Below are 72,089 nucleotides of genomic sequence, written 5' to 3'. Positions count from 1 at the left end.
AGTTCACTATTAACATCTCCATTTAAATTCGCTTTTCTCTCAATTTGGAGCTCCGATCAAAGATCTATTTATGGCCACGCGATCGCCTCATCATCCTCTTCAATTTTATCTAACTTTTGTAGTGGCAACCTCAAGAACTTTAGCCCATTTTTCCATTCCATGTTATTTTTGAGTTTGGGGATTGAAGTGTTGAAAATTTGTGATTTTGATACTTTAGGAGAAGCTCAAATACAATTTCTAGTTAAATTTTGACCATGATTATGTGGAGCAAGGTAAGAAAACTAAATCACTCCATTATCCCTGATTTTGAGTGAAAGTCCTAATGTAAATACTTGATAATTGAAGTAATTAGATTGAAATAGAGTAGCTTGGATGCTTGGTGTGAATCTGGGGTAATTAATAAATACTTAACCCATAAACTAATTATTATTTAAAGAAATTAAAAAATTAAATTTCATAATTTAAAAAGGTAAAAATAATTAAAATACGAATTTTGACACTAATTTTAAAGATTTTGACCCAAAGTTGAGCCAACGAACTAGATCAGGTGAACCAGGCCTAAGTGGGCTCAAGCCCACACACTCAACCCATGTATGTAAGCTCCAAATCAAACATTCCCCCTTTAATTCATGTGAATCATGCTACAAGGGAGAAGAGGATATGAAGAACCCTAACCCACTTTTCATTCCAATCTTCCATCTCCCATAACTTTCAATCCGAAGCTCTGATTGACGATCCATTTATTGTCACGTATTTATTTTGTTGATCTCTTTGATTCTAGCCCAACAAAGTGGTAAGAAATTCTAAATTTTGTGCCCAGTTTTCACCCCTTCAATTTTTGCAATTTTGGTTTTTAATATTGAGAGATTTTATAATTTTAATGATTTAGGGGTGCTCTAGTGCGAGAGATAGCCGGGTATTATTTAAATACTCAGTGGATAATGGTAAGGAAATCCTAACCTTTGTGAATTGGTGAAGTAGGAAACCTTGTATTGATTATTGTGAAATTGTGTGAAATTAGATTATATGCATGTGAAATTGGAGTCAAATGGAAGGTCTTGAATTCTTGATTTGGAGTAATTGTGGTTGGGCTAACTGAATTGGAGCTTGGAACCTTTGGAGGCTTATGTGGAGAAGGAGATTTTGAGGTATTGTGGCTTGGGGAGGAATCGGCCAAGGTATAGTTTTGGTTTCTAGTAGATAATATGTAGTGTTGTGTGAAAACTTAGGCTAGATGATCGTAGGATAAGTTCAATTGTATGAATTGATTATTTGAGTCAAGACTTGATTTAGTATATGGATAATAGTTGAATTTGGTGGATTGATGAATGTATTGAAATGATTGTGAGTTGATTAAGAAAGTGAGAATGTATGTTGATATTTAATGTTGATATTAGTGGTAATTATGAGTAGAAATTATTGATTTGATTAATGAATTAGGTGCTATTGTGTTTGTGAAGTGATTGATAAGCTTGTGATAAAGGTTAAGAGTAATTGGTATGGTTGTGGTTGGGATTTGATTGATTTTAAGTTGAGCATTTTAGGAAAAACTAGAGGATTTGATGAATTCAATGAAAAAGTTGAGTTTAATGAGAATTGTTGAATGGAATCGATGAATTTATATGTTGGAAGGTTGTGGAATAGTTGAAAAGTATGTGAACATGATTTAAGAATATTGAGACTAATTTGGTTGTACAACAATTGGTTTTGAATTGAGAGTTTTGGCAAATTTGAGGTTTTAAACTTTTTGGTAAAAACAAAATTTTGACCAACTTTGGTGGGCTATAACTTAGCTTCTGAACTCCAAAATTTTGTGAAACTTATTTTGAATAAAAATTAGATTTGTGAAGTTTATAACGTTCGAAAAATGGGTTAAAAATAATTTTTTCAAAAAAGTTATGCACGTTCGAAGTTGGGTGTGTAAAACTGGTTTTCTGTAACTTAACGGCTTTTTGAAGGATTTTCTACTCATGCGTACGTGACATGCCACCCGACATGAGCATTGGGCTCTGCTCATGAGTCTCGCTTTTACGGACATGTTATGTGTACGTAATTTTGGCAATTTTCACACTCATGCGTATGCATGAGGCATGCGTACGCATGATCAGCCAGCTTTGCACAAGTTGCGATTTTGAGTTTTAAACCTTTTTTCTAACTTTCCAAACCTCTTTAACACTTGTTTAACATCCGTTAGCGAGTTTTTAAGCCTTAGAACAAGAGCGAATAGATTAAATAAGTCGAGGAGATATTGGGAAAGATTTGTAGAGCGATGACTAAATATTGAGATGTTAGTAATGTTGAGTGTCGATTTTATTAATCTTTCCTTCACGGGATCCTAATTATAATATCATCCTTCTATAATTATGTATGTGTCATTCTTTTAGGTTTTGTGATACCTCACCATCTTTGATTTACGACTTGCGTAAAGCTCTGTATAGTGAGATGTTACAAATATCGCATCACAATCCAACGATTTCGACTACACATGTTGCATTGAAACAATATGTTAGGATGCCTACTAATGATATGTCAAACAATATAACTAAGTTAATAAGAAAATTAGAGAAACTACATACTAGCCTGCCTTAATCTTCATGAAGGTCGCTGAGCTGCTGGTATACTTGGAAAACCTAGCTGATGTCCTGTTAGCTCTGTTTGTGAGACGCCGATGCCTGAACCCCTCATCGATCTCCCAATGAACATACAAAGCCTTCTTGATTTTCAGGCGAAGCTAGGAAGTGAGGTGGTCGTGGGCTAATTAAGGATGTAAATTATCAAGAATTGATAATTCAATATATATACTCGGGCTAATTAATCACAATTTAATCACAACTTAGTGAAAAAATTTATTTAATTTGCATAAGTATCAATTGTAAAACAATGACTACAAAACACAAACATTACACTAAAATCCTCATAACAAATATACTTGAATTTTTTATGATTTTACACTCAAAGTTCTATAGTGAGATTCATGTCAAAACACAAGATGAGAATATTATAATAGTAGATAGTGAAGATAAAGCTGCAATGAGATTGTTTTATCAAGCTATTTATAAGGTTAGAGATGAGATGGTGAAGAAGTTTTAAAGGAGAAAGAATATTATATAACCTCACTTACAAATTTTAAATACTCGCTGGAATTCACAACTTTGCAAAAATCTTCACACTATTTGGATATTGGTTAAATCCAACTTTTTGATTCAATGTTGATGAGTATGAAAAACATAAGCTCACAATATCTCCATATTTGCAATCTAAGTTGACTATGAGATGAGATATTTAAAAATGTTGAAAAATATTTTGAAAGACAATCTGCAATACGTGAATAAAATAAAGTGATGCAACGTAAATTTTTTATTAAGTTTTGCCTTTCATCATTGTAAATTATGATTGTAAATATATTGTCTCACCTTATGTTAAGATCAATGGTGAAAATCTCATAAAGTGGAGTATTAAGTCTGTAAGAGTTGGTCATTCATGTTTTAAGAAAAAAACTTGCAGTTCTTCAAGTTATGAGTGAAATTAAAGTATTTTTTAATATATTCACATAAAGAAAAGGAATCAATTAGAGCAACAAAAGCTTAATGAGCTTGCTTTTATTTATTATAACTTGAGGCTAAAACTATAACACCCTCACTATCAAAATATCACGCTTTTAGTTGCGTCACTCTGATAGCAAGAAGTCGACGATTTTGTATACTTAATAATAATGTAGGAGCCTTTGACTCGAAACCGTATTGCTGTTTTCTTTGAAAAACCGAAAAAATACTTTATCTTGAAAACAAACAAGCATATTTTATATACAAAACTTATTACATAAGTAGCTTATAAATATAATGCACGTACAAAACATACAACTCCTATCCCTCTTACAATATTATAATAACAAAGGCAAGGGAAGAAAAATTATTTAACTAAAACAACAACATCGTATAAACAAAATGCAATAAAACACTTCATAAGCTCCTTCATCCGATTCCTGAAAAGGTAAAGCTGTAGGAGGATGAGAACCTAACCACATGATCTCACAATGGATTTCCAGAATTGTCATAAGATGATACGTGTAAAGAAAAGAATATAGTTCAAAAACAGTGATTTTCATTTGTCTTATAAATATTTTAAAATATCACAGTATTTATTTATCCAAACTTAACATTTACACCATACTTATAAGAATTCCAAATAAGTTACTTTACCATATCATTTCAAAGCATATCCCGGGATAACCTAATCAAACTTACCAATTGTAACACCCTCACTACCAGAATGTCACGCTTCCGGCTGTGCCACTCTAATAGCAAGAAGTATTACGACTACTTTATATACTAAATATTAAAATAGGAGCCTGTGACTCGACACCGTATCGCTGATTTCTTTGAAAACTGGAAATAAATACTTTATCTAAAAAAAAACACATAGATTCATATACAAAATTTCTTACCTAATAGCTTATAAAATAATATACATATAAAACACAAAACTCCTATCCCTCTTACAGAATTGTAATAACAAAGACGAGGGAAGAAAAATAATCTAATTAATACAACATCATATAACCCAAAACACAGTATAACTATTCATAATAGTTCTTCATCCGATTCCTAAAAAGGTAAAGCTGTAGGCGGTGAGAACCTAACCACACGGTCTCACCACGGAGTTTTAGAATTGTCATAAGAAGATATTTAATAAGAAAACTGTTTTCAAGCTCAGTGATTATCTTTGCCTTATGAATCCTTTTAAAAACCAATAGCTAATCGTTCAAAATCTTTTCCAAGAAACAATGTTTAATCTTTCAGAAATCCAAAACCTTTCTTTTCTTATAAGAAAATCTCAATCAGAAACCAACCACGCAATCAAACAACACAATCATCAATTCAGCACCAAAGTTCATTCTCAAATGTAGCACACTAGGACAAACACAAGCAAGACAGATAAGAAAAGCACATGTTTAGGTAGCAGTTATAGCAAATAATTCAGGTAGCAGTTAAGAACAGTTTAACAATTAGGCAAACCAAAACAAGTTCAAACCCCAGCAAAACATACAAATGCATATGATGCATGCCTGTCCTATGGCTAATGAACTCATCTGTTGGTTATCCAGCCAACCCAATAAGTCCAAAAACCTTAGACTATCCCCCGACGTGCATCCCCAAGAGTCTATGCATAGATTTTTATCAAATAATCAATATTGCTCAATGGGGGTTAACATTCCCGGGAATTTATAGTGCCCAGTCACCCTTACGTCGTAGGGTCAATAGAGTATCGAGTTTTCAACCTGGTACACATGGTGGCAAGCCACAGTACTTTACCCAGGGAACTCATGTCTCAGATAATTCAAATTTATAAGCCATATGGATAATTCATTCAACATTCATCGACATCTAAGTCATTCTCAATATCATTATCATTCGTCAATCCATATCTTATTTCCAAATTCATTCAAAAGTCATATTTCAAAGTCAATCCTCATCATCCTTCTTCCTATTCTGTTCATCAATAATCCCAATTCAAAACACAATTCTTTCTTTGATAAATAAATCAATCTTAAAACATATAAAGTTTAAAACCAAATCTTTTCAGATAATACTTTAAAGAAACTTCCGATTTCTTAAAATTTTGGCAGCATCTCCTCTAAAACTCGGACACTGCCACCCTCTTCGGGTCCCATCCAAACATTTCTCAAACCTTTCCTCAACCATTTCCAAATCTCAATCATTTTCTGAAATTCAACTAGTTCCAATATCAAATTATTTTCAAATCGAATCAATTTCAATAATAAAACTCTTTTTAAAATCAAATCAGTTCAAATATTAAATCATTTATAAATTCAGACTAACTCAAAATCAAACCGCTTCCAGCATCAATTTAATTTCATATCTCAAATTATTTCCAAAATCAATTTATTTATATTACCAAGTAAACTCCAAAACCAAGAAAAAATCCACTTTTCATAATAATCAAGTAAATAACATTTCAAACCGGTCTTTTATCAACCACCATACACCACTCACGCAATCAAGCACCCAATAATCCAGTCTAACAAACCATCACATCCACAAGACAAATATAATCACAGAAGTATATATTTTTTCATCAATATCTACTTATAACAACTATGTAATATAAAATAGATTTTAAAAAAACCCCTATCTCGACTCGTCGAAACCATAACCCAAACGCATCACAGAGAATCTTTTCCCTCAGCCCGCAACAACATAGCCTCAATCATAGTTCCTTACTGCTTCTGCAACATCACCCGCAACTTTAATCATGATATAAAATAACCAAAATTCACCCCTAAAGCACAAGCGTCACAAATTCTTTAATAACGTATAGCAGAAAAACAACTAAACTAGTTTCTTTTGAAGAGTAAAACAGCTTACTGAGATTGAGGATAAGTGGGGGAACGAAGTCGCAGGGCTTCGACGAGGTCCAACAGCGATTAGAACTCCGGTGACGGCGGCTGTGACAACATGCAATAACGACAACATTACAGAAATTCAAAACGGAAACTAGAACCAAAAACACCCTTACCGACAACGGACCTCGATGACAAAAGCTTCATCCACCGGCCACAGAGGCATACCCGGCAGCCAGAGGCTCCAGCAATGGTGGATATGGCGGCGACGGGTCCTCCAACAGCGGCAGAACGTGATAGCTTCTCTTCTCTCTCTCCTTTGCTCCCGAGCTCGCTCTCTCTCTCTCTGGCTCCGCTATAAGTGGCGGTAACCGACCCCATGACGAGGACGGCGACGGCACGAGTACAACAGCGGTGGCGACGGGCTTCACCGTGAGGGCAATGCTGGCGACGCAAAAAGCAACTGGACGCGGTGGTTGAATTTCAGCTCGACCTCAGATCCCGCTCTCTCTCCTTCGTGCGTCTCTCCTCCCCGCGCGGTCTCCTTGGCGCTGGCGCAATCGGCGTCGCAACGCGACGGCAATCCTGAGCGGCGCGGCGGCTCCCTCGCGGCACTCTCCTTCTCTCTCAGACCTCCTATTTCCTCTGTCAGCAGCGGCGGCGACGGTGGCAGTGGCACCCACCGCGCCGCCTTCCCTCGTCCCTCTTCCTTCGAACTACCCCCTTTATTTTTTCTTTCTTTCTTCCATGTTTCCATGTCTCCCTCTCTGTTCTTTCCTTTCTTTCATTTCTTTCTCTCTTCCTTTTTTTTTTGGTTTTTGTTGAAGCAATTAGGTATTAGGTTAAGGGATTGACGGTGGGGTGGTAAAAGGTTAGGATTAGGGTGGTTTAGGTAATTTTAATAAAATTAGGGATATAGAGTATTAATTAAAAACCTAATTTAATCTATTAAAATTATTTTGAAAATATTATTTGATTATTAATTTACTAATTATCTTTTAATCAAATACTTTAATTTAAAATTAAAGATAATATAATTAATTTTCTTTGTTTATAAAATTAAAGTATTAATTTCTAGAATCTCAATTATTTAACTAAATTGTATAAAATTCTTATTCTTTTACAACTGTTAAGCTGTATAATTTAAATATAAAAAATTATTCAATAATTATAAAATTAAGAAAAATTTCTAATTTAATTGTCAAAACTTGATTTAATTACTTTTAATACAATAATTTCTAAAAATAAAGTCTTTACTGAATTAATAAATTGAAATTAACTCATAATAATATTTTTCAAAAATTCTGGTTCTTACATCCTACCCACTTTATAAAAATTTTCGTCCTCGAAAATTAAAATAATACATAAGATATTGCTTACTTTTAATACTTTACTTTTGAATACTTTATAAAAGCAAGAAGTCTTGGTATATATATAAATTTTCAAATACCGAATAAGCCATAAGACTTAGATATAAAAGAAGAAGGTGGCGTAAAGCATAAACTACAAGATAGGCTGATAATAAAGAGGTTATATGGTGTCAATACTTTACCAAAACTTGAAGAAATAGAATAAAGTACAAATTTTTCAAAATAGGCGTTTGCAAAGACAATGTGGTCGACAGGCTAACGCTTTTGTTCCCTTAATTAATCAATCACTAGCTACTTTCCAAGTCGCTTATCACTCCGTTTCAAGTTCACTCGAATATCCAACGTCATTTTCAACACTTTATCTTATATGAAAAAGCTACTCAACTTCCATTCCTTTTGAATTCTCATCTTTATCCACGCTCAACCATTAACTTTGGCTTCCAGCTAACTCACTCGATGTTTTAAACTCACTTGTCGTCAAGCGGCTTCTAATCAATCGATCTAATTATTTCAAAAACTTTAATAATCTGACACTCACTTAAACACGTCAATGCAATGACACTATCTCATGTTACTCCGATCACTTAGCTAACTTATTACAAGTTATCATGTATGCATCGAGCTACTGTAAATTTAAACCTCCTCTTAACAACATTTTTTTGCCGAATACAAATGTCCTAACTTGCAACGTCTCGGACTTTCAAGATTCACTCCTCATCTATCAGTCGTTCCCTAAAGAGCTAACACATCGGTTTCTACCTCTAAGGACCACGTGTGACATTAAGATAAGCGTGAGTACTATTCGCAGGAAGAGAAGAATAAGTGACAAAGATATGTTTCTCATGAATTTGGAAGGAGGTGTAAGTTTGCAACTAAGCAACGATGTACAGGTACGAAAAAATATTTTCAAAAAATATTATGAAAAACCTAATATCAACAAAACCCCTTTCACGTAAAACAAGACTGCACAACATCATGTGACATCAGGCACTTACAAACTTCACCTTCCGCATCCACTTATCGTGTCCTAAGAACTAACGCATCGCTTGCTATATCTAAAGGTCGTACATGTCACTAAAACAAATCTCGAGTTTACTCAGAAGGGTACAACACCTAGGAAGAACAAATCAAACAACAAGGACAACATTCGCATGAAATCGAAAGAATGAATAGAGTCACAATTTAATAGGGATGCGCAATAATAATGAAATATTCTAGAAGGAGAGTCAATTTACATCCTTGCGAGGAGATCTGAATCAATGAGCTTCAATAAGAATGATGATGAGCGGATAATTTATACGCTTTTTGACATTGTTTTTAGTATGTTTTTAGTAGGATTTAGTTAATTTTAGGGATGTTTTTAATAGATTTTGTGTTAAATTCACATTTCTGGACTTTACTATGAGTTTGTGTGTTTTTCTGTGATTTCAGGTATTTTCTGGCTGAAATTGAGGGACTTGAGCAGAAATCAGATTCAGATGTTGAAAAAGGACTGCTGATGCTGTTGGATTCTGACCTCCCTGCACTCAAAGTGGATTTTCTGGAGCTACAGAACTCGAAATGGCGCGCTTCCAATTGCGTTGGAAAGTAGACATCCAGGGCTTTCCAGCAATATATACTAGTCCATACTTTGGCCAGGAATTGACGACGTAAACTGGCGTTCAATGCCAGCCTTCTGCCCAAATATGGCGTCCAGCGCCAGAAAAGGATCCAAAACCAGAGTTGAACGCCCAAACTGGCACAAAAACTGGCGTTCAACTCCACAAATGGCCTCTGCACGTGCAACACTTAAGCTCAGCCCAAACACACACCAAGTGGGCCCCGGAAGTGGATTTATTCATTAATTACTTACTCATGTAAACCCTAGTGACTAGTTTACTATAAATAGGACCTTTTACTAGTGTATTAGACATCTTGGAACGCATTGTTCTTAGACCAAGGGGGCTGGCCACACGGCCATGCCTAGACCTTTCACTTATGTATTTTTAACGGTAGAGTTTCTACACTCCATAGATTAAGGTGTGGAGCTCTGCTGTTCCTCAAAGATTAATGAAAGTACTACTGTTTTCTATTCAATTCTTCTTATTTCTCTTCTAAGATATCCATTCGCACCCAAGAACGTGATGAAGGTGATGATTATGTGTGACGCTCATCATCCTTCTCCCTTATGAACGCGTGCCTGACAAACACTTCCGTTCTACATGAATTAAGCTAGAATGAGTATCTCTTAGATCTCCTAACCAGAATCTTCGTGGCGTACGCTAGAATGATGGCGGAATTCAAGAGAATCCGGAAGGTCTAAACCTTGTCTGTGGTATTCTGAGTAGGATTCAATGATTGAATGACTGTGACGAGCTTCAAACTCGCGAGTGCTGGGCGTTAGTGACAGACGCAAAAGGAGGGTGAATCCTATTCCAGCATGATCGAGAACCGATAGATGAATAGCCGTGCCGTGACAGGGTGCGTGAGCATATGATTCACTGAGAGGAGGGGATGTAGCCACTGACAACGGTGATGCCCTTGCATACAGCCAGCCATGGAAAGGAGTAAGACTGATTGGATGAAGATAGCAGGAAAGCAGAAGTTCAGAGGAACGAAAAGCATCTCCATTCTCTTATCTGAAATTTCTACCCATGATTTACATAAGTATCTCTATCCCTATTTTATTAATTAATATTCGAAAACCACATAACTGTTTTATATCTGCCTGACTGAGATTTACAAGGTGACCATAGCTTGCTTCATACCAACAATCTCCGTGGGATTCGACCCTTACTCACGTAAGGTATTACTTGGACGACCCAGTGCACTTGCTGGTTAGTTGTACGGAGTTGTGTCCACACATAGTAAAGAGCCATAATAATGATTCCATACAATAACAAAGAGTACTACTTTTACATGGAACACAATTTCGTGCACCAAGTTTTTGGCGCCGTTGCCGGGGATTGTTTGAGTCTTCGGCAAGCTTTTGGTCCGGTAACATCAGTGCCAGATTCCCTTTTGATCCGGCAACAGCACCAAGTTTTTGGCGCCGTTGCCGGGGATTGTTTGTGTATGGACAACTAACGGTTCATCTTGTTGCTCAGATTAGGTAATTTTCTTTTTATTTTATTTTCAAAAATTTTTCAAAAATCTTTCAAAAATTTTCCCAATTGTTTTCGAAAAAAATTAAAAATGTTTTCAAAAAATTTTTATTCAAAATTTTTAAGAATGAATTCTAGTGTTTCATGAAGCATGTTGAAGCCTGGCTGGCTGTAAAGCCATGTCTAAATTTATTTGGACTGAGGCAGCAATTTGTTATCAAGAACAAGCTAGTTATTGCTAATCCACCTGCTACTGTTCCTGATCTACCTGCTGAAGCTTGGCTGGCCATTGGCCATGTCTAGTGTTTTGGACTGGAGCTTTCTTTGAAAGCTTGGCTGGCTAGTGAGCCATGTCTAATTCCTGGACTGAAGCTTTAGACTAACAATGCAAGATTCCTGGAATTCATATTAAAAATTTTGGAATCCTTATTTTTTTCATATAATTTTCGAAAAATATAAAATAAAAATCCAAAAAAATTAGAAAATCATAAAAATAAAAAATATTTTGTGTTTCTTGTGTGAGTCTTGAGTTACATTATAAGTTTGGTGTCACTTGCATATGCATCTAGCATTTTTCGAAAATATCATGCATTCATAGTGTTCTTCATGATCTTCAAGTTGTTCTTGGTAAGTCTTCTTGTTTGATCTTGATGATTTTTTGTTTTGTGTCTTTTCATGTTTATCATATGCATTCTTGAATTCTTAGTGTCTAAGCATTAAAGAATTCTAAGTTTGGTGTCTTGCATGTTTTCTTTGCATTAAAAATTTTTCAAAAATATGTTCTTGATGTTCATCATGATCTTCATAGTGTTCTTGGTGTTCATCTTGACATTCATAGCATTCTTGCATGCATTCATTGTTTTGATCTAAAAATTTCATGCATTGCATAATTTTCATGTTTTTATAAAAAGTCAAAAATCAAAAAAATATCTTTCCCTTTTTCTCTCATCAAATTCGAAAATTGAGTTGACTTTTTCAAAAATTTTTAAAAATCAAATTGTTTCTCATGAGTCAAATCAAATTTTCAATTTGAAAATCTTATCTTTTTCAAAATCTTTTTCAAAAATCAAATCTTTTTCAAAATTCTTAATTATTTTCAAAAATTTTAAAAATATTTTTCAAAAATCTTTTTCTTATTTTTAATCAAATTTTCGAAAATAACATAATCAATTAATGTTTTGATTCAAAAATTTGAAGTTTGTTACTTGCTTGTTAAGAAAGATTCAAACTTTGAGTTCTAGAATCATATCTTGTGATTTCTTATGAATCAAGTCATTAATTGTGATTTTAAAAATCAAATCTTTTTCAAAAACTAATTTCAATCATATCTTTTCAAAAATATCTTCTTATCTTATCTTTTTCAAAAATATCTTTTCAAAATATCTTTTCTAACTTCCTAACTTCTTATCTTTTCAAAATTTGTTTCAACTAACTAACTAACTTTTTGTTTGTTTCTTAACTTTTTCAAAACTACCTAACTAACTCTCTCTCTCTAATTTTCGAAAATATCTTCCCTCTTTTTCAAAAATTTCTTTTTAATTAACTAATTATTTTTATTTTTTATTTTTGATTTCAAAAATTTTCGAAAAATACTAACATTTTTCAAAAACTATTTTCAAAAATCACTAACTCCTTTTCAAAAATAATTTTCGAAAATTCCCTCCTTCTCTCTCAGTCTATTTTATTTATTCATTCATTAACTAACATCTCTTCCTCACATCATCACCAAATTCGAACCCCCTCTTCTATCTGTGTTCGAATTTCTTCCTCTTTTCTTCTACTCACATAAGGGAACCTCTATACTGTGGTAAAGAGAATCTCTATTATTATTATTGTTTTTCTGTGCCCTCTTCTTTGTCATATGAGCAGGAGCAAGGATAAGAACATTCTTGTGGAAGCAGATCTAGAACCTGAAAGGACTCTGAAGAGAAAATTAAGAGAAGCTAAAATACAACAATCCAGAGATAACCTTTCAGAAATTTTCGAACAGAAAAAGGAGATGGCAGCCGAAAATAATAATAATGTAAGGAAGATGCTTGGTGACTTTACTGCACCTAATTCCAATTTACATGGAAGAAGCATCTCCATTCCTGCCATTGGAGCAAACAATTTTGAGCTGAAACCTCAATTAGTTTCTCTGATGCAGCAGAACTGCAAGTTTCATGGACTTCCATCTGAAGATCCTTTTCAGTTCTTAACTGAATTCTTGCAGATATGTGATACTGTTAAGACTAATGGAGTAGATCCTGAAGTCTACAGGCTCATGCTTTTCCCTTTTGCTGTAAGAGACAGAGCTAGATTATGGTTGGATTCTCAACCCAAAGACAGCCTGAACTCTTGGGATAAGCTGGTCACGGCTTTCTTAGCCAAGTACTTTCCTCCTCAAAAGCTGAGCAAGCTTAGAGCTGATGTTCAAACCTTCAGACAGAAAGAAGGTGAATCCCTCTATGAAGCTTGGGAAAGATACAAACAGTTGACCAAAAAGTGTCCTTTTGACATGCTTTCAGAATGGACCATCCTGGATATATTCTATGATGGTCTGTCTGAGTTATCTAAAATGTCATTGGATACCTCTGCAGGTGGATCCATTCACCTAAAGAAAACGCCTACAGAAGCTCAAGAACTCATTGACATGGTTGCTAATAACCAGTTCATGTACACTTCTGAAAGGAACCCTGTAAGTAATGAGACGCCTATGAATAAGGGAGTTCTTGAGGTTGATACTCTGAATGCCATATTGGCTCAGAATAAAATATTGACTCAGCAAGTCAATATGATCTCTCAGAGTCTGCATGGAATGCAAGCTGCATCCAACAGTACTTAAGAGGCATCTTCTGAAGAAGAAGCCTATGATCCTGAGAACCCTGCAATAGCAGAGGTAAATTACTTAGGTGAACCTTATGGAAACACCTATAACTCAACATGGAGAAATCATCCAAATTTCTCATGGAAGGATCAAAAGCCCCAACAAGGCTTTAATAATGGTGGAAGAAACAGGTTTAGCAATAGCAAGCCTTTTCCATCATCAACTCAGCAACAGACAGAGAACTCTGAACAAAATGCTTCTAATTTAGCAAATCTAGTCTCTGATCTATCTAAGGCCACTGTAAGTTTCATGAATGAAACAAGGTCTTCCATTAGAAATCTGGAAGCACAAGTGGGCCAGCTGAGTAAAAGGATCACTGAAATCCCTCCTAGTACTCTCCCAAGCAATACAGAAGAGAACCCAAAAGGAGAGTGCAAGGCCATTGACATAAGCGCCATGGCCGAACCTGTGAGGATAGGAGAGGACGTGAATCCCAAGGAGGAAGACCTCCTGGGACGTCCAGTGGTCAATAAGGAGCTTCCCTCTGAGGAACCAAAGGACTCTGGGGTCCATCTAGAGACCATAGAGATCCCATTGAACCTCCTTATGCCCTTCATGAGCTCTGATGAGTATTCCTCTTCTGAAGAGAATGAGGATGTTACTAAAGAGCAAACTGCCAAGTTTCTTGGTGCAATCATGAAGCTGAATGCCAAATTGTTTGGCATTGATGCTTGGGAAGTTGAACCTCCCTTGTTCATCAATGAACTAAGTGATCTGGATCAACTGACATTGCCTCAGAAGAGACAGGATCCTGGAAAGTTCATAATTCCTTGTACCATAGGCACCATGATCTTTAAGGCTCTGTGTGACCTTGGTTCAGGGATAAACCTCATGCCCCTCTCTGTAATAGAGAAACTGGGAATCTATGGGGTGCAAGCTACAAAAATCTCACTGGAGATGGCAGACAGCTCAAGAAAACAGGCTTATGGACAAGTAGAAGATGTATTAGTAAAGGTTGAGGGCCTTTACATACCTGCTGATTTCATAGTCCTGGATACTGGAAAGGAAGAGGATGAATCCATCATCCTAGGAAGACCTTTCCTGGTCACAGCAAGAGCTGTGATTGATGTTGACAGAGGTGAAATAGTCCTTCAATGGAATGAGAACTCCCTTGTATTCAAAACTCAAGGATCTCCCTCTGCAACCATGGAGAGGAAGCAGAAAAAGCTTCTCTCAAAGCAGAGTCAACCAGAGCCCCCACAGTCAAACTCTAAGTTTGGTGTTGGGAGGCCACAACCAAACTCTAAGTTTGGTGTTGAACTCCCATATCCAAATTCTAAGTTTGGTGTTAGAGAGTCTCAACAAAGCTCTGCACATTTGTGAGGCTCCATGAGAGCTCACTGTCAAGCTATTGACATTAAAGAAGCGCTTGTTGGGAGGCAACCCAATGTTTATCTAATTCTTATTTTTATTGTTTTTCATGTTTTCTTAGGTTCATGATCATGTGGAGTCACAAAATAAACAAAAAATTCAAAAACGGAATCAAAAACAGCAGAAGAAAAATCACACCCTGGAGGAGCATCTGTCTGGCGTTCAAACGCCAGAACAGAGCATAGTTCTGGCGCTGAACGCCCAGAATGGGAGCATCCTGGCGTTGAACGCCCAGAACAAGCATGGTTCTGGCGTTCAACGCCAGAAATGGCAGCAAATGGGCGTTGAACGCCCAAAATGGGCACCAACCTGGCGCTGAACGCCCAGAGTTGTGTGCAAAGGCATTTTACATGCCTAATTTGGTGCAGGGATGTAAATGCATTGACACCTCAGGATCTGTGGACCCCACAGGATCATCCCAGGATCTGTGGACCCCACAGGATCCCCACCTACCTCATCATCTCTCTTTCCATTCATGATCATCCCTTCTGTTTTCCATTTACCACTCACATCCATACAACCACTACCTTCAAAATTCAACATCTCTCTCCCACCCAATCCCACCCATATGGCCGAATACACACTCTCATCCATCTCCTCCATATCTTCTTCTTATTCTTCTATTTTTTCTTCTTTTGCTCGAGGGCGAGCAACATTCTAAGTTTGGTGTGGTAAAAGCATAGCTTTTTGTTTTTTCCATAACCATGGATGGCACCTAAGGCCAGAGAAACCTCTAGAAAGAGGAAAGGGAAGACAAAAGCTTCCATCAAGGGTCTATAGCTCAATGGTAGAACATTTGACTGCAAATCAAGAGATCCCTGAGATACCTCAAGGGATACATTTTCTTCCACACAATTATTGGAAGCAACTAAGGGTGGAACATCAAGAGCACTCCATCATCCTTCATGAAATCAGAGAAGATCTAAAAGCAATGAAGGAGGAGCAGCCAAGGCAAGGAAGAGACATAGAAGAGCTCAAGGACATCACTAAGGTGGACTCATTCCTTGTTCTTACTTTCTCTGTTTTTCGTTTTCTATGTTATGTGCTTATCTATGTTTGTGTCTTCATTACATGATCATTAGTAGTTAGTAAACTCTGTCTTAAAGATATGAATGTCCTATGAATCCATCACCTCTCTTAAAAGAAAAATGTTTTAATTCAAAAGAACAAGAAGTACATGAGTTTCGAATTTATCCTTGAACTTAGTTTAATTATATTGATGTGGTGACAATGCTTCTTGTTTTCTGAATGTATGCTTGAACAGTGCATATGTCTTTTGAAGTTGTTGTTTAAGAATGTTAAATATGTTGGCTCTTGAAAGAATGATGACTAGGAAACATGTTATTTGATAATCTGAAAAATCATAAAAATGATTCTTGAAGCAAGAAAAACCAGCAAAGAACAAAGCTTGCAGAGAAAAAAAAAATAGGCGAAAAAAAAAATAATAATAATAGAAAGAAAAAGAAAAAGCAAGCAGAAAAAGCCAATAACCCTTAAAACCAAAAGGCAAGGGCAATTAAAAAGGATCCCAAGGCTTTGAGCATCAGTGGATAGGAGGGCCTAAAGGAATAAAATCCTGGTCTAAGCGGCTAAACCAAGCTGTCCCTAACCATGTGCTTGTGGCGTGTAGGTGTCAAGTGAAAACTTGAGACTGAGCGGTTAAAGTCAAGGTCCAAAGCAAAAAAAGAGTGTGCTTAAGAACCCTGGACACCTCTAATTGGGGACTTTAGCAAAGCTGAGTCACAATCTGAAAAGGTTCACCCAATTATGTGTCTGTGGCATTTATGTATCCGGTGGTAATACTGGAAAACAAAGTGCTTAGGGCCACGGCCAAGACTCATAAAGAAGCTGTGTTCAAGAATCATCATACTAAACTAAGAGAGTCAATAACACTATTCGAAATCTGAAGTTCCTATAGATGCCAATCATTCTGGACCTCAATGGATAAAGTGAGATGCCAAAACTATTCAAGAGGCAAAAAGCTATAAGTCCCGCTCATATAATTGAAGCTATGTTTCATTGATAGTTTGGAATTTATAGTATATTCTATTCTTTTTATCCTATTTTGATTTTCAGTTTCTTGGGGACAAGCAACAATTTAAGTTTGGTGTTGTGATGAGCGGATAATTTATACGCTTTTTGACATTGTTTTTAGTATGTTTTTAGTAGGATTTAGTTACTTTTAGGGATGTTTTTAATAGATTTTGTGTTAAATTCACATTTCTGGACTTTACTATGAGTTTGTGTGTTTTTCTGTGATTTCAGGTATTTTCTGGCTGAAATTGAGGGACTTGAGCAGAAATCAGATTCAGATGTTGAAAAAGGACTGCTGATGCTGTTGGATTCTGACCTCCCTACACTCAAAGTGGATTTTCTGGAGCTACAGAACTCGAAATGGCGCGCTTCCAATTGCGTTGGAAAGTAGACATCCAGAGCTTTCCAGCAATATATAATAGTCCATACTTTGGCCAAGAATTGACGACGTAAACTGGCGTTCAACGCCAGCCTTCTGCCCAAATATGGCGTCCAGCGCCAGAAAAGGATCCAAAACCAGAGTTGAACGCCCAAACTGGCACAAAAACTGGCGTTCAACTCCACAAATGGCCTCTGCACGTGCAACACTTAAGCTCAGCCCAAACACATACCAAGTGGGCCCTGGAAGTGGATTTATTCATTAATTACTTACTCATGTAAACCCTAGTGACTAGTTTACTATAAATAGGACCTTTTACTAGTGTATTAGACATCTTGGAACGCATTGTTCTTAGACCAAGGGGGCTGGCCACACGGCCATGCCTAGACCTTTCACTTATGTATTTTTAACGGTAGAGTTTCTACACTCCATAGATTAAGGTGTGGAGCTCTGCTGTTCCTCAAAGATTAATGAAAGTACTATTGTTTTCTATTCAATTCTTCTTATTTCTCTTCTAAGATATCCATTCGCACCCAAGAACGTGATGAAGGTGATGATTATGTGTGACGCTCATCATCCTTCTCCCTTATGAACGCGTGCCTGACAAACACTTCCGTTCTACATGAATTAAGCTAGAATGAGTATCTCTTAGATCTCCTAACCAGAATCTTCGTGGCGTACGCTAGAATGATGGCGGCATTCAAGAGAATCCGGAAGGTTTAAACCTTGTCTGTGGTATTCTGAGTAGGATTCAATGATTGAATGACTGTGACGAGCTTCAAACTCGCGAGTGCTGGGCGTTAGTGACAGACGCAAAAGGAGGGTGAATCCTATTCCAGCATGATCGAGAACCGATAGATGAATAGCCGTGCCGTGACAGGGTGCGTGAGCATATGATTCACTGAGAGGAGGGGATGTAGCCACTGACAACGGTGATGCCCTTGCATACAGCCAGCCATGGAAAGGAGTAAGACTGATTGGATGAAGATAGCAGGAAAGCAGAAGTTCAGAGGAACGAAAAGCATCTCCATTCTCTTATCTGAAATTTCTACCCATGATTTACATAAGTATCTCTATCCCTATTTTATTAATTAATATTCGAAAACCACATAACTGTTTTATATCTGCCTGACTGAGATTTACAAGGTGACCATAGCTTGCTTCATACCAACAATCTCCGTGGGATTCGACCCTTACTCACGTAAGGTATTACTTGGACGACCCAGTGCACTTGCTGGTTAGTTGTACGGAGTTGTGTCCACACATAGTAAAGAGCCATAATAATGATTCCATACAATAACAAAGAGTACTACTTTTACATGGAACACAATTTCGTGCACCAAATGACAAGGGAAATCAACATATGCAGCCAAAACAAGTTTAGGCCGAATAAAGGACATACAAAGTCTGCAAAGAGAAGATAACTAAATTCAAGACAATGTTTACAAGATTTTAAGAGAATAACGTGGGACACACTTAATTAAGACATCCATTAACAATAGACAAAACTAAGAAAATCATTCCACCTTCTTAAAGAAAGATATGAGATAAACTTTTTCAAAAAAAAAAAGTCTTAGAAGCATAAATGTTGCATTATGCTAAGACAAGTTTAAGTCAAAATAGAATATAAAAAGCTTGTAAAATGAAAATTAACTAGGACAAGTGCAAAATCTTTCTTTGAGAACCTTGGAAGATGTTCAAATACATAATTAAGTAAGGATATGCATAGAAAATTAAAGTATGGTTGGTATAATTTAAGTAATATTCAAATCACATAAAAGTTCGCAAAATCCACATAAACAAAAGTGCATGCAAAAGTAAATGTGATTTTGTCGAAACTTTCGAAGAGTGATTGCAAACACAATTGGGCAGAGAAGAATAAAATGAAACTCTTTTAAAAGATTCTAAGTAAGAATTCAAAGTGAATGCTATAAGACACAAAGTGTCACAACAGAGAAAGATGAAAATAAGATACAGAATACGGAACAGAAGAATCAACTTGCATAATTAGTTCACTACAATAGAAATTTTCAGGGTTCAAAACCATTTAAAGATTAAAGGACTGTGTGCGTGTGTTTCGTAAGAGGGATATTCCGAAAGATTCAAGTAAATTGTAAAGAACACAATCAAGTAGGAAGCAAATCAAATCAAAATCTATTTAGAAAAGTCTAAAACAAAATTTTTGAGAGGATTAAATAAATTATTGTGCATCATTGCGGTACAGATTCAAGTCACTTCAAGGATTTCCTAGCCCATGTAGAAGAATGCGAAATCAACGACCACATTGCAAGAATAAAAAAGGAAAACTAAGAACAAGATCGATTAAGTTATGCATAAGAAAATTCAAATTGCTTTTTAAGTAATAGTGAAGCAAGTGTTTTCAAGATAAATAAAAGAAAACAAATGATACATCAGATAATGTAGCACGATTCATAACGCATCCGTTGACACCATGCAGTTAGGAAGGAATTCGAAGCTCACAAGTGAAAGTAGCTAAAATTAATAGTTTTCCTGAGATTTGTGAATCTTTTGTGACACTAGAAAAATCCAAGATCAAGTTAAGTGATGACATGTCATCATGTCGTGTTTTTCTATGCTTTTTCTTTATTTTTTTAATAGGTTTTATGCACTTTCTTGAACCATAAGTAAGCCATTTGGGTAGAATTTCATGTTTTCCTTAGATTCAATCAACCATGGATAAATTGATGCATTTTCATGAGTTTTTGTACCATAACCACTTGAATTTCAAGAAGAAGAAGAACTCTCATAATTATAGCACAGCTTTGATGCAATTGTTGATTGATGATAGGTGGAAAGAGGTTTGGAAGAAGGTTGAAGAAAAAGGAATGGCAAAAAGCAAAGAAAGGAACTCACGTTTGAGCTCAAGTTTGCCTCAAACTTGGACTCAAACGTGAGGAAGAGCACAATTTCACCCTGGATGCATGCCAAGTTTGCGCCAACATTTGCCTCAAACTCGAGGTCAAACGTTGCTCCTCACAGCCTGAAGGGGTATACTTCCAACAAGAATAACTTGAGCTACAGAGCTCCAAATGAGGTGATTCAAAAAGCAATGAAAAGTAGGAATCGAGAGCTTTCCAAGAATATATGGCACTGCATGTTGGACACTAAAATTGAGGGAGAAAACTGTCCCGAAATATGCATAAATGAACATGGTGTCAACCTGCAGTGAGGCCAACTGACCTCTGCACCTTCGATGGAGTATAACTCGAGCTGTGAAGCTCCAAAATATGCGCTCCCAATGGCATTGGAAAGTAGACATTTAGGGATTTCCAATAATATATAATAGTATGGGGTGGACAATGCGTTTGAGCCTCCAGAATCTGGCGTTTTCGACCACGTTTGAGGCAAACGTCGCCTCAAACGTTGCACACCAAAGCCAGCGACCCTGTCCTCTTCAAAGGAGCATAACTTGAGTTGTAGATGTCCAATTGAGGTGATTCCAATTGGGTTAGAAAGCTGACATTCAGAGATTTCCAACCATATATAATAGTCTATAGTGGGCATGAAATTGGCAATGTTGACAAGCGGACAAAGTAGCATCCCAAGACTTGATGTGCAACAAGTGTCAACGTTTGCGTCCAAGTTAGGCCTCAAACTTGGACTCAAATGCTAATGACAGCAAAATGGCTGTTCTGTATAAATCCTTCACGAAGACGTTTGAGTCAACGTTTGCCTCAAACGTTGACTCAAACGTGAAGCACCAACAGTCCAAATTGCAAACAGATTTCTTCCCAAGTCCAAGAGCAACCATCCGGATCCATCTTCAACCCAATTCCACTCCAAAGCAAACAAAGCCCACATGACTCAAAGGCACACAGAGAAGTTAGATTAGGAATTTCATTTTTGTAAATATTGTTTTATTTTTTATTTTCATTTTGTAAAAGCCTATATAAAGGCATTAGTTTCATTTCACAAAAAAGGCTGGCTCCAATAGGGAGTTTTGCATTCTTTAGTTTTCATTTTGCTCTCTCTTTTAATTTTCATTTCTGTTTTGAATCTTGGGTGAAGAATTGAAGAACTTCTGTTTCAATCTTACCTTGAGATCTTTTGTTTGCTTTCTGCATAATTTTAGAATTTAAATTTCAATTCTGTTTACTACTTCCAACTCTCTTTTCTTCTGCAATTTACTTTTCCATTTTCAATTTGCAATTGTTCTTGTTGGATCAAGGAAGGATTTGAGATCTAGACTTATTTTCTAGTCTCTTCCAACCCCTGAGATCTTCAACCTTTTTTTAAATTGCTGCAAATTAAGCATCAGTCTTTCTGTTTTCATCCTTCAAGCATTTTTACCTTTCTGTTTGAAATCTATTGCCATTTAATTCATCTTTAGTTCATCTGTTTATTGCAATTTAATTCTCCTTATTTAAATTCTGCAATCCCAGCTCCCAATCCCTTTTATAATTCAATCAATTTACATTTTTTGCACTTTAAAATTCAATCATTTACATTTATTGTCATTTAAGCTTCTGTAATTTACTTTTCTTGTTCTTTAAGTTTTTGCACATTTACTTTCTGCAACTTTAAATTTCCTATCATTTAAAATTCTGTTGGTCACTTTACACCTCAAATCATCAATGTTAGCTTGACTAAACTAATCACCCACTAAAGTTTCTTGATCCATCAATCCCTGTGGGATCGACCTCACTCTAAGTGAGTTTTACTACTTGATACGACCCGATACACTTGCCGGTGAGTTTTAGGTGTTTTGGAAATTCGTTTTTCCATAAAAACACCATCAAGTTCTTGGCGCCATTGCCGGGGATTGATTTAGATCAACAATGATTAAGTGGGTGAGAAGTCTAGATCAAGTATTTTCTTTATTTTTGTTCTCTGTTCTAAGTTGAAACCAAGGTGTTTGAGTTATTGCCTCACTAAGAAATTCATCTCTGAGATATGAATTTCAATTTTCCTTGGTGTTGTGTTTTACAAAATTCAAATGGAGTTCAACTCATCTTATGATCAAACAAATTTTATGGGATATTACCCACCATCACCAATCTCTAATGGTGGCTGGGAATATCACCAAGAGAATACACATTCTGAGCACTCCAATTCATGGAGATTTGCTTCAGAGACACAAGATGAGCAAGAAAACCATATGGAATATTTCCTTCCACCACAAAATGATGCAAGTCATGATTCTAATGGTGGCTAGGAAGGGAATTCTAATGCTCCATATGATATTCATCCAAAGATATCATCACTTGACCATGCTTCAATAGAAAGCCCCTTTCAAAACTCACTACCCACACAAACTTCCATGAACCACTCAAGGTTCTCAAAGTTTGAGTCCATGCTCAAAAGATATGAGGAGAAGACAACGAAAGTTTGGAAAGAACAAGAAAACTCCCTCAAAAACATGGAAGTGCAGCTAGCTCAATTGGTGAGTGCAACGAAGAAGGAGGAAAAACAAGAGGAAAAGGCTACTGAGTCAAGTGGATTTTTAGTGAAGAAAAAAGAGGTGGTGGAAACATTTGAACCTGAACTTGCATATTCACAGAAGCCACTTGAGATGACAAGGGAACATGAAAACTCACAACTCTCTCAAACCTCCTTGAAATAAAACGGCTCAACAATTGAATCCATGATTGAAAGATATGAAGAGGAGATGAAGAAATGTTGGGAAGATCAACAAACCTCCTCAATGAAAAAGCTATTAAGTCAAATGTTGAGTGCACGGGAGGATGTGGAAGAGCAAGAAAGTGAGAAAGACAACCAAAGAATTCCAAACTCAAGTGAAGCAGAGAAGTACATAGAGGAAAAGCTCATGGAACCACCAATTCAAAAGGCTCTGGATGAATACAAAACTCCAATAATCACACAGCAACCAAGTTTTGAATTCAAAGGAGTGAAGGCAACTAGCAAGAGCACCAATCCTGTCCCTGATCCAGCAAGCAAGATCAATCAAGTCATTTGCAAAAGGAAGCTTGCTGAGGAAAGGCCAAGACAAGGGACAGTAGCTAAATCTTCTCCCCCCTTAAGGTCATTCCTCTTAACAAACTGGAAGAAGACGAAGAAAGTGAAGAACAACATGTCAAGCTAATGACACTAAAAGAGCACTTGTTGGGAGGTAACCCAACCGTAGGTAACATTTTTTCTCTGCTTTGTTTTCTTCCTTTGTTTAGTTTAAATTTCAATAAATTGACATATGGTTGCATTCTAAGTTTGGTGTTGCTATGCAACAAAATTTGGTTCTAACCCTTACAAGATACTTGCATCAATTCCAAGTGAAAGTGTCACACTAAGTTTGGTGTGCCACTTATTCTTTATGCAAAGTATTATGCTCACCTTCTTAAGTTTACAATCACAATGTCTCTGTCTCTTGTGCCTTGATTATTATCTTTAATTTTGCTTGCTTAGAACACATGTACTACTAATTTTTCATTGTGTAAGACATTCATGATCCATCTTAGCCCCATAGCCATTGTTCTAATTGTTGCTTGAGGATGAGCAAGCATTCTGAGTTTGGCAAGGGAAGGAGGAAGAATAGAGGAAAAAGGACAACAATAATGAAGATGAACTACAAGGTTATAGAGTTCCTTTTCTCCTCATTTGTTTCCAGCACTTAAAATGCATGATTGTCTTCATCTTTTCTGTTTACATGTGTGTATGAATAAAGCATAGCCTGCATCTTGATTTGTAACATGTTGCCATGCCATTATGACTATCAACTTGAGTTTTGTGAATTCAAAAGCAGTAAAGTATCATGATCATAAACAAACAAGGAATTAAAGAAGAATTTAGCATGTGCATACAAGTATTGGAAGGCTAGTATGGTTAATTGTTACTCAATTGCATTGGATTTTATTTAATTGAAGTTTTCATCTAGGACATTTTATGAAATCTTTTGAAAATCATGAAAACCTTGAAGAAGAAAATAAAGCAAGAAAAGAAAAAGGGAAAGAATGAGAAAGCTGAAGGCTCTGAGTACCAATGGCAATTTATTTGCTAAGTACTTGTGGTGTTTATGTATCAAGCCAAATGCTTGAAAACAAAACACTTAGAAGTCAAGGCTAGGCTCAAGTGCAAAAGCACCCCCTCAAGGCTCAAGGTTCTGAGCATCAATGATTAGAGAGTCAAGAAAAGAAAAGAAAATGAGCTTAATGAAGTCCTCTAATTCAAATGCTTGTGGTGCTTATGTATCAAGTGGTAATACTTGAAAACAAAGCATTTAGAATCGTAGCTTTGTTATTAACTCATGGGGCAAAGCACCCAAAAGGAGAAGCTAATAAGAAAATCAAAAGCTTGTTTCAAGGGAAAATTATAAGGAAAAAGATTTCATAATTTGAGCTAGATAGAAGCATCAATCATGTACATTTCTTTTATGATTGTAGCTTACATTGAAAACTAGCTTACCATGAACATTGAGTTGCTATTCTTCTTACCTTGGATTGTCAATTTTTAGTGCATGATTCTTTTCTTGCTTGGGGACAAGCAAGGTTTAAGTTTGGTGTTGTGATGACATGTCACCATGTCATGTTTTTCTATGCTTTTTCATGCAAGAAATTGATAATTAGTGCTTAATTATTGCATTCTTTTGTGCTTAAATGGTATATTTCCTTGATCTTTTGATTTGATAAATTTTGTAGGAAATAAGAAGAAAAAGAAGCAAAAAGGGCATAAAATAAGCTAAAAAGAAGAAAAGAGGAATTTTGGGCACGCTTTGAAGATTGAGCACGCTTTGGAACCTTAGGCCACGCCTTTAAAAGCGTGGCCCATGACCATGAAGCCTTGGCATATGCATCAATGCCATATGCATGCATGCATGAAAATGTTTAATGTAAGTGGCAAATAACGTTTGCGCCAACGTTTGCTGGAAACGTTGCTCCCCACAGCCTGAAGGGGTATACTTCCAACAAGAATAACTTGAGCTACAGAACTCCAAATGAGGTGATTCCAAAACTATTGGAAAGTAGGAATCAAGAGCTTTCTAAGCATATATAGTATTACATGGTGGACATAAAAATTGAAGGAGAAAACTGCCCCGAAAAGTGCATAAACAGATATGACACCAACCTGTAGTAAGGCTAGCTGACCTCTGCACCTTCGATGAAGTATAACTCGAGCTGTGGAGCTCCAAATGATGCGCTTCTAATGGCATTGGAAAGTAGACATTCAGGACTTTCCAATGATATATAATAGTTTGGGGTGGACAGCATGTTCGAGCCTCCAAAACTGGCAATGTTCCCAACATTTGCGCCAACGTTTGCCTCAAACGTGAGGTCAAACGTTGGCCACCTTTGAGCATGGAAGAGCACCCCTGATTGATGATTTAAATGAGCCACGTTTGCACCAACGTTTGCCTCAAACGTTAGGCCAAACGTTGGTTAGAAGAGCTACTTGGGAAAGGCCACGTTTGAGCTCACGTTTGACCTCAAACGTTGGCTCAAACGTGGATGACAGCAAGGTGCCGATCTGCAAAATGGGTTTCACGAAGACGTTTGAGTCAATGTTTGCCTCAAACATTGACTCAAACATGAATTGCTCAACAATCCAATTTGCACGCAGATTTCTCCTCAAGACCAAGGCCATCCGAATCCATCTTCAACCCAATTCCACTCCAGAGCAAGCAAAGCCCAATTGACATCACTTATAGGCACAAAGATCAGTTAGATTAGGATTTTTCATTTTTGAAATTTAATTTATTTTCAATTTCATTTTCATTTTCATTTTGTAAAAAGCCTATATAAAGGCATCAATTCCATCTCATTAAAGGAGCTCCATCAGAGAGCACTAGGGAGCATTAGGATTTGAGAGTTCCCTCTCTTAGTTTTCATTTTTGTTTAGAATCTTGGGTTGAGAATTAAAGAAATTCTGTTTCAATCTCACCTTGAGAATTCTCTCCGTTTACTCGTTTGCATAATTTCAAGGAATTGTGATTTGGATCCAAATTGTCTTTACTGCTTTCCTCTCTATTTTCTTCTGCAATTATTCTCTTGTTGGATCAAGGAAGGATTTGAGATCTAGACTTGGTCTCTAGTCTCATCCAACCCCTGAGATCTTCAACTTTCCTTTAGTTATTGCAATTGATCTGCATTTCACTTTCTGTTTGGTTCCTCAATTCAATTTACATTAAGCTTGCTGCAAATCCCATTTACATTTCCTGCACAATTTTAAATTCCTCTGCAATTGCTCTAAATTATGATTCACTGCAATTTTGCTTCTCTATTTACATTGCTCTCAGTTTACTTTCCAGCAATTTAAGCTTTCTGTAGTTGCTCTAAGCCTTGATCTATTGCTTTATTTAATTTCCAGCACCCACTCCCATTTATATTTCATGCAATTTACATTTCTTGTCATTTAAGATTTTGCCAATTTATATTTCTTGCTCTTTAAGTTTCTGTCCAATTTACTTTCTGCAATTTTAAATTCCTTGTCATTTACATTCTGTTGGCTACAAATTCACACAATTCACTTAATGATAGCTTGACTAAACTAATCACCCACTAAAGTTGCTTGATCCATCAACCCCTGTGGGATCGACCTCACTCTAAGTGAGTTTTACTACTTGATGCGACCCGGTATACTTGCCGGTGAGTTTTGGGTGTTTTGGAATTCGTTCATTTTCCAAATTTTCCCATCATTAAGGAGTATAGAATTTATAAAGATGGCTATTAACAGTGATAAGAGTAAATATTTCAAAAGTTTCAAGTAACAACCGAATACAAAACCAAGCAAAGGCAATGTATGAATGGTAAGATAAGGTTGGCAGTTAAATCAATCACATTTCATGAAGGAAATAAATAAGAAGGAATTCCGGTATAATTGATAGAGAAGGAAATAATGCCAAACATGAATAAGGATCTTGCGCCGAAACGGAAATGACTTCAAAAATTAATTTCTAACACTCCCAAAGACCATCAATCGCATCACTTATCAATCCTACTTTATCTATGATAATCCATTAACTTTTTCGTAGACCTAACCATTAACATTAAGTTGGCCAGACTTAACATCAGCAGTTATGCAACGATAAGCTAACAGCATTAATCAATAGACAGTCATGCTCTTGCCTTATGAATCTTTTTAAAAACCAATAGCTAATCGTTCAAAACCTTTTCCAAGAAATAATGTTTAATCTTTCAGAAATCCAAAACCTTTCTTTTCTTATAAGAAAATCTCAATCAGAAACCAACCACACAATCAAACAACAGAATCATCAATTCAGCACCAAAGTTCATTCTCAAATGTAGCACACCAGGACAAACACAGGCAAGACAAACAAGGAAAACACAGGTTTAGGTAGCAGTTACAGCAAATAATTCAGGTAGCAGTTAAGGACAGTTTAACAATTAGGCAAACCAAAACAAGTTCAAACCCAAGCAAAACATACAAATGCATATGATGCATACTTGTCCTATGGCTAATGAGATCATCTGTCGGTTATCCAGCCAACCCGACAAGTCCGAAAACCTTAGACTGTCTCCCGACGTGCATCTCCAAGAGTCTATGCATAGCTTTTTCTCAAAAAATCAATATTGCTCAATGGGGGTTAACATTCTCGGGAATTTATAGTGCCCGGTCACCCTTACGTCCTAGGTTCAACAGAGTATTGAGTTTTAGAAAAACCCTACCTCGACTCGCCGAAACCATAACCCAAACGCATAACAGAGAATCTTTTCCCTCAGCCCGCAACAACACAGCCTCAACCATAGTTCCCTACTGCTTCTGCAACATCTCCCGCAACTTTAATCACGATATAAAATAACCAAAACTCACCCCTAAAGCACAAGCGTCACAAATTCCTTAATAACGTATAGCAGAAAAACGACTAAACTAGTTTCTTTTGAAGAGTAAAACAACTTACTGAGATTGAGGATAAGTGGGGGAACGAAGCCGCAGGTCTCCGACGAGCTCCAACAACGATTAGAACTCCAGTGACGGCGGCTGTAACAACATGCAATAACGACAATGTTACAGAAATTCAAAATGGAAACTAGAACTAAAAACACCCTTACCGACAACGGACATCGTCGACAAAAGCTTCATCCACCGGCCACAGAGGCATACCCGGCAGCCAGAGGCTCCAGCAACGGTGGATATGGCGGCGACGGGTCCTCCAACAGCGGCAAAACGTGACAGCTTCTCTTCTCTCTCTTCTCTGCTCCCGAGCTTGCTCTCTCTCTCTGGCTTCGCCATAAGTGGCGGCAACCGACCCCATGACGAGGACGGCGACGGCACGAGTACAACAGCGGCGGCGATGGGCTTCACAGTGAGGGTGATGCTGGTGACGCGAAAGCAACTGGACGCGGTGGTTGGACTTTAGCTTGGCCTCAGATCCCGCTCTCTCTCCTTCGTGCGTCTCTCCTCCCCGCGCGGTCTCTTTGGCACTGGCGCAAACGGTGCCGTGACGCGACAGCGGTCCTGAGCAGCGTGGCGGCTCCCTCATGGTACTATCCTTCTCTCTCAGACCTCCTCTCTCCTCTGTCAGCAGTGGCGGCGACGGTGGCAGTGGCACCCACCGCGCCGCCTTCCCTCTTCCCTTCTCCTTCGGACTCCCCCCTTTCTTCTTTCTTTCTTTCTTCCCCGTTTCCATGTCTCCCTCTCCGTTCTTCCCTTTCTTTCATTTCTTTCTCTTTTCCTTTTTTTTTGGTTTTTGTTGAAGCAATCAGGTATTAGGTTAAGGGATTGACGGTGGGGGGGTAAAGGTTAGGATTTGGGTGGTTGAGGTAATTTTAATAAAATTAGGGATATAGAGTATTAATTAAAAACCTAATTTAATCTATTAAAATTATTTTGAAAATGTTATTTGATTATTAATTTACTAATTGGTTTTTAATCAAATATTTTAATTTAAAATTAAAGATAATATAATTAATTTTCTTTGTTTATAAAATTAAAGTATTAAATTCTAGAATCTCAATTATTTAACTAAATTGTATAAAATTCTTATTCTTTTACAACTGTTAATCTGTATAATTTAAATATAGAAAAGTCTTCAATAATTATAAAATTAAGTAAAATTTCTAATTTAATTGTCAAAATTTGATTTAATTACTTTTAATACAATAATTTCTAAAAATAAAGTCTTTAATGAATTAATAAATTGAAATTAACTCATAATAATATTTTCCAAAAATTTTGGGTCTTACACCAATCACATCCCCCGGCCCAAATTAAATCAACTCGGCCTCCGGCCCAATTCAAATCAACTCGGCCTCCAACCCAAATTAAATCAATCATCATCAAAACTCAAAACAGGAATCAATCACAAGCACAAATAGAATACAAGGCAAACATTTAAAGAACAGTTACAGCAAGTATCACAGTTACCAGTTAAATAGAATTCATCAGATAGACAAACCAAAATACTTAAGCACACCCAAACAAAGCAAACAAATGCAACATGATGCATGTCTGTCCTACTAGCCGTGAACTCACGTGTCGGTTAAACTACCAAAACCCGACACATCTGGTAGCTAACCTGGATATTGTCTCTAGGTTGCGTATCCCCAGGAGGAATACAAACAAAGGAGAATGCCTTTTTACATCGAAGGAGTGTGCCTTTCCACCTTACAACTAGAAAAAGATGTAGAGAAAATAATACGAAGGAGAGTGTCTTTCCACCTTTCCCACATTCATACCACAACAAGAGAAGGAATCCCTCACCCTCAACTTGCCAAATCCGTGAGCGGGACAAAACCACCGTCCTCACAACATCAATCATACTCACATATCAATATAAAACACGCAAGCAGGATAAGACCACTGTCCTTGCCAGTCACATTTCAATAATATTCACAACCAATCATGCTTAAAAATCATAATTTTTTTTCTTAAATATACTCAAGACAAACTAAGTTGTTAAATTAGATCAAATTACCTTAAGTCATGATTTATTAAATTAAATTCTACGGCAAAGTCTCTAAACTTTAGGGGAGTGGCAACCGATCTTATTTCAAAACCAAATCATTTAAACTCAAAACATAATTCATTATTTTCTTAAATAAATCAAAATCAAATAAAACAATTCTTCAATCCGAATTAACCAAAATAAAACTTCTGAAAATTCTTCTAAAAATTTCGGCAGCACCTCCCCTAAAACTCAGACTTTGGCACCCTTCTCGGGTCCCATCCAAACCATTACTCTAATTATTTCTAAATCATTTCCAATAAATAAAAACCATTTCTAATATCACAACATCTATAAAATCAAACCAATTAAAAAAAAATCAAATCTTACAAAATCAAACTATTTTCATATCCCAAAGCTTATCCAATTCTCAAAATTATTTCCGATATTCTCAAATCATCCTATCATTATCCAGAAACCAAATTCAAGAAACCAGTCTAACAACGACCAACTCAATAAACTAAAACAACTCAGAATAACCAGCTGCCGCAATAATTTAATAAATCAATAAGATAAATAATCACATCCATCCAAACAATTTAATACAATTCATAAGACTGACGTAATCATAAAAATATGTTTTTCATACTATTATTGACTTATAACAACTCTTGAAAGAAAAATGAATTTAAGAAAAAGCCCCTACCTCGATTGTCAAAACTCGAAAGCTTTGTAGCGTGTCAACACCTCTGCTTCTCGGTCTGTAACCTCGGCAGCCGCAACCTCAACTCCAAACTACTTTCGCAGCAATCACAGCAACTCTAATCGCAACATATAATAACTGAAACTCAATCTTATAGCAATTAACGCTGTAAAACCTCAGCGACATATATCGAAATAGCAATAAAGAGCTTTCAGAGTAAAATAACTCACCGCCCAAAGAAAGAAACTAAGAACAAAACGGCGGCGGCTCCGACAGTGATTCCAGCTACACTCGTGCAATACCAGGTAACTAGACAGCGGACCTGACGGCGGCAGAAGCTCGGCACGGTGGCTGGCCTAAACAGCGGTGGCGACAGCGGCGATCCCATTTCTTTCTATTCGTGTTCTTCTCTTCCTCAAGCTTTCTCTCTCCTCTGATTCACTCTTGCTCTCTTTCTTCTTTGGCTCTCCCTCCCTCCAGCGATGGTGACTGCTCCACTTTCCTCCTCGGTGAATGATGACATGTCATCATGTCATATTTTTCTATGCTTTTTCATACAAGAAATTAATGATTAATGCTTAATTGTTGAGTGTTTTTGTGCTAAAATAGTATATTTCCTTGATCTTTTGATTTTATAAATCTTGTAGGAAATAAGTGGAAAAAGAAGAAAAAAAAAAGCACAAATTAAACTCAGAAAGAGAAAAGAAGAATTTTGGGGACACTTTGAAGTTTGAGCACGCTTTGAAATCTTAGGCCACACTTTTAAAAACGTGGCCCATGACCATGGAGCCTTGGCACTAGTGACATGATACATATGCATTAATGCTTATGCATGCATTATCATGAATTAATAACCAAAGCATGCATGCATTTAATTATTAATGCTTTATGCATGCATTATTATGAATTAATAACTAAAGCATGCATGCATTTAATCATTAATACCAAGTAAGAATGAATGCAATGAATGAAAGCTACGGCCTTACTAATAAAGCCAATGAATGCATTATTAAATCAATGCCAAGGCGTTAATGCATTCATTAATGCCTTATGCATGCATCATGAATTGATAAATGAAAGCATGCATGCATGAAATATTTAATTACTAATGCTAATTGAGAATGAATGAACCAAGGCGTTTAAAAGAATGAACACTAACGTTAGAATTATTAATTAAAGCCATGGTAGCATGTATGTAATATTATTATTGCCAAGGCATTAATAAAAGCATGAATGAACCCTTTATTAGTAATGCCCATCAAGCGTTCATTAAAGGGAACGTTACGTTGAAAGGTGGGAGCGTTCATCAAAGTGAACGCTATGCTCACTAAAGCGAGCATTTTCGGGCTTATTGGGCTTTGGAAGCAAGGCGCAGCAAGGAAACAAAGAAGTAGCGCTCAACAAGGCAACACAGCGCTCAAATTGTGAACGCTCATCACTACAAGAAAAATACCCATTCAGCCACACTTTTTTTAAGCTACATTTGAAAAGCGTAGCCTATTCTATGAATAGACTACGCTTTTCTCCGTGTTGCCTTTTTATAAGAGAAAAAGATACACAATTATGGCATCATTTAAAAAGTGTAGCCATAGGTATTATAGAAATCACTTATAAAGCGTAGCCGTAGGTTGATATCTATGGGTTCACTTTTCGTATCAAAGAGAACGCTTTTAAATAGTAATTTATTTATTATGTTTTGGGTGCGTTTTAAAAGTGATGCCTAATGTATGTAGGGCAAATTCTAACACTTAGCAAATTTTTTATTTCCCTTTCAGTTCCCTCCAGAAGAACACACGCACAGCCCACTTCGCGCACAACAAACCCTATTTCCTCCAGAAGCTCATCCTTTCGCCATTCTCATCACCTTCACGCATAACCTTCACCTTAGCCAACCCTTTCGCGCACAACACACCCAGTCACCCAGTCACCTAGTCACCCCCACTTAGAAAAAATTTAACCTCACCCAGTCACCCTCACTCACGCGACATACACCATCATCCTCACTCCACACACACACAGAAAGAGGGAAGAAATCCGAAAGGGGGAGAACGGGAAGAAGAAGAGAAGAGAGGGAAGGTAGGAAAGGACGACGCCGGCTAGGGCTCCGCCGCCGTCGCTGTCGAGCGCCAGAGAGAGAGAGAGAGCGCTCGAGGAAAAGAGAAAACGCGATGGAGGAGAGAAGAAGGGGGTGCTTCGTCGCCACTGAAGCTCCACCGCCACTGCTAGGGCTTGTTGCCATCGCCGTTCTGCCATCGTCGGGCTGCTGTGCTGCCGCCGAGGAGGTCGAAGGGATGTCTCGCCGCCGTCGTGCTCTGTCGCCAAGTCGTTGTCTTGCCGCTCATCACCATCGTCGTATCCTCTGTCACCAGGTAAACATTCTCTGTTCTGTATCCTCCCTTTCTCGCTCATTCTCTAACTCGCTCTCACTTTTCAGTTCGAAGGTGGGTATGGTTTTGATAGTAATGATGAACTGCAACGTCTAATTAAGATAGAGAAAGTATGTATCAATTTTCAATTGGTTCTGTGAATTTTTGGGGGTTTTAGGTTCGAATTTTAGGTTTTCAATTAGTTTAACATCTTAAGGAAAAATTAGTGAAAAGAACAGGTTTCACACTGAAATATTTTGATTTGCGTCTTGGTTCATACGCATTCCTTGAACATAGTGGTTGCTTTCAATTTCTTGCTTCAAGCTATATTCCTCTCTGATGCTTTTTTTGGTTATGTTTTCTTTGCTTTGGGTGTTTTACATCGAAATTTGATTACCAATTTAAATTCTCCTTAATCATATAAACTAGGAATTCATCTGAAAACTAAAGAAGCCTGGAACTTCTTCCTGTGATATCTTTGTAGCCTTACTAATCAGGTGTGAGTTGCAGAAGGATCTAAATGTGGGTGTAGATGACTATTTTTATTCTTATTGTCATTACTAATTAGGTGATCTTTAGTTATTGTGCAATGTGCATGCATGATCATGAATATTTTTTTATTTTTAAACTGACTCATTTTTCTTTCTGCAGAGGCTCTTTAGGTGTTTGCAGTCACACGATTTTGATGTTATTAGTGTCCTTTCTGCTAACATGATGAATCTCATATAGGTAATTAATATTGCTACAGAAAAAAAGCTTTGAGAATCTTTGTTCCTAGTGAACTGAGTTTTAGAACTTTTAGCAGATTAGTAGAAGTCTAGAAGACTTGATGTAGTTGGAATACTTTTGGTTTAGACTTTTCTCTATGAAATAAGGTGCTGGGTTTGCAGCATTGTGAATGTTATAAAATATAAAACTATCTTTGAGGAGCATTTTCACTACTAAGGTATGACTTGATTACTAGAAGAGTTGATACAGTTCAAATATGTCTAGTTTGATTGGACCAGAATTTTTTTATATGTGTGTTTAGAACAGGGATGATCTTATTGTTGTTGATTCTTTTATTGTTGGTAGTACTGTCTTTTAAGTTGTGGAACAGGAAGAAAATGGTCATTTATTTATGTTTTCCTGGATGGAGAATGGAAGGAGAGGGTTTTTCAAGTATTTGTGGGAGAAGATTTTGTTTGTTTGGGAATGGAAAATTTTGTTCTTCTGAAACTTCTATCTAGTGTCTATGCTTCATTTGTTTTCATATCTCACTGCTAGTTGGTTATGCTGAGCAAAGATGTTACAGGCCTTAGCTTTATGTTATTATCATCTCTAGTTTTCTTTCCTTGCTAATTCTTAAAAAACTGCTCTGCTTCATTAGTGCTTTTGATCACTCTTGCTGGTTTCATTAGTGAATTTAGTTTATTATGCATATTATTTTTTATTATAAGGCATATTATTAGTGCTTCTGATCACTCTTACTTATTTAATTTTTATTAGTGCTTCTGATCACTTTTGATTCCCAATTGATGATTCCATGTTGATTTTATCAGAGGAAATATGAATTCAGAGGAAGCTGCACAAATTCTTAGAAGAACTACAAGGTCTTTAGCTTCATCTTCTGCACAAATGCTTCATCTTTAGTTAAGTTTTGTTTGCTTTCTATTTCTTTTTGGTCTTTAGTTTCATCCTATATTATTATTAGTTAACTGGTTTCAATTTCGTTCCTTGCGTTTGAATTTCTTCTCCAAAATCCCTTGTTGAATCATGGATAAGAGCATGTTAGCTGGTTTGGAATCACTTTTATAATAAATTAGAAATTTGCATTTTATATCCTAGTCAAAATTTTCAATCTCAGCATTTAAATCCAATTGTTATGGTGCTACATACTACATTATCTTGGATCAAAGGGTTTACAACTACTTGTGGTATAGATGAACAACAGTGAAGATGAAGAAACCTGCCATCTGCGTCACAATCAAATAGTTACCATTACATTAGGTGCCAACTAGTCAAAATTGGCAAATTTATAGCAATGTATGAGAATGAGAGGAAGATACTTTCCATTGAAAATGCTGCTCCGTAATAGGGATATGCTGCTGGTATGAATCTCTCATATTCATTGTGTCTGAAGGGACGGACAGGGATCTACGTACAAAGTTCAAAGGCATTCGAGATCTTTGTGGTGAGCTTCATGTTCCTAAAATTCTAAGTTAGGGCAGCATAAATAGTTTCAAATCTTTGTGGTGCTTGTTCTGAAGTCATAGCCAAGTTCTCTGTTAAACCAATGTAACCATTTTGAATGTTGCATCTGGACGTTAAGGGAACAACATTTTTAATTACTTAGAATGGTTAAAATTGAATTTTAATATTTTTTTAGGATCCGGATTTGTTTATCTCAGCTGTACGCCGAAGACATCACTACTCCTGATGATAAACAAGAGCTTGATGAGGCTTTACAGCAGGAGGTAAGTTGGTAATTCAATTTTCGCACCTTTAGATATGAAATTACAATTTTCGCACTTAAAAGTAAATTGGTAATTCATATGCTACCTGATTGACTATTCTTAGATTTTATTTACTATTTCATATGGATATCTCATGTATTGTTTGGATTCCACCTTTGAAATCAGTAGAGAGATGACAGATCACAGGGAACAAAGTCATGTAAAAGTTTAAGAGAATCAGTTTCTATAGTTGAATCACCAATAAATTTTTATTATCGTAATCTTTCTTGCTTTTTCTTTTTAAACAATTTCTGCTTTTAATAGGTGGATGTTCGAAAGGATCTGATAAGAAATTTTGCAAACACGATTGATCTTGATCAGCTAGATATTTGATGGTGCAACTTATTGTGAAGCTGAATGTTTTCCTCAGTAACCATAACACACAGATATTTTCATATATGCGATGGAATGCAGAGAAGCAAGCAAGGCCCCCATTTTTGTTGATGACATTTGGTTATGAAAGAACCACTGTTGTGCACAAGGGAAATGGTCATTTGTAATGGAGGAATTTGATTTATACCAAAATGACTTCTTTTTTTTCATTTTTTTTACATTGGAATGTAAATTTTCTTTTTGTTTAAATGTTTTCAGGTTTTCTATCTTACAACAACCTGTAAACTTTAGAAGCTGTAGGCTAAAGATGGTACATACAGATTGTAGATAACAGTGATGTTGTATACAAGATATGCATTATTTTCTGTGGCAACTATTTCCTGTTTTTCTGATTACTTTATAAAAGTTTTTCAATTATGAAAAAATATTTTTCCCGGTAAAAAAAAAAGTAGGTTTTTTGGATGGAGAAATATTTTTATTTTATAATATTTCACTAATTTAATTAAAAATATAGGATTATATAGTTATATTATTAAATATTAGGTTTTAATATATATATATATATATATATATATACAGAAAATAAAAAAAATAATGAGGGACCTAAGGCTACACTTATATACAGTAGCTATAGTATAACAAAAAAAAAAAGAGGAACCTAAGGCTACGCTTATAAAAAGTAGCTATGGTATACAATGTGGCTATGCTTTACAAGTGATGCAGTAGCGTTGAAAAGCGTAGCCTATTCTGGAAGAATGAAAGCTGAAAAGCGTAGCCTTTGGTCCTGGACAGCATCACTTGAAAAGAGTAGCCTATTCCCAAACGCCAAAAGCGTAGCCCTTGGTGCAGAAAAGCGTAGCCTTTGAGAATAGGCAACGGCCGAATAGGAATCACCCCAAAAAGCGTAGCCGTAGCCCAAAAAGCGTAGCCGTAGCCTAAGGCATCATTTTTTTTCACTTTTGGCTACACTTTTCAAGTGTACCTGAATGGGTGTTTTTCTTATAGTGCATGAAGACCAAAGACGCACCAAAGGCATGCCTTGGAAAAGTGAACGGAACGTTCACTAACCAAACTGAACGCTCCACTGGGAGTGTTACCAAGTGCATCCTGACCCATGCCACTTGAACCAAGCCATCCGGATCCACCCTTTTTCAAATCCAAAGCAAGCAAAGCCCATTATCATCACTCAAAGGCACAAGAAATATTTAGAATAGGAATTTTATTTAAATTGTAATTTCTTTTCAATTTCAATTTCATTTTCATTTTATGAAAAGCTTATGTAAAGGCATCAGTTCCATTTCATTGGGAAGGCTGGCTCTGCAAGAGAGCAATAGGAGTAGGAGTAGGAGTAGATTAGAAAGCTCTCTTTGATACACTTTTATTTTTCTGTACTTTCTACATTTGAGTTACATTGATTTCAGTTTATGCAAATTTCAATTTCTACAATCCTCTACTCCAATTTCCTTCTCTGCAATTTTACTTTTCTGTTGCGCCCAATTTACTTTCCTGCAATTTTGTTCCTCTGCACTTGACAATTGAGCTTGCTGTGATCTGAATTTACTTTTCCTGCACTTTAATTCTTCTGTAATTGTTCTAAGCTTTAATCTATTGCTTCATTTAATTTCCAGCACCCAGCCCCCTTTACATTTGCTGCAATCTACATTTCTTGTCATTTAAGATTCTGTCAATTTACATTCCTTGCTCTTTACGTTTCTGCTCATTTACATTCTGCAACTTTAAATTCACTGTAATTTACATTCTGTTATCAAATTTTCACTCTATTCAATACTGTTAGCTTGACTAGACTAATCACCTCACTAAAGTTGCTTGATCCATCAATCCCTGTGGGATCAACCTCACTTTTATGAGTTATTACTACTTGATGCGATCCAGTACACTTGCCGGTGAGTTTGTGTGAAAATCTAATTTTCACCTCATCAGTGAATCAATGGCGGTAGCAACGAAGCTCTAGCGGCGATAGATGTAAGGCACCGAACTCCACAAGATTGCGATAGGCACGAACGACTTTCTCCCACAATGGCGACAACGCAGAAACGATGGTTGTGGCAAGGCGGGCTAGACGCGGCGTGGCAGTGATGATACACAGTGGCGGTGCGTTGGCGAGCTGGACGTGGTTGGGCGTGGCGTAACTGCAGCGCATCTTCTTCCTTCTCTTCTCGTGGATCTCTCTCTCGATGATGATGATGTATGTGCATTCGGTGAAGAGGGAAAAAAGGGTGGCGACTACTGATGGAAACATAGAATGGTGTGGATGTGTTGTGTTTTGGGTGCTGTGTGTGTGTATATGGGAAGGGGATGGCAGTGGGTGAGTAGCAGTGAGGTGGTGGATAGGTTAGGTTAGAGTTAGTCCAATTTGGCGATTTAGGGTTAAAATTAAGGTTTTGATTTGGGAATTAGGGTTTGGGTAAAGTATTAATTTAAAACAAAATTTAATCCAATAATAATATCTATAAAAATATTATTTAATTATCAACTTAAAATTTATTTTCAAATAAATACTCTAATTCAATAATTCAATAAAAATTAGATAATAAAAATTAATTTCATTTATAATTATAAAATAAAGTTAAAAATCTAATTATTCAACTTAAAGCATATGAAATTCTTATTATTATTTAATTACTAAAGCTTTAGATCAAAAAAAGAAATTACTTAATTTATATATAAAATCTCTTAAAATATAATCTTAATTAAATATAATAAATCATAAATAATTTATTTTATGATTTTTAAAAATCTGGGGTCTTACAAAAATAACATAATTTTTTTAATTATTTACCTATTTTGTTATGGATAATACTTTTTAAAAGTATTGCTTTTAAAATTATGTAGTCATAAGAGTAATAAGATAAATTGCTAACATAGGAACCAAATGTGAAAGCAAAAGTATGATCTAATTTATCTTGATGTATTTGATGATCATTTGGAATGGATATTGAAAGATTCACCACTGTTCTTAATTCTTGAAGAGGTTAATGCTTTATGAAATAATCTAACAAATATATCTGTTCAACTAGCTTTAAATAATTTTGGTATTTTTTTAATCAAATTAAGCATTTTATTTGTTGATTGCTACTATAAATTATGATGAATTATTACATTTTTGTTGATATTGATTTGTCAAAAATTACTCCAATATAGATTAATTAAATTTAAAAAATAATCGAAATGATAATGGATCAGGCAATAATTTCATAGAATATGCAAATCAAAAGGAAGAAAATGTTGTTCAAACTCCACAGCTGTCCCATAAATAAAGAGACACAGACTTTAAGATCACCCCTTGGACATGATTTATGAATGATGCTATCTTTTACTCTCTTCTTCATTTAAGTTGAGGAAGTATTCTGTACAAATGACTATATTATTATTATTATTATTATTATTATTATTATTATTATTATTATTATTATTATTAATATTAATGTATAATAATTGATACTTGATTATTATTAATGTATTTGTGTAAAGACATGTATTTTAATTTTAAATTTTATAGTTTATAATTTTTATTTAATTGTGATCGGGCCAAACAGTTCAGTTGACTAATAATCTAATGACCTAATTGTCTGATCAGTTTAATTATTGGTTTGGTTCTAATAACTATGCTCACACTACCTCACTTCACCACCACACCTCTGCCACCACTCTCTCACAACCACCCCACCCCCACCTTATCCACGATTGCATAATGAACCCATTCTTACACACACTATTACACCCTAAAACTCCCCACTCCATTCTCATCCCAACTTGACACTCTATCCCACATCTATCGCCATCTCTTCACTCACTGTGAGTCCTTTCTGTAACACTCCAACTTTTGACACGTCATAACCAATCCCAAATATTTAGGTGTTACTTATCATAAGGACCTACTTGGATCTAGACTCGGATTTTATAAGCAAATGTTAATACAAGCCTTTATCGATTTAGCGTGATTAACTTACTTATCATGAAAAATCATTTAGTTGCTCGCAAGGTTAATACTTAAAACCATATCATAGATAAATACATGGTAATAGAAAATATCATGAACCTCCTCCTGATAAGCGACACAAGATCCCTCGGGAAGTGGCTCCTCGTCGGACTCTGAGTCCTCCTCCGACTCATCATTCCAGACGAAAAAATCGTCCAAAATGTCGGCCTCCATAACTGCTGCCATGAACTCCAAAAGTTCAACTTGATGCGCTCTGTCGGAGGTGCAGAAATAGGAAGGTGTTGCACCAGATCCAAGTCAGTCTCATATGCGTGCGGAGCATCCAGAAGAAGTAAATCGCGGCGTGGTCTACCAAGAGAAAGGGATGAGAAGAGGGGGACTGATCTCCAACTAGGACTAGGTGTAACTCGGATAACGTGAACGCGCACAGCATGCCAAAGTCAAAGAGAGTGCGTGTTCACACACTGGTCCGAGTTGAAGGGTCGGGACGACTGAAGACAAAAGGGCTGACCTCCTGAAAGGTTGGCCCGCTACCGACTTCTTTGACTAGAGCCCGGAAAATCTCCCCAGAGGCACAAGGAAGCTCAAAGAGAAGACCACCGCCTACTAAAAGGTGGTTGGCCAAAGATACGATCTCACCTTTGGATAAGATAAGATAACAAACTTATCTCAAAGGAAGATCGTCAAACACCACTATAAATACACTGAAGCACCCAGGTATAACTCATACTCCAATTCTACAAAAAACCTGCCTAAAGCCCATACTGACTTAAGCATTGGAGTCTCTTGCAGGTACCACCACCCTCTGGTAAACGAAGATCGGCTGCACCACGCACTCCGGCAAGTCGGGCACGACAAGTTCGATCAAGCCAGAAGATCTTGTCTGAGATTGACCTCAACGTTTCAAGTAACCCTCAGAACATTGGCGCTGTTGCTGGGACCTAGAAGTCATCCCACCATCATGGAAAACGACCCTCCTAACAACGACCACACCTCTGGCTTGGAAGACGGTACACCAACAAAAAATGCGGACGTCACGCCACCATCCCCAAAAGAAGTGAACCACTCTAAAGGGGACAAAAAACCTCAAAACACGAAAATTCTAGATGCCATCCGTGAACAACAGGATCGCCTTAAACAGCTCGAACAAGAGACTGCGAAGAGAAATGAGACGGCGTAGAGAACTGGAAGAGAGACTCCAAAAACTCGAAGCTGACCTCAAGGACAAAACAACTCGATCCAACCATGAAGCTAGCCCACATAGAGAACAAGACCCATTCACCAAAGAAATCATGAAGGCTAAAGTCCCAAAAGACTTCAAAGCCCCTGACATGACCCCATACGATGGAACATCTGATCCAAGCCATCATCTCAGTAACTTTAGGAGTCGGATGTATCTCACGGATGCCTCGGACACAACTCACTGCAAGGCCTTCCCAACTACCCTCACCAAAATAGCCATAAAGTGGTTTGACAACCTGCCCCCAAGGTCAATCATAAGTTTCGATGACCTTGCTAAGAAATTCCTAGCCAGGTTCTCCATTCAAAAAGACAAAGCCAAACACGCTCCAAGTCTGCTAGGGATCAAGCAGGGAGATCGGGAAAGCCTCCGAAACTACATGGAAAGATTCAATAAGACGTGCCTCGACATATAGAATCACCCCACAAAAGTGGCTATCGTGGGACTTGTCAACAGCCTGCGTGGGGGGCCCTTTAGCCACTCTATATCTAAGAAGTACCCCACATCCTTGAAAGAAGTACAAAAACGAGCGGAGAAATACATCAACATGGAGGAAAACTCCCGACTATGGAAAAGCTCCAAAACTGGGTTCTCCTACCCCTCCCGGGACAAAGATAAAGAGGCAAGAAAGAAGGAGGACCAATCTGAAGAGAAGCCCAGGAAATACCATAACTATACCCCTCTACGGGTATCTTTAGTGGATGTCTACAGGAAAATATACTACACGGAAAAGATCCCACCACCCCGTCCAATTAAGCACAAAAAGGGAGGAAGTCGGATCGAGTACTGCGATTACCACAAAATCTATGGGCAACCCACCAACGAATGCTACGACTTAAAGAACATCATAGAAAAATTGACCCGAGAAGGAAGACTTGAAGAGGAAGGAAGAGCTGAACGCCCCCTCACACCCATAAAGGCACATTCATATGATCAACAGAGAATTCGCAGGAGGAGGGATCTCAAAGTCGTCCCGCAAAAGACACCTTAAAGAAATATACCACGTCGGAGAAGGGAGTAGTTCGCCCGACCTCCCCACCATTTCTTTCACTAAGGAAGATGCCGCTGGCATCATCCCTGGGCATGATGATCCTATGGTTATTACCATCATACTAGCCAATGCCAACCTCCACTGAACACTGGTCGACCAGGGAAGCTCGGCAGATATCCTATTCAAATCTGCCTTCGACAAGCTCGGACTACAAGAAAAGGAACTAAGAGCATATCCCAACAGCCTATTCAGACTAGGAGACGTTCCGATCCAACCCCTCGGATACATCCCACTGCACACCACCTTCGGGAAGGGAGCCCGGTCCGGAACGATAAGCATAGACTACATTGTGATCGATGTGAACTCTGCGTACAACGCCCTTATAGGCCGAATGATGAGCGGATAATTTATACGCTTTTTGGCATTGTTTTTAGTATATTTTTAGTAGGATCTAGTTACTTTTAGGGATGTTTTCATAAGTTTTTATGTTAAATTCACATTTCTGGACTTTACTATGAGTTTGTGTGTTTTTCTGTGATTTCAGGTATTTTCTGGCTGAAATTGAGGGACTTGAACAGAAATCAGATTCAGAGGTTGAAAAAGGACTGCTAATGCTGTTAAATTCTGACCTCCCTGCACTCAAAGTGGATTTTCTGGAGCTACAGAACTCGAAATGGCGTGCTTCCAATTGCGTTGGAAAGTAGACATCTAGGGCTTTCCAGCAATATATAATAGTTCATACTTTGGCCAAGAATAGACGACGTAAACTGGCGTTCAACGCCAGACTTCTGCCCAAATCTGGCGTCCAGCGCCAGAAAAGAATCCAAAACCAGAGTTGAACGCCCAAACTGGCACAGAAACTGGCGTTCAACTCCACAAATGGCCTCTGCACGTGCAACACTCAGGCTCAGCCCAAACACACACCAAGTGGGCCCAGGAAGTGGATTTATGCATCAATTACTTACTCATGTAAACCCTAGTAGCTAGTTTATTATAAATAGGACCTCTTACTATTGTATTAGGCATCTTTGGTCTCAGTTTTAATCCATTGTTCATCTTAGGAGACTATTGATCTCGTTTAGGGGGCTGGCCATCTCGGCCATGCCTGGACCTTCACTTATGTATTTTCATACGGTAGAGTTTCTACACTCCATAGATTAAGGTGTGGAGCTCTGCTGTTCCTCAAAGATTAATGCAAAGTACTACTGTTTTCTATTCAATTCTTCTTATTTCGCTTCTAAGATATCCATTCGCACCCAAGAATGTGATGAAGGTGATGATTATGTGTGACGCTCATCATCCTTCTCCCTTATGAACGCGTGCCTGACAAACACTTCTGTTCTACATGAAATAAGCTAGAATGAGTATCTCTTAGATCTCCTAACCGGAATCTTCGTGGCGTAAGCTAGAATGATGGCGGCATTCAAGAGAATCCGGAAAGTCTAAACCTTGTCTGTGGTATTCCGAGTAGGATTCAATGATCGAATGACTGTGACGAGCTTCAAACTCGCGAGTGCTGGGCGTTAGTGACAAACGCAAAAGGAGGGTGAATCCTATTCCAGCATGATCGAGAACCGACAGATGATTAGCCGTGCTGTGACAGAGCATGTGAGCATATTTTTCACTGAGAGGAGGGGATGTAGCCACTGACAACGGTGATGCCCTTGCATACAGCCAGCCATGGAAAGGAGTGAGACTGATTGGATGAAGATAGCAGGAAAGCAGAGGTTCAGAGGAACGAAAAGCATCTCCATTCGCTTATTTGAAATTCCTACCAATGATTGACATAAGTACCTCTATCCCTATTCTATTATTTAGTATTCGAAAACATCATTATCAATTTATATCTGCCTAACTGAGATTTGCAAGGTGACCATAGCTTGCTTCATACCAACAATCTCCGTGGGATTCGACCCTTACTCACGTAAGGTATTACTTGGACGACCCAGTGCACTTGCTGGTTAGTTGTATCGAAGTTGTGACAAATTATGAGTGTGTAATCACGATTACGCGCACCAAGTTGCTCACGTTGCCAGGGATTGTTCGAGCCTGGACATCACAATTTCGTTCACCAAGTTTTTGGCGCCGTTGCCGGGGATTGTTTGAGTTTTCGGCAAGCTTTTGGTCCGGTAACATCAGTGCCAAGTTTGATCCGGCAACAGCACCAAGTTTTTGGCGCCGTTGCCGGGGATTGTTTGAGTTTGGACAACTGACGGTTCATCTTGTTGCTCAGATTAGGTAATTTTTTTTTATTTTATTTTCAAAAATTTTTCAAAAATATTTCTAAAATTTTCTCATCTGTTTTCGAAAAAAAAAAATGTTTTCAAAAATATGTTTTTCTTCAGAATTTTTAAGAATGAATTCTAGTGTTTCATGATGATTTGTTGAAGCCTGGCTGGCTGTAAGCCATGACTAATCTTTTGGACTGGGGTTTCAACTTACCATCCCAAATGAAGAGATTCTCACACACTTAGTTGCTCTATACATGAAAAGCATCCATATCTGCTGAAGCTTGGCTGGCCATTGGCCATGTCTAGTGTTTTGGACCGGAGCTTTCATTGAAAGCTTGGCTGGCTAGTGAGCCATGTCTAATTCCTAGACTGAAGCTTTAGACTAACATGGCAAGATTCCTGGAATTCATGTTAAAAATTTTGGAATCCTTATTTTTTCTTTTTCATATAATTTTCAAAAAAAAAAAAATCCAAAAAAATTAAGAAAATCATAAAAAAATTCAAAAATATTTTTCTGTTTCTTGTTTGAGTCTTGAGTCATGTTATAAGTTCGGTGTCAATTGCATGTGCATCTTGCATTTTTCGAAAATTTTATGCATTCCTAGTGTTCTTCATGATCTTCAAGTTGTTCTTGGTAAGTCTTCTTGTTTGATCTTGATGATTTTTTTTTTGTGTTGTATAGTGTTTTTCATATGCATTCTTGAATTCTTGGTGTCTAGGCATTAAAGAATTCTAAGTTTGGTGTCTTGCATGTTTTCTTTGCATTAAAAATTTTTCAAAAATATGTTCTTGATGTTCATCATGACATTCATAGTGTTCTTGGTGTTCATCTTGACATTCATAGCATTCTTGCATGCATTCATTGTTTTGATCAAAAAAATTTCATGCATTGCATCTTTTTAGTGTTTTTCTCTTGCATCATAAAAATTCAAAAATCAAAAAAATATCTTTCCCTTTTTCTCTCATCAAATTCGAAAATTGAGTTGACTTTTTCAAAAATTTTTAAAAATCAAGTTGTTTCTTATGAGTCAAATCAAATATTCAATTTGAAAATCTTATCTTTTTCAAAATCTTTTTCAAAAATCAAATCTTTTTCAAAATTCTTAGTTATTTTCGAAAATTCCAAAAATATTTTTCAAAAATCTTTTTCTTATTTTTATACCAAATTTTCGAAAATAACATAATCAATTAATGTTTTGATTCAAAATTTCAAGTTTGTTACTTACTTGTTAAGAAAGATTCAAACTTTAAGTTCTAGAATCATATCTTGTGATTTCTTGTGAATCAAGTCATTAATTGAGATTTTAAAAATCAAATCTTTTTCAAAAACTAATTCCTATCATATCTTTTCAAAAATATCTTCTTATCTTATTTTTTTCAAAATATCTTTTCTAACTTCCTAACTTCTTATCTTTTCAAAATTGGTTTTCAAAATTTGTTTCAACTAACTAACTAACTTTTTGTTTGTTTCTTAACTTTTTCAAAACTACCTAACTAACTCTCTCTCTCTCTCTCTCATTTTTCGAAAATATCTTCCCTCTTTTTCAAAAATTTCTTTTTTTTTTAACTAATTATTTTTATTTTTTATTTTTGATTTCAAAAAAAAAAATTTCGAAAATTACTAACATTTTTTCAAAAAACCATTTTTCGAAAATCACTAACTCTTTTTCAAAAATATTTTCGAAAATTCTCCCTCTCCCATCTTATTCTATTTATTCATTCATATCCTAACATCTCATCTCACATCTCTGCCATCCTTACAATTGTGCTTCTTCCATTATATTACATTCTTTGTCTCCCCCTCTTCTTCCACTCACACAGGGATCCCTATACTGTGGTATAGAGGATCTCTATTATTATTATTATTATTTTTCTGTGCCTTCTTCTTTGTCATATGAGCAGGAGCAAGGATAAGAACATTCTTGTGAAAGCAGATCCAGAACCTGAAAGGACTCTGAAGAGAAAATTAAGAGAAGCTAAAATACAACAATCCAGAGATAACCTTTCAGAAATTTTCGAACAGGAAGAGGAGATGGCAGCCGAAAATAATAATAATGTAAGGAAGATGCTTGGTGACTTTACTGCACCTAATTCCAATTTACATGGAAGAAGCATCTCCATTCCTGCCATTGGAGCAAACAACTTTGAGCTGAAACCTCAATTAGTTTCTTTGATGCAGCAGAACTGCAAGTTTTATGGACTTCCATCTGAAGATCCTTTTCAGTTCTTAACTGAATTCTTGCAGATATGTGATACTGTTAAGACTAATGGAGTAGATCCTGAAGTCTATAGGCTCATGCTTTTCCCTTTTGCTGTAAGAGACAGAGCTAGATTATGGTTGGATTCTCAACCCAAAGACAGCCTGAACTCTTGGGATAAGCTGGTCACGGCTTTCTTAGCCAAGTACTTTCCTCCACAAAAGCTGAGCAAGCTTAGAGCTGATGTTCAAACCTTCAGACAGAAAGAAGGTGAATCCCTCTATGAAGCTTGGGAAAGATACAAACAGTTGACCAAAAAGTGTCCTTCTGACATGCTCTCAAAATGGACCATCCTGGATATATTCTATGATGGTCTGTCTGAGTTATCTAAGATGTCATTGGATACCTCTGCAGGTGGATCCATTCACCTAAAGAAAACGCCTGCAGAAGCTCAAGAACTCATTGACATGGTTGCTAATAACCAGTTCATGTACACTTCTGAAAGGAATCCTGTAAGCAATGGGACGCCTATGAAGAAGGGAGTTCTTGAAGTTGATACTCTGAATGCCATATTGGCACAGAACAAAATATTGACTCAGCAAGTCAATATGATTTCTCAGAGTCTGCATGGAATGCAAGCTGCATCCAACAGTACTCAAGAGGCATCTTCTGAAGAAGAAGCCTATGATCCTGAGAACCCTGCAATAGCAGAGGTGAACTACTTAGGTGAACCTTATGGAAACACCTATAACTCAACATGGAGAAATCATCCAAATTTCTCATGGAAGGATCAAAAGCCCCAACAAGGCTTTAATAATGGTGGAAGAAACAGGTTTAGCAATAGCAACCCTTTTCCATCATCAACTCAGCAACAGACAGAGAACTCTGAACAAAATGCTTCTAATTTAGCAAATCTAGTCTCTGATCTATCTAAGGCCACTGTAAGTTTCATGAATGAAACAAGGTCTTCCATTAGAAATCTGGAAGCACAAGTGGGCCAGCTGAGTAAAAGGATCACTGAAATCCCTCCTAGTACTCTCCCAAGCAATACAGAAGAGAACCCAAAAGGAGAGTGCAAGGCCATTGACATAAGCGCCATGGCCGAACCTGTGAGGAGAGGAGAGGACGTGAATCCCAAGGAGGAAGACCCCCTGGGACGTCCAGTGGTCAATAAGGAGCTTCCCTCTGAGAAACCAAAGGACTCTGAGGCTCATCTAGAGACCATAGAGATTCCATTGAACCTCCTTATGCCCTTCATGAGCTCTGATGAGTATTCCTCTTCTGAAGAGAATAAGGATGTTACTGAAGAGCAAACTGCCAAGTTTCTTGGTGCAATCATGAAGCTGAATGCCAAATTATTTGGCATTGATACTTGGGAAGTTGAACCTCCCTTGTTCATCAATGAACTAAGAGATCTGGATCAACTGACATTGCCTCAGAAGAGACAGGATCCTGGAAAGTTCATAATACCCTGTACCATAGGCACTATGATCTTTAAGGCTCTATGTGACCTTGGTTCAGGAATAAACCTCATGCCCCTCTCTGTAATAGAGAAACTGGGAATCTATGGGGTGCAAGCTGCTAAAATCTCATTAGAGATGGTAGACAGTTCAAGAAAACAGGCTTATGGACAAGTAGAGGACGTTTTAGTAAAGGTTGAGGGCCTTTCATCCCTGCTGATTTCATAGTCCTGGATACTGGAAAGGAACAGGATGAATCCATCATCCTAGGAAGACCTTTCCTGGCCACAGCAAGAGCTGTGATTGATGTTGACAGAGGTGAAATAGTCCTTCAATGGAATGAGAACTCCCTTGTATTCAAAACTCAAGGATCTCCCTCTGCAACCATGGAGAGGAAGCTTGAAAAGCTTCTCTCAAAGCAGAGTCAACCAGAGCCCCCACAGTCAAACTCTAAGTTTGGTATTGGGAGGCCACAACCAAACTCTAAGTTTGGTGTTGAACTCTCATATCCAAACTCTAAGTTTGGTGTTGGAGAGTCTCAACAAAGCTCTGCACATCTGTGAGGCTCCATGAGAGCCCACTGTCAAGCTATTGACATTAAAGAAGCGCTTGTTGGGAGGCAACCCAATGTTTATCTAATTCTTATTTTTATTGTTTGTCATGTTTTCTTAGGTTCATGATCATGTGGAGTCACAAAATAAATAGAAAAATTGAAAACGGAATCAAAAACAGCAGAAGAAAAATCACACCCTGGAGGAGCATCTGTCTGGCGTTCAGCGCCAGAACAGAGCATGGTTCTGGCGCTGAACGCCCAAAATGGGCAGCTTCTGGGCGCTGAACGCCAGAACAGGCATGGTTTTGGCGTTCAACGCCAGAAATGGCACACAAATGGGCGTTGAACGCCCAAAATGGCCACCAACCTGGCGCTGAACGCCCAGAGTTGGGTACAAAGGCATTTTTACATGCCTAATGGGTGCAGGGATGTAAATCCTTGAACACCTCAGGATCTGTGGACCCCACAGGATCCACTCAGGATCTGTGGACCCCACAGGATCCCCACCTACCTCCACTCACTTCTTCTCACCCCTCTCTTTCACACAACCCCATAAACACTCTTTCCCAAAAACCCTTCACCAATCACCTCAAACTCTCTTCCCCATCACCTCTTCACCACTCACATCCATCCACTCTTCCCCATAAACCTACCTCATAAACTCCACCTACCTTCAAAATTCAAAACCAATTTCCCACCCAAACCCACCCATATGGCCGAACCTTAACCCCCCCTCCCTTCCCTATACAAAGACCTCCATTCTTCATCAAATTCACACAACACACCCCTCTACACTCCTCTTGGCCAAAACCACATCTCCCTCTCCCTCTCCATATTTCTTCTTCTTCTTCTTCTATTCTTTTGTTTATTGCTCGAGGGCGAGCAATATTCTAAGTTTGGTGTGGTAAAAGCATAAGCTTTTTGTTTTTCCATTACCATTGATGGCATCTAAGACCGGAGAATCCTCTAGAAGAGGGAAAGGGAAGATAAAAGCTTCCACATCCGAGTCATGGGAGATGGAAAGGTTGATCTCCAAAGCCCATCAAGACCACTTCTATGATGTTGTGGCCAAGAAGAAGGTGATCCCTGAGGTCCCTTTTAAACTCAAAAGAAATGAGTATCCGGAGATCCGACATGAAATTCAAAGAAGAGGTTGGGAAGTTCTAACAAATCCCATCCAACAAGTTGGCATCCTAATAGTTCAAGAGTTCTATGCCAATGCATGGATCACCAAGAACCATGATCAAAGTAAGAACCCGGATCCAAAGAACTATGTTACAATGGTTCGGGGGAAATACTTAGATTTTAGTCCGGAGAATGTGAGGTTGGCGTTCAACTTGCCATACATGGAAGAGAACGCACGCCCCTACACAAGGAGAGTCAACTTTGATCAAAGGTTGGACCAAGTCCTTATGGACATATGTGTAGAAGGAGCTCAATGGAAAATTGACTCCAAAGGCAAGCCGGTTCAACTAAGAAGATTGGACCTCAAGCCTATAGCTAGAGGATGGTTGGAGTTTATTCAATGCTCAATCATTCCCACTAGCAACCGGTCTGAAGTTACTATAGACCGGGCCATCATGATCCATAGCATCATGATTGGAGAAGAGGTGGAAGTTCATGAGATTATACCTCAAGAACTCTACAAGGTGGCTGACAAGTCCTCCACTATGGCAAGGTTAGCCTTTCCTCACCTCATTTGCCACCTATGCAATTCAGCTAGGATTGACATAGAGGGAGATATCCTCATCAAAGAGGACAAGCCCATCACTAAGAAAAAAATGGAGCAAGCAAGAGAGCCCAGTCATGGAGGTCAAGAGGCGCAAGAAGCTCATCACCATGAGATTCCGGAAATGCCTCAAATGCACTTTCCTCCACAAAACTATTGGGAGCAAATCAACACCTCCCTAGGAGAATTGAGTTCCAATATGGGACAACTAAGGGTGGAACATCAAGAGCACTCCATCATGCTCCATGAAATAAGAGAAGATCAAAAAGCAATGAGGGAGGAGCAACAAAGACAAGGAAGAGACATAGAAGAGCTTAAGGACATCATTGGTTCCTCAAGAAGGAAACGCCACCACCACTAAGGTGGATTCATTCCTTGTCCTTATTTCTTCTGTTTTCGTTTTCTATGCTATGTGCTTGTCTGTGTTTGTGTCTTCATTACATGATCATTAGTAGTAGTAACTATGTCTTAAAGTTATGAATGTCCTATGAATCCATCACCTCTCTTAAATAAAAAATTGTTTTAATTCAAAAGAACAAGAAGTACATGAGTTTTGAATTTATCCTTGAACTTAGCTTAATTATATTGATGTGGTGACAATGCTTCTTGTTTTCTGAATGTATGCTTGAACAGTGCATATGTCATTTGAAGTTGTTGTTTAAGAATGTTAAATATGTTGGCTCTTGAAAGAATGATGACTAGGAGACATGTTATTTGATAATCTGAAAAATCATAAAAATGATTCTTGAAGCAAGAAAAAGCAGCATAAAACAAAGCTTGCAGAAAAAAAAAGGGGCGAAAAAAAATAGAAAAAAAAAATAATAGAAAGAAAAAGAAAAAGCAAGCAGAAAAAGCCAATAACCCTTAAAACCAAAAGGCAAGGGCAAATAAAAAGGATCCCAAGGCTTTGAGCATCAGTGGATAGGAGGGCCTAAAATCCTGGTCTAAGCGGCTAAACCAAGCTGTCCCTAACCATGTGCTTGTGGCGTGTAGGTGTCAAGTGAAAACTTGAAACTGAGCGGTTAAAGTCAAGGTCCAAAGCAAAAGAAGAGTGTGCTTAAGAACCCTGGACACCTCTAATTGGGGACTTTAGCAAAGCTGAGTCACAATCTGAAAAGGTTCACCCAATTATGTGTCTGTGGCATTTATGTATCCGGTGGTAATACTGGAAAACAAAGTGCTTAGGGCCACGGCCAAGACTCATAAAGAAGCTGTGTTCAAGAATCATCATACTGAACTAGGAGAGTCAATAACACTATTCGAAATCTGAAGTTCCTATAGATGCCAATCATTCTGAACCTCAATGGATAAAGTGAGATGCCAAAACTATTCAAGAGGCAAAAAGCTATAAGTCCCGCTCATATGATTGAAGCTCTGTTTCATTGATAGTTTGGAATTTATAGTATATTCTCTTCTTTTTATCCTATTTGATTTTCAGTTGCTTGGGGACAAGCAACAATTTAAGTTTGGTGTTGTGATGAGCGGATAATTTATACGCTTTTTGGCATTGTTTTTAGTATGTTTTTAGTAGGATCTAGTTACTTTTGGGGATGTTTTCATAAGTTTTTATGTTAAATTCACATTTCTGGACTTTACTATGAGTTTGTGTGTTTTTCTGTGATTTCAGGTATTTTCTGGCTGAAATTGAGGGACTTGAGCAGAAATCAGATTCAAAGGTTGAAAAAGGACTGCTAATGCTGTTAAATTCTGACCTCCCTGCACTCAAAGTGAATTTTCTGGAGCTACAGAACTCGAAATGGCGCGATTCCAATTGCGTTGGAAAGTAGACATCCAGGGCTTTCTAGCAATATATAATAGTCTATACTTTGGCCAAGAATAGATGACGTAAACTGGCGTTCAACGCCAGCCTTCTGCCCAAATCTGGCGTCCAGCGCCAGAAAAGGATCCAAAACCAGAGTTGAACGCCCAAACTGGCACAGAAACTGGCGTTCAACTCCACAAATGGCCTCTGCACGTGCAACACTCAGGCTCAGCCCAAACACACACCAAGTGGGCCCAGGAAGTGGATTTATGCATCAATTACTTACTCATGTAAACCCTAGTAGCTAGTTTATTATAAATAGGACCTCTTACTATTGTATTAGGCATCTTTGGTCTCAGTTTTAATCCATTGTTCATCTTAGGAGACTATTGATCTCGTTTAGGGGGCTGGCCATCTCGGCCATGCCTGGACCTTCACTTATGTATTTTCATACGGTAGAGTTTCTACACTCCATAGATTAAGGTGTGGAGCTCTGCTGTTCCTCAAAGATTAATGCAAAGTACTACTGTTTTCTATTCAATTATTCTTATTTCGCTTCTAAGATATCCATTCGCACCCAAGAACATGATGAAGGTGATGATTATGTGTGACGCTCATCATCCTTCTCCCTTATGAACGCGTGCCTGACAAACACTTCTGTTCTACATGAAATAAGCTAGAATGAGTATCTCTTAGATCTCCTAACCGGAATCTTCATGGCGTAAGCTAGAATGATGGCGGCATTCAAGAGAATCCGGAAAGTCTAAACCTTGTCTGTGGTATTCTGAGTAGGATTCAATGATCGAATGACTGTGACGAGCTTCAAACTCGCGAGTGCTGGGCGTTAGTGACAAACGCAAAAGGAGGGTGAATCCTATTCCAGCATGATCGAGAACCGACAGATGATTAGCCGTGCTGTGACAGAGCATGTGAGCATATTTTTCACTGAGAGGAGGGGATGTAGCCACTGACAACGGTGATGCCCTTGCATACAGCCAGCCATGGAAAGGAGTGAGACTGATTGGATGAAGATAGCAGGAAAGCAGAGGTTCAGAGGAACGAAAAGCATCTCCATTCGCTTATCTGAAATTCCTACCAATGATTGACATAAGTACCTCTATCCCTATTCTATTATTTAGTATTCGAAAACATCATTATCAATTTATATCTGCCTAACTGAGATTTGCAAGGTGACCATAGCTTGCTTCATACCAACAATCTCCGTGGGATTCGACCCATACTCACGTAAGGTATTACTTGGACGACCCAGTGCACTTGCTGGTTAGTTGTATCGAAGTTGTGACAAATTATGAGTGTGTAATCACGATTACGCGCACCAAGTTGCTCACGTTACCAGGGATTGTTCGAGCCTGGACATCACAATTTCGTTCACCACCGAACGACCTTAAATCAGCTCGCCCAGTAGTTTCCACTCCACACCTATGCATAAAGTTCCCAACTCCAAAAGGCATAGCCACCGTCAAAGGAGACCAAAAGCTCACGTGACGCTGCTACAATGAAATTCTGAACCTTAAGGGTGACCCTGGAGGAAAAGAGGCCAACGCCATCAAACTCAGATGGGCCCGGGCTCGCGACGAACTCCATCCCCAGCCAGAAGGTGAAACCGAAGAAGTACAAGTCGGAGACACCCCAGAAAAAAAACAAGTATAGGAGCAAACCTGATAGGAAACCTAAAAGAGCTGCTAGTAACACTTTTAAGGGAGAATTCCGACCTCTTTGCCTGGAAAGCCGCTGATATGCCCGGCATAGATCCCGACTTAATGTGCCACAAACTGGCCGTATACCCCGGATCTCGACCAATACAACAAAAGCGCAGAAAACTCGGTCCGTAGAGATCATAAGTCGTGGAGGAACAGGTGCAAGCCTTGCTAGAGGCAAGGTTCATAAGGAAGGTTAAGTACCCATTGTGGCCGGCCAACGTCGTATTGGTAAAAAAGCCAAATGAAAAGTGGCGGATGTGTGTAAACTACACCGACCTCAATAAAGCCTTCCCAAAAGACCCCTATCCCCTCCCGAATATCAACACCCTGGTCGACGCGTCGTCGGGATATAAGTACCTCTCTTTCATGGACGCCTACTCAGGGTACAATCAGATCCCAATGCATCAACCCAACCAAGAGAAAACTTCATTCCTAACCCCGAAAGCAAACTACTGCTACATAGTAATGCCGTTCAGACTCAAGAACGCGGGGGCCATATATCAGAGGTTAATGAACAAGTATTTTTCGACCACATCGTGAAGCTAATGGAAGTCTATGTGGACGATGATGAGCGGATAATTTATACGCTTTTTGGCATTGTTTTTAGTATGTTTTTAGTAGGATCTAGTTACTTTTAGGGATGTTTTCATTAGTTTTTATGTTAAATTCACATTTCTGGACTTTACTATGAGTTTGTGTGTTTTTCTATGATTTCAGGTATTTTCTGGCTGAAATTGAGGGACTTGAGCAAAAATCAGATTCAGAGGTTGAAAAAGGACTGCTGATGCTGTTGGATTCTGACCTCCCTGCACTCAAAGTGGATTTTCTGGAGCTACAGAACTCGAAATGGCGCGCTTCCAATTGCGTTGGAAAGTAGACATCCAGGGCTTTCCAGCAATATTTAATAGTCCATACTTTGGCCAAGAATAGACGACGTAAACTGGCGTTCAATGCCAGCCTTCTGCCCAAATCTGGCGTCCAGCGCCAGAAAAGGATCCAAAACCAGAGTTGAACGCCCAAACTGGCACAGAAACTGACGTTCAACTCCACAAATGGCCTCTGCACGTGCTACACTTAAGCTCAGCCCAAACACACACCAAGTGGGCCCAGGAAGTGGATTTATGCATCAATTACTCACTCATGTAAACCCTAGTGACTAGTTTATTATAAATAGGACCTCTTACTATTGTAGTAGACGTCTTTTTGACCATCTTTGGTCTCAGTTTTAATCCATTGTTCATCTTAGGAGACTATTGATCTCGTTTAGGGGGCTGGCCATCTCGGCCATGCCTGGACCTTCACTTATGTATTTACGGTAGAGTTTCTACACTCCATAGATTAAGGTGTGGAGCTCTGCTGTTCCTCAAAGATTAATGCAAAGTACTACTGTTTTCTATTCAATTCTTCTTATTTCGCTTCTAAGATATCCATTCGCACCCAAGAACGTGATGAAGGTGATGATTATGTGTGACGCTCATCACCATTCTCCCCTATGAACGCGTGCCTGACAAACACTTCTGTTCTACATGAATTAAGCTAGAATGAGTATCTCTTAGATCTCCTAACCAGAATCTTCGTGGCGTAAGCTAGAATGATGGCGGCATTCAAGAGAATCCGGAAGGTCTAAACCTTGTCTGTGGTATTCTGAGTAGCATTCAATGATTGAATGACTATGACGAGCTTCAAACTCGCGAGTGCTGGGCGTTAGTGACAGACGCAAAAGGAGGGTGAATCCTATTCCAGCATGATCGGGAACCGACAGATGAATAGCCGTGCCGTGACAGGGTGCATGAGCATATTATTCACTGAGAGGAGGGGATGTAGCCACTGACAACGGTGATGCCGTTGCATAAAGCCAGCCATGAAAAGGAGTAAGCCTGATTGGATGAAGATAGCAGGAAAGCAGAGGTTCAGAGGAACGAAAAGCATCTCCATTCGCTTATCTGAAATTCCTACCAATGATTTACATAAGTATCTCTATCCCTATTTTATTATATAATATTCGAAAACAACATTATCACTTTATATCCGCTTGACTGAGATTTACAAGATGACCATAGCTTGCTTCATACCAACAATCTCCGTGGGATTCGACCCTTACGTAAGGTATTACTTGGACGACCCAGTGCACGTGCTGGTTAGTTGTATCGAAGTTGTGACAATTATGAATTAAGATTAGAGCACCCAGGCCTTTGAAGCCATGGATATGTATCACAATTTCGTGCACCAAGTTTTTGGCGCCGTTGCCGGGGATTGTTTGAGTTTGGACAACTGACGGTTCATCTTGTTGCTCAGATTAGGTAACTTTCTTTTCGTTTTCTTTTCAAAAATTTTTCAAAAAAATTTCTAAAATTTCTCTTTTGTTTTCGAAAAAAATAAAAATGTTTTCAAAAATTTATTCAAAATTTTTAAGAATGAATTCTAGTGTTTCATGAAGCATGTGAAGCCTGGCTGGCTGTAAAGCCATGTCTAAATTCATTTGGACTGAGGCTTACAATTTGTTATCAAAAGCAAATTAGTTGTTGCTCATCCACCTGCTGCTGATCCATGATCACCTATTGAAGCTTGGCTGGCCATTGGCCATGTCTAGTGTTTTGGACTGGAGCTTTCTTTGAAAGCTTGGCTGGCTAGTGAGCCATGTCTAATTCCTGGACTGAAGCTTTAGACTAACATGGCAAGATTCCTGGAATTCATGTTAAAAATTTTTGGAATCCTTATTTTTCCTTTTAATATGCGAAAAATATAAAATAAAAATCCAAAAAAATTAGAAAATCATAAAAATCAAAAATATTTTGTGTTTCTTGTTTGAGTCTTGAGTCATATCATAAGTTTGGTGTCACTTGCATATGCATCTTGCATTTTTTCGAAAATATCATGCATTCATAGTGTTCTTCATGATCTTCAAGTTGTTCTTGGTAAGTCTTCTTGTTTGATCTTGATGATTTTTTGTTTTATGTCTTTTCATGTTTATCATATGCATTCTTGAATTCTTAGTGCGTAAGCATTAAAGAATTCTAAGTTTGGTGTCTTGCATGTTTTCTTTACATTAAAAATTTTTCAAAATATGTTCTTGATGTTCATCTTGACATTCAAAGTGTTCTTGGTGTTCATCTTGACACTCATATCATTCATGCATGCATTCATTGTTTTGATCTAAAAATTTCATGCATTGCATCATTTTTCTTTTTTTCCCTTGCATCATAAAAATTTCAAAAATCAAAAAAATATCTTTCCCTTTTTCCCTCATCAAATTCAAAAATTTGAGTTGACTTTTTCAAAAGTTTTTAAAATCAAATTGTTTCTTATGAGTCAAATCAAATTTTCAATTTGAAAATCTTATCTTTTTCAAAATCTTTTTCAAAAATCAAATCTTTTTCAAAATTCTTAGTTATTTTCGAAAATTCCAAAAATATTTTTCAAAAATCTTTTTCTTATTTTTGTATTAAATTTTCGAAAATAACATAAACAATTAATGTTTTGATTCAAAAATTTCAAGTTTGTTACTTACTTGTTAAGAAAGATTCAAACTTTAAGTTCTAGAATCATATCTTGTGATTTCTTATGAATCAAGTCATTAATTGAGATTTTAAAAATCAAATCGTTTTCAAAACTAATTTCAAAAATATCTTTTCAAAATATCTTTTCTAACTTCCTAACTTCTTATCCTTTCAAATTTTGTTTCAAACTAACTTTTTGTTTGTTTCTTATCTTTTTCAAAACCACCTAACTAACTCTCTCTCTCTCATTTTCGAAAATATCTTCCCCCTTTTTTTCAAAATTTCTTTTTAATTAACTATTATTTTAAATTTTAAATTTTAATTTTCAAAAAAAAAAAAAAAAAAAACTAACAAATTTTCAAAAACCAATTTTCAAAAATCACTAACTCCTTTTCAAAAATAATTTTCGAAAAATCCCTCCCTCTCTCTCATCTTATTCAATTTATTTATTCATCAACTAACATCTCTTCCTCACATCATCACCAAATTCGAACCCCCTCTTCTATCTGTGTTCGAATTTCTTCTTCTTTTCTTCTACTAACAATAAGGATCCTCTTTACTGTGACATAGAGGATTCCTCTTCTTTTCTTTTTCTCTTCTCTTTCTTATGAGCAGGGACAGAGAAAAAGGCATTCTTGTTGAAGCTGATCCAGAACCTGAAAGGACTCTGAAGAGAAAATTAAGAGAAGCTAAATTACAACAATCCAGAGACAACTTGATTGAAAATTTCGAACAAGTAAAGGAGATGGCAGCCGAACCCAACAACAATGCAAGGAGAATGCTTGGTGACTTCACTGCACCTAATTCCAATTTACATGGAAGAAGCATCTCCATTCCTGCCATTGGAGAAAATAACTTTGAGCTGAAACCTCAGTTAGTTTATCTGATGCAGCAAAACTGCAAGTTTCATGGACTTCCATCTGAAGATCCTTTTCAGTTCTTAACTGAATTCTTGCAGATATGTGATACTGTTAAGACTAATGGAGTAGATCCTGAAGTCTACAGGCTCATGCTTTTCCCTTTTGCTGTAAGAGACAAAGCTAGATTATGGTTGGATTCTCAACCCAAAGACAGCCTGAACTCTTGGGATAAGCTGGTCACGGCTTTCTTAGCCAAGTACTTTCCTCCTCAAAAGCTGAGCAAGCTTAGAGCTGATGTTCAAACCTTCAGGCAGAAAGAAGGTGAATCCCTCTATGAAGCTTGGGAAAGATACAAACAGTTGACCAAAAAGTGTCCTTCTGACATGCTTTCAGAATGGACCATCCTGGATATATTCTATGATGGTTTATCTGAGCTATCAAAGATGTCACTGGACACTTCTGCAGGTGGATCCATTCACCTAAAGAAAACGCCTGCAGAAGCTCAAGAACTCATTGACATGGTTGCTAATAACCAGTTCATGTACACTTCTGAAAGGAATCCTGTGAGTAATGGGACGCCTATGAAGAAGGGAGTTCTTGAAGTTGATACTCTGAATGCCCTATTGGCTCAGAACAAGATATTGACTCAGCAAGTCAATATGATCTCTCAGAGTCTGCATGGAATGCAAGCTGCATCCAACAGTACTCAAGAGGCTTCTTATGAAGAAGAAGCTTATGATCCTGAGAACCCTGCAATAGCAGAGGTGAATTACTTAGGTGAACCTTATGGAAACACCTATAACTCAACATGGAGAAATCATCCAAATTTCTCATGGAAGGATCAAAAGCCCCAACAAGGCTTTAATAATGGTGGAAGAAACAAGTTTAGCAATAGCAAGCCTTTTCCATCATCAACTCAGCAACAGACAGAGAACTCTGAACAAAATGCTTTTAATTTAGCAAATCTAGTCTCTGATCTATCTAAGGCCACTGTAAGTTTCATGAATGAAACAAGGTCTTCCATTAGAAATCTGGAAGCACAAGTGGGCCAGCTGAGTAAAAGGATCACTGAAATCCCTCCTAGTACTCTCCCAAGCAATACAGAAGAGAATCCAAAAGGAGAGTGCAAGGCCATTGACATAAGCACCATGGCCGAACCTGTGAGGAGAGGAGAGGACGTGAATCCCAAGGAGGAAGACCTCCTGGGACGTCCTATGATCAATAAGGAGCTTCCCTCTGAGGAACCAAAGGAATCTGAGACTCATCTAGAGACCATAGAGATTCCATTAAACCTCCTTATGCCCTTCATGAGCTCTGATGAGTATTCCTCTTCTGAAGAGAATGAGGATGTTACTAAAGAGCAAACTGCCAAGTTTCTTGGTGCAATCATGAAGCTGAATGCCAAGTTATTTGGCATTGATACTTGGGAAGTTGAACCTCCCTTGTTCATCAATGAACTAAGTGATCTGGATCAACTGACATTGCCTCAGAAGAGACAGGATCCTGGAAAGTTCATAATACCCTGCACCATAGGCACCATGATCTTTAAGGCTCTGTGTGATCTTGGTTCAGGAATAAACCTCATGCCCCTCTCTGTAATAGAGAAACTGGGAATCTATGGGGTGCAAGCTGCTAAAATCTCATTAGAGATGGCAGACAGCTCAAGAAAACAGGCATATGGACAAGTAGAGGACGTGTTAGTAAAGGTTGAAGGCCTTTACATCCCTGCTGATTTCATAGTCCTGGATACTGGAAAGGAAGAGGATGAATCCATCATCCTAGGAAGACCTTTCCTGGCCACAGCAAGAGCTGTGATTGATGTTGACAGAGGTGAAATAGTCCTTCAATGGAATGAGAACTCCCTTGTATTCAAAACTCAAGGATCTCCCTCTGCAACCATGGAGAGGAAGCTTGAAAAGCTTCTCTCAAAGCAGAGTCAACCAGAGCCCCCACAGTCAAACTCTAAGTTTGGTGTTGGGAGGCCACAACCAAACTCTAAGTTTGGTGTTGAACTCCCATATCCAAACTCTAAGTTTGGTGTTGGAGAGTCTCAACAAAGCTCTGCACATCTGTGAGGCTCCATGAGAGCCCACTGTCAAGCTATTGACATTAAAGAAGCGCTTGTTGGGAGGCAACCCAATGTTTATCTAATTCTTATTTTTATTGTTTTTCATGTTTTCTTAGGTTCATGATCATGTGGAGTCACAAAATAAATATAAAAATTGAAAACGGAATCAAAAACAGCAGAAGAAAAATTACACCCTGGAGGAGCATCTGTCTAGCGTTCAGCGCCAGAACAGAGCATGGTTCTGGCGCTGAATGCCCAAAATGGGCAGCTTCTGGGTGCTGAACGCCAGAACAGGCATGGTTCTGGCGTTCAACGCCAGAAATGGCACACAAATGGGCGTTGAACGCCCAAAATGGCCACCAACATGGCGCTGAACGCCCAGAGTTGGGTACAAAGGCATTTTTACATGCCTAATGGTGCAGGGATGTAAATGCCTTGACACCTCAGGATCTGTGGACCCCACAGGATCCACTCAGGATCTGTGGACCCCACAGGATCCCCACCTACCTCTACTCACTTCTTCTCACCACTCTCTTTCACACAACCCCATAAACACTCTTCCCTAAAAACCCCTCACCAATCACCTCAATCTCTCTTCCCCACTAAACCTTTACCACTCACATCCACCCACTCTTCCCAATAAACCTACCTCATAAACTCCACCTACCTTCAAAATTCAAAACCAATTTCCCACCCAAACCCACCCATATGGCCGAACCTTAACCCCCCCTCCCTTCCCTATATAAAGACCTCCATTCTTCATCAAATTCACATAACACACCCCTCTACACTCCTCTTGGCCGAAACCACATCTTCCTCTCCCTCTCCATATTTTTTCTTCTTCTTCCTCTATTCTTTTTTTTATTGCTCGAGGGCGAGCAATATTCTAAGTTTGGTGTGGTAAAAGCATATCTTTTTTGTTTTTCCATTACCATTGATGGCATCTAAGACCGGAGAATCCTCTAGGAGAGGGAAAGGGAAGATAAAAGCTTCCACATCCGAGTCATGGGAGATGGAAAGATTCATCTCCAAAGCCCATCAAGACCACTTCTATGATGTTGTGGCCAAGAAGAAGGTGATCCCCGAGGTCCCTTTCAAACTCAAAAGAAATGAGTATCCGGAGATCCGACATGAAATTCAAAGAAGAGGTTGGGAAATTCTAACAAATCCCATCCAACAAGTCGGCATCCTAATGGTTCAAGAGTTCTATGCCAATGCATGGATCACCAAGAACCATGATCAAAGTAAGAACCCGGATCCAAAGAACTATGTTACAATGGTTCGGGGGAAATTCTTAGATTTTAGTCCGGAGAATGTGAGGTTGGCGTTTAACTTGCCATACATGGAAGAGAACGCACGCCCCTACACAAGGAGAGTCAACTTTGATCAAAGGTTGGACCAAGTCCTTATGGACATATGTGTAGAAGGAGCTCAATGGAAGATTGACTCCAAAGGCAAGCCGGTTCAACTAAGAAGATTGGACCTCAAGCCTATAGCTAGAGGATGGTTGGAGTTTATTCAATGCTCAATCATTCCCACGAGCAACCGGTCTGAAGTTACTATAGACCGGGCCATCATGATCCATAGCATCATGATTGGAGAAGAGGTAGAAGTTCATGAGATTATACCTCAAGAACTCTACAAGGTGGCTGACAAGTCCTCCACTATGGCAAGGTTAGCCTTTCCTCACCTCATTTGCCACCTATGCAATTCAGCTGGGATTGACATAGAGGGAGATATCCTCATTAAAGAGGAAAAGCCCATCACTAAGAAAAAGATGGAGCAAGCAAGAGAGCCCAGTCATGGAGCTCAAGAGGCGCAAGAAGCTCATCACCATGAGATTCCGGAAATGCCTCAAATGCACTTTCCTCAACAAAACTATTGGGAGCACATCAACACCTCCTTAGAAGAATTGAGTTCCAATATGGGACAACTAAGGGTGGAACATCAAGAGCACTCCATCATGCTTCATGAAATAAGAGAAGATCAAAAAGCAATGAGGGAGGAGCAACAAAGACAAGGAAGAGACATAGAAGAGCTCAAGGACATCATTGGTTCCTCAAGAAGGAAACGCCACCATCACTAAGGTGGATTCATTCCTTGTTCTTGCTTTCTCTGTTTTTCGTTTTCTATGTTATGTGCTTATCTATGTTTGTGTCTTCATTACATGATCATTAGTAGTTAGTAACTTTGTCTTAAAGATATAAATGTCCTATGAATCCATCACCTCTCTTAAATGAAAAATGTTTTAATTCAAAAGAACAAGAAGTACATGAGTTTCGAATTTATCCTTGAACTTAGTTTAATTATATTGATGTGGTGACAATGCTTCTTGTTTTCTGAATGAATGCTTGAACAGTGCATATGTCTTTTGAAGTTGTTGTTTAAGAATGTTAAATATGTTGGCTCTTGAAAGAATGATGACTAGGAGACATGTTATTTGATAATATGAAAAATCATAAAAATGATTCTTGAAGCAAGAAAAAGCAGCAAAGAACAAAGCTTGCAGAAAAAAAAAAGGGGCGAAAAAAAAATAGAAAAAAAAATAGAAAGAAAAAAGAAAAAGCAAGCAGAAAAAGCCAATAACCCTTAAAACCAAAAGGCAAGGGCAAATAAAAAGGATCCCAAGGCTTTAAGCATCAGTGGATAGGAGGGCCTAAAGGAATAAAATCCTGGTCTAAGCGGCTAAACCAAGCTGTCCCTAACCATGTGCTTGTGGCGTGTAGGTGTCAAGTGAAAACTTGAGACTGAGCGGTTAAAGTCAAGGTCCAAAGCAAAAGAAGAGTGTGCTTAAGAACCCTGGACACCTCTAATTGGGGACTCTAGCAAAGCTGAGTCACAATCTGAAAAGGTTCACCCAATTATGTGTCTGTGGCATTTATGTATCCGGTGGTAATACTGGAAAACAAAGTGCTTAGGGCCACGGCCAAGACTCATAAAGAAGCTGTGTTCAAGAATCATCATACTAAACTAGGAGAATCAATAACACTATCTGAACTCTGAGTTCCTATAGATGCTAATCATTCTGAACCTCAATGGATAAAGTGAGATGCCAAAACTATTCAAGAGGCAAAAAGCTATAAGTCCCGCTCATATGATTGGAGCTCTGTTTCATTGATAGTTTGGAATTTATAGTATATTCTCTTCTTTTTATCCTATTTGATTTTTAAGTTGCTTGGGGACAAGCAACAATTTAAGTTTGGTGTTGTGATGAGCGGATAATTTATACGCTTTTTGGCATTGTTTTTAGTGTGTTTTTAGTAGGATCTAGTTACTTTTAGGGATGTTTTCATTAGTTTTTATGTTAAATTCACATTTCTGGACTTTACTATGAGTTTGTGTGTTTTTCTGTGATTTCAGGTATTTTCTGGCTGAAATTGAGGGACTTGAGCAAAAATCAGATTCAGAGGTTGAAAAAGGATTGCTGATGCTGTTGGATTCTGACCTCCCTGCACTCAAAGTGGATTTTCTGGAGCTACAGAACTCGAAATGGCGCGCTTCCAATTGCGTTAGAAAGTAAACATCCAGGGCTTTCCAGCAATATATAATAGTCCATATTTTGGCCAAGAATAGACGACGTAAACTGGCGTTCAACGCCAGCCTTCTGCCCAAATCTGGCGTCCAGCGCCAGAAAAGGATCCAAAACCAGAGTTGAACGCCCAAACTGGCACAGAAACTGGCGTTCAACTCCACAAATGGCCTCTGCACGTGCTACACTTAAGCTCAGCCCAAACACACACCAAGTGGGCCCAGGAAGTGGATTTATGCATCAATTACTCACTCATGTAAACCCTAGTGACTAGTTTATTATAAATAGGACCTCTTACTATTGTAGTAGACGTCTTTTGGACCATCTTTGGTCTCAGTTTTAATCCATTGTTCATCTTAGGAGACTATTGATCTCGTTTAGGGGGCTGGCCATCTCGGCCATGCCTGGACCTTCACTTATGTATTTACGGTAGAGTTTCTACACTCCATAGATTAAGGTGTGGAGCTCTGCTGTTCCTCAAAGATTAATGCAAAGTACTACTGTTTTCTATTCAATTCTTCTTATTTCGCTTCTAAGATATCCATTCGCACCCAAGAACGTGATGAAGGTGATGATTATGTGTGACGCTCATCACCATTCTCCCCTATGAACGCGTGCCTGACAAACACTTCTGTTCTACATGAATTAAGCTAGAATGAGTATCTCTTAGATCTCCTAACCAGAATCTTCGTGGCGTAAGCTAGAATGATGGCGGCATTCAAGAGAATCCGGAAGGTCTAAACCTTGTCTGTGGTATTCTGAGTAGGATTCAATGATTGAATGACTGTGACGAGCTTCAAACTCGCGAGTGCTGGGCGTTAGTGACAGACGCAAAAGGAGGGTGAATCCTATTCCAGCATGATCGGGAACCGACAGATGAATAACCGTGCCGTGACAGGGTGCGTGAGCATATTATTCACTGAGAGGAGGGGATGTAGCCACTGACAACGGTGATGCCCTTGCATAAAGCCAGCCATGGAAAGGAGTAAGACTGATTGGATGAAGATAGCAGGAAAGCAGAGGTTCAGAGGAACGAAAAGCATCTCCATTCGCTTATCTGAAATTCCTACCAATGATTTACATAAGTATCTCTATCCCTATTTTATTATATAATATTCGAAAACAACATTATCACTTTATATCCGCCTGACTGAGATTTACAAGATGACCATAGCTTGCTTCATACCAACAATCTCCGTGGGATTCGACCCTTACTCACGTAAGGTATTACTTGGACGACCCAGTGCACTTGCTGGTTAGTTGTATCGAAGTTGTGACAATTATGAATTAAGATCAGAGCACCCAGGCCTTTGAAGCCATGGATATGTATCACAATTTCGTGCACCAGACGACATGCTAGTAAAAACCCAGAGAGAAGAAACACTGCTGCCCGACCTCACCGAAGTATTCAGTACTATAAGAAAGCACGGGATGAGGCTAAACCCCACAAAATGTACCTTCGCAGTAGAAGGTGGAAAATTCCTAGGGTTCATGCTTACCCAGAGAGGCATTAAGGCAAACCTAGACAAATGCCAAACCATACTCAACATGAAAAGCCCGACATGCGTCAAAGAGGTATAGCAGCTGAATGGAAGACTAGCGGCCCTGTCCAGGTTTCTAGCCAGATCAACACTAAGATCTCTCCCTTTTTATGCAATTTTAAGGAAATGAAAGAAGTTTGAATGGACCCCAGAGTGCGAACAAGCCTCTCAAGACTTCAAAATATTCCTGGGGCAACGACCCATCCTGACCCGACCTCAACAAGGGGAAGAACTGATACTATACCTCGACGTAGGAAGTCGGGCGATAGCATCTGCACTAGTCAGAAAAGATGACAATAGACAACAACCCATATACTTCATCAGCAAGGCTTTACAAGAGGCTGAACTGAACTACCAAAAGATAGAAAAGTTTGCCTACTGATGAGCGGATAATTTATACGCTTTTTGGCATTGTTTTTAGTATGTTTTTAGTATATTTTAGTTAGTTTTTATTATGTTTTTATTAATTTTTATTCAAAAATTATATTTCTGGACTTTACTATGAGTTTGTGTGTTTTCTGTGATTTCAGGTATTTTCTGGCTGAAATTGAGGGACCTGAGCAAAAATCTGATTCAGAGGCTGAAAAAGGACTGCAGATGCTGTTGGATTCTGACCTCCCTGCACTCGAAATGGATTTTCTGGAGCTACAGAAGCTCAATTGGTGCGCTCTTAATTGAGTTGGAAAGTAGACATCCTGGACTTTCCAGCAATATATAATAGTCCATACTTTACCCGAGATTTGTTAGCCCAAACTGGCGTTCCAAGTCAACATAGAAATTCTGGCGTCAAAACGCCAAAACTAATAGAAAAGCTGGAGTTAAACGCCCAAACTGGCACAAAAGCTGGCATTTAACTCCAAGAAAAGTCTCTACACATGAAAGCTTCAAATCTCAGCCCAAGCACACACCAAGTGGGCCCTGGAAGTGGATTTTTACACTAAACACCCTAGCTTACTCATTTTCTGTAACCCTAGGTCACTAGTTGATTATAAAAACCACTTTTAGTGATTCATTTTGTACCTCATGACATTCTACAGGTTTCATATTGTATCTTCTACGGTATGAGTCTCTAAACCCCATTGTTGGGGGTGAGGAGCTCTGCTGTTCTTCATGAATTAATGCAATTACTACTGTTTTCCATTCTATCATGCTTGCTTCTATTCTAAGATATTCATTCGCACTTCAACGTGATGAATGTGATGATCCGTGACACTCATCATCATTCTCACCTATGAACGCGTGCCTGACAACCACCTCCGTTCTACATGCAATCAAGCTTGAATGTGTATCTCTTGGGTTTCTAATCTAAGATTGGAACCTTCGTGGTATAGGCTAGAATTACTGGCGGCCATTCCTGAGATTCGGAAAGTCTAAACCTTGTCTGTAGTATTCCGAGTAGGATCTGGGAAGGGATGACTGTGACGAGCTTCAAACTCGCGAGTGTTGGGCGTGTGACAGACGCAAAAGGATCAATGGATCCTATTCCAACATGATCGAGAACCAATAGCTGATTAGCCGTGTGGTGACAGCGCATTTGGAACATTTTCACTGAGAGGACGGGAAGTAGCCATTGACAATGGTGATGCCCAACATAAAGCTTGCCATGGAAGGAGCCTTGCGTGTATGAAGAAGAAGACAGTAGGAAAGCAAAGACTCAGAAGACAAAGCATCTCCGAAACCTCAACCTGTTCTTCATTACTGTATAACAAGTATTTATTTCATGATCTTTTACTTTTTACAATTAAATCTGAGAATTATTGATATCCTAACTAAGATTTACAAGATAACCATAGCTTGCTTCAAGCCGACAATCTCCGTGGGATCGACCCTTACTCACGTAAGGTATTACTTGGACGACCCAGTGCACTTGCTGGTTAGTTGTGCGGAGTTGCAAAACTGTGATTGTAATTTCATGCACCAAGTTTTTGGCGCCGTTGCCGGGGATTGTTCGAGTTTGGACAACTAACGGTTAATTTTGTTGCTTAGATTAGGAATAATTTATTTTTGTTGGTTTAGAGTCACTAAATTTGAGTCCTTTATTTGAGTTTAGTTTCATATTTTAAGTTTGGTGTCAATTGCATGCTTTTATTTTCTTTCAATTTTTCGAATTTGCATGTTCTTAGTTCTTTTTTTTTCTTTGAAAATTTTAAGTTTGGTGTCCTCTTTGTGTTTTCCTTTAAATTTTCGAAAATATTGTGTTTGATTTTCTGAAAATTTTAAGTTTGGTGTCCCTTGTACTTTTATTTGCTTAAAAATTTTTCAAACATTTGTTCTTGGTGTTCATCTTGACATTCAAAGTTTTCCTTATTTTACTCATAATTTTTGAAATTTTGCATTAAATTAGTCAAAGATTTTCAAAATCATATCTTTTTTTAGTCAAGTCAAAATTCTAATTTCAAAAATTGATCTTTTCAAATCTTTTTCAAAAATCAAATCTTTTTAATTTCTTCAATCATATCTTTCCAATCATATCTTTTTTAAATTGCAATCATATCGTCTCAATCATATCTTCTTTAAAATAATTTTCAATCATATCTTTTTGATTGATAATTCCAAAATCTTTTTAATTAATTAATTAATTTAGTTTTCAATTTGGTTTTATTCCATTTTCTTTTAATTTTCGAAAATCATATCCAGAATTTTTCAAATCTTTTTAATTAATTAGCTATTTTTGCATTCGAATTATTTATTTATCTTTTTACTTTTTCTCTTAATTTTTGAAACTTCTATTTTATTTTTCATTTATTTTGTTTTATTTTTTTCGGTTACTTTTAATTAAAATAAATAAATAAATAAATAAAATTCATATCAATTCCCTTTTCTCTATTATGGACATAAGTGGAAGTGAACAGCCCAGAAGGACTCTGGGGTCATATGCTAACCCCATTACAGCTGCATATGGGAGTAGCATCTGTATACCTCCCATCAAAGCAAGAAGTTTTGAGCTAAATCCTCAGCTCATTATCATGGTGCAGCAAAATTACCAGTATTTCGGTCTTCCACAGGAAGAACCTACTGAGTTTCTGGCACAGTTCTTACAAATTACTGACACAGTACGTGATAAAGAAGTGGATTAGGATGTCTATAGATTATTACTGTTTCCATTTGCTGTAAAAGATCAAGCTAAGAGGTGGTTAAATAACCAACCCACAGTAAGCATAAAAACATGGAGACAGTTATCAGACAAATTCCTGAATCAATTTTACCCTCCAAAAAGGATGACACAGCTAAGGCTGGACATCCAAGGCTTTAAACAAGAGGATCATGAATCCCTTTATAATGCCTGGGAGAGGTACAGAGGGATGCTAAGGAAATGCCCCTCTAAAATATTTTCAGAGTGGGTACAGTTAGACATCTTCTACTATGGGCTTACAGAAAAAGCTCAGATGTCTCTAGACCACTCAGCTGGTGGATCTATATACATGAGGAAGACGATTGAAGAGGATCAAGAACTCATAGATACGGTTTCTAGAAATCAATATTTGTACTCTAGCAGTGAGTCCTTCATAAAGGAAGAGGCTAGGGCAATAACTACTGATCCTAATCCTCAAGAACAGATTGTTGAACTTAATCCGCAATTACTCCTTGTGACAAAACAGAATTTAAAGAGATGCTCCAAGACACTAAAAATGGTAACAAGAATATGGAAGCACAATTGAATCAGACAAGACAGCAGCTATTTAAACAGATAACAGAAGAATGCCAAGCTGTCCAACTAAGGAGCGGGAAGACATTGAATAATTTAGCTCAAAGTAGCAAAAAGCAAAGAAAGGAACAACTGACATAGGATGACCAAACCACTGCCCAAAAACCCTTTGAGGACAGCAAGAGCCCAGAGAGAAATAATTCTGGCATTCAAATGCCAGAAAAGGGTGGGAAACTGGCGTTAAACGCCCAGTGGATGCCCACTTCTAGCGTTCAAACGCCAGAAAAGGGAGAAAAGTTGCCGTTGAACGCCCATTCCTTGCCCAGTTCTGGCGTTCAAACGCCAGAAAAGGGTGGGAAGCTGGCGTTAAACGCCCATCCAGCACCCAATCCTGGCGTTCAAACGCCAATGAGGGATCGGACACCTGCAAGTACTGATAGTAACCCCTCTAAGAAGGCTTCTCCAACCACCTCTGTAGGGAATAAACCTGCAGCAACTAAGGTTGAAGAATATAAAGCCAAGATGCCTTATCCTCAGAAACTCTGTCAAGTGGAGCAGGATAAACAATTTGCCCACTTTGCAGACTATCTCAGGACTCTTGAGATAAAGATCCCATTTGCAGAGGCACTTGAGCAAATACCCTCTTATGCTAAGTTCATGAAAAAGATCTTAAGTCATAAGAAGGATTGGAGAGAAACTGAAAAGGTGTTTTTCACTGAAGAATGCAGTGCAGTCATTCTAAAAAGCTTACCAGAGAAGCTTCAAGATCCAGGAAGCTTTATGATACCATGCACATTAGAGGGTGCTTGCACCAAGACAGCTCTATGTGACCTTGGAGCAAGTATCAACCTAATACCTGCATCCACTATCAGAAAGTTTGGCTTGACTGAAGAAGTCAAACCAACCCGAATATGTCTTCAACTTGCTGATGGCTCCATTAAATGTCCATCAGGCATAATTGAGGACATGATTGTCAAGGTTGGGCCATTTGCCTTTCCCACTGACTTTGTAGTGCTGGAAATGGAGGAGCACAAGAGTGCAACTCTCATTTTAGGAAGACCTTTCCTAGCAACTGGACGAACTCTTATTGATGTACAAAAGGGGAAAGTGACCCTGAGAGTCAATGAGGATGAGTTCAAGTTAAATGCTCTCAAAGCTATGAAGCATCCAGACACATCAGATGACTGCATAAGCACTGATATTATTGGCTCTTTAGTGGAAGAGATCAATATGGCTGAAAGTCTTGAATCAGAGCTAGAGGACATCTTTAAAGATGTTCAGCCTGGTCTGGAGGAATCAGAGGAAATAAAAGAACCTCTAAAAATTCCTCAGGAAGAGGATATGCCTCCTAAACCCGAGCTCAAACCACTACCACCATCCCTAAAATATGCATTTCTGGGAGAAGGGACACTTTTCCAGTGATCATAAGCTCTGCTTTAAATCCAAAGGAAGAGAAAGCACTAATTCAAGTGCTAAGGACACACAAGACAGCTCTTGGGTGGTCCATAAGTGATATTAAGGGCATTAGCCCAGCAAGATGCATGCACAAGATCCTATTGGAGGATGATGCTAAGCCAGTGGTTCAACCACAGAGGCGGCTAAATCCAGCCATGAAGGAGGTGGTGCAGAAAGAGGTCAGTAAGTTACTAGAGGCTAGGATTATTTATCCTATTTCTGATAGCCCCTAGGTAAGCCCTGTCCAAGTTGTACCCAAAAAGGGAGGCATGACAGTGGTTCACAATGAAAAGAATGAATTGGTTCCTACAAGAACAGTTACAGGGTGGCATATATGTATTGACTACAGAAGGCTCAATACATCCACAAGAAAAGATCATTTTCCTTTACCATTCATAGACCAGATGCTAGAGAGACTAGCAGGTCATGACTATTACTGCTTTCTGGATGGCTATTCAGGCTACAACCAAATTGTAGTAGATCCTCAGGATCAAGAGAAAACAGCATTCACATGTCCTTCTAGCATATTTACCTACAGAAGGATGCCTTTTGGTCTGTGCAATGCACTTGCAACCTTTCAGAGGTGCATGCTTTCTATTTTCTCTGATATGGTGGAAAAAATTTTGGAAGTCTTCATGGATGACTTCTCAGTAATTGGAGACTCATTCAGCTCCTGTCTTGCTCATCTAGCACTTGTTCTGAAAAGATGCCAAGAGACCAACCTAGTTTTAAACTGGGAAAAATGTCACTTTATGGTGACTGAAGGAATTGTCCTTGGGCATAAAATTTCAAACAAAGGAATAGAGGTGGATCAAGCTAAGGTAGAGGTAATTGAAAAATTACCACCACATGCCAATGTAAAAGCAATCAGAAGCTTTCTGGGACATGCAGGATTCTACAGAAGGTTTATAAAGGATTTTTCGAAAATAGCAAAACCTCTGAGCAATCTGCTAGCTGCTGACATGCCATTTGTGTTTGACACAGAGTGTCTGCAGGCGTTTGAGACCTTGAAAGCTAAGCTAGTCACAGCACCAGTCATCTCTGCACCAAACTGGACATTACCATTCGAACTAATGTGTGATGTCAGTGACCATGCCATTGGTGCAGTGTTGGGACAGAGGCATAACAAGCTTCTGCACGTCATTTACTATGCTAGCCATGGTTTAAATGATGCACATAAGAATTACACAACCACAGAAAAAGAGTTACTTGCAGTGGTTTATGCCATTGACAAGTTTAGATCCTATTTAGTAGGTTCAAAAGTGATTGTGTATACTGACCATGCTGCTCTTAAATACCTACTCACAAAGTAGGATTCAAAACCCAGGCTCATAAGATGGGTGTTGCTTCTGCAAGAGTTTGATATAAAAATAAGAGACAGAAAAGGGACACAGAACCAGGTAGCCGATCACCTGTCCCGAATAGAACCAGTAGCAGGGGCGTCCCTTACTCCTACTGAGATCTCTGAGACC

At 38.1% G+C, this 72,089-nt stretch overlaps 1 long non-coding RNA gene and 3 other non-coding genes across 4 annotated transcripts; 1 reads left to right on the top strand and 3 right to left on the bottom strand.

Annotated features, from left to right (window-relative positions):
- Window positions 1-13,209: 13,209 nt before the first annotated feature.
- On the bottom strand, window positions 13,210-13,317 carry LOC112780447 (small nucleolar RNA R71). Its single transcript, XR_003191284.1, has one exon. It is a non-coding gene; the product is annotated as a small nucleolar RNA R71 (small nucleolar RNA).
- Window positions 13,318-35,692: 22,375 nt separating this feature from the next.
- On the top strand, window positions 35,693-36,551 carry LOC140182066 (uncharacterized). The gene is made up of 2 exons (XR_011877925.1): window positions 35,693-35,803; window positions 36,107-36,551. It is a non-coding gene; the product is annotated as an uncharacterized lncRNA (long non-coding RNA).
- Window positions 36,552-47,026: 10,475 nt separating this feature from the next.
- LOC112781090 (small nucleolar RNA R71) lies at window positions 47,027-47,130 on the bottom strand. Its single transcript, XR_003191886.1, has one exon. It is a non-coding gene; the product is annotated as a small nucleolar RNA R71 (small nucleolar RNA).
- Window positions 47,131-58,659: 11,529 nt separating this feature from the next.
- On the bottom strand, window positions 58,660-58,767 carry LOC112781275 (small nucleolar RNA R71). Its single transcript, XR_003192060.1, has one exon. It is a non-coding gene; the product is annotated as a small nucleolar RNA R71 (small nucleolar RNA).
- Window positions 58,768-72,089: the final 13,322 nt, after the last annotated feature.

The sequence above is a fragment of the Arachis hypogaea genome, chromosome 19 (genome assembly GCF_003086295.3).
Source record: "Arachis hypogaea cultivar Tifrunner chromosome 19, arahy.Tifrunner.gnm2.J5K5, whole genome shotgun sequence".
Lineage (NCBI taxonomy): Eukaryota > Viridiplantae > Streptophyta > Magnoliopsida > Fabales > Fabaceae > Arachis > Arachis hypogaea.
The sequence above is the reverse complement of the archived record's forward strand: the minus strand, read 5'-3'. Positions and strand labels throughout refer to the sequence as shown.